The following is a 71,826-nucleotide window of genomic DNA, read 5'->3' as shown; positions in this document are numbered from 1 at the left end:
GACACTATGCTTAAATCATTTTTCCTCTCCCGCCCAGTCAGGGCAAGAGAAGATCAGAAAAGAATAGGTGCAGCTATTGTCACTTGCTTTTAATTTCATTTTGCTTGGTTTCAAAAGAACAGCAAGGAGCAGGGTTGTTAAAGCTAGTGTGTTTTGCAGAAAAAGGCCGATTCCAGCACGGAATATACCCAATTTGAGATTAGCAAGGATGTTAGATATAGAAACATTTTGCTGATAAAACAATCCCACCTCAGGGTGTCAGCGAGACAGTGTGAAAAGTAATACAATTTAAAACCCTGTAAAACAATCAGCCAGGTGGGTGAATCTACAAAGGTATTTAGGCACCTAATGGAATCAATAGAAACTACTGGGTGAATAGAACAGGAGTACTTGTGGCACCTTAGAGACTAACAAATTTATTAGAGCATAAGCTTTCGTGGGCTACAGCCCACTTCATCAGATGCATAGAATGGAACATATATTAAGAAGATATATATATATACATACAGAGAAGGTGGAAGTTGCCATACAAACTGTAGGAGGCTAATTAATTAAGATGAGCTATTATCAGCAGGAGAAAAAAACTTTTGTAGTGATAATCAAGATGGCCCATTTAGAATGTAACAGTGGCAGAATCAGGACCCATATGGGCAGAATATTTTAAAAAACTGAATGATGTGGAGTGGCCCAACAATTGCCCATCAAAACCCATGGAGAGATGGAGTGTCAGCATTGTTCCCTTTGTTCTTTTATTAATATGGTAGAACACATACCTCTGTGATTCAAAGCTACTGCATTTCCCTCCAGAGAACATCCTTTAAAGTTATGGGGAACACTATGTGTTTGTCTGTGTCATGGTTTTCATGAGAGAGACAAGATATGTGACATGATGGGGGGTTTTTTGGTGGTGGAAGGTACAAGCTTTCAAGCTTTACAGAGCTCTTCTTTTGGTCTGAGGAAGAGTGTCTAAATGCAGATTAGGACAGATTGGAGGAGACTACTTGAGATGTAATCCACAACTGAGGGTTAGGTTGTTAAGCATAACCATAATAATAACTTTCATGACATTAACAATACAGAAGCCACCCAACTTACCCAATCGTTCTGTTCTGGAAAGCCTTGCGTAACTTGAATTTTGTGTAAGTCGGAAACGTATAGCTGTACATTACGCAAAAATTTCCACAACTTGAAAATCCTATTTCTGGCTTATGGAACTTTTTCCGTAAGTGCAAATTTGTGTAAGTCGGGTCTTGCATAACCCAGGGAGTGTTTGTATAACTTGTCTTTCCCTTCCACACCCAACACTATAGAAGTCTTGGAGTGAAATCCTGGCCCCACTGAAATCAATGGAAATTTTGCCATTGACTCCAGTGGGGCCAGGATTTCACCCATTATCTTTAAGCTCATTAATAAGGAAGGTTTTGCCATGAATTAAAAAAGAATCCAAGAATGCCTGTATGTATGTCCAGTACAGTGCAATATGGGACAGTGACCTGGATATTTTGCTCTAAATACATTTACCCATGACTTTTGCATTTTTTCTATAAATTCATGACTCTTACTTCTTTATTTTATTTCCCATGACAGCCTGAGTTACTAAGGTTCCAAATTATTTACGATTAAGTTATTTTCTATGTTAAAAATTTCTATTTAAAACTAATATTTGGAATACATTAATTTTACATTACTTTATTTGCATACCTATTCTAAAATTTGCTTTTAATCAATCAGTTGCTAATGGTTAGCAAACATTTCCTCCTTTTTATATATCAACTTAAATCTTGATAAGTGTTTCTTTAGCCTTTGTTAATGTGTTAATTGTTTATTTTTATGTTGTTAATTGGCCATTGCTCTTTGTTTGCTAAATGCTTCATGAACTTTTTTCATCCTACAGGAGGGAACATAACTTGTCTCTAGCCTCTTTTGAATCTGGCCATTGTTGGTGCAAGAGACATCTCCTCTGGAGCTTATACCCCCTAAAATAGAATTCCTAATCACTTCATTGCCATTCTGTCTCATAACAATCTCAGCTAGAATACAAGATCTCTTATCTGTAAATTCCTCACACCCTAACTTCTGTAACAGGGATATTTTTAAGGACCTAAAGTCGGTGGGAGTTTTGCCCAAGTTAGAATTGCAGGATCAGGCCCTAAGACTGTAAAGCTTTTTGAAATTTGAGCACTTATCCTACAAACACTTACACTAGACAATACGGTAGCATAACTTCATTGTGTAGTATGTATATTTATTGTCTTGCCAACAAACTAAAGCACTAGTCCTGCAGACTCTTAAGCACAATTTTAAGTTTCAATGGGAATACTCCTGTGCTTAAAGTTAAGCATGTGTATAAACATTTTCAGGATCAGGGCTACAGTTTGTAGGTAAGACACTATACATAAAGTCTTCTGTCATATGGCTTCTGATGGTGCAAACAATTAAATATTGGGTAAGCAATGTCGCCAGTTTATCACGGTAGCATCATCTGGAGACATCAAGCACATCCATCCACCATCAAGATGATAAAGAGGAGGAGGGCAGTCCATAACCAGATGACACACTGTTTGTTCCTGAGCTCCACTGGGTCAAGGCAGGGAGCTCAAGAAGCCCTAGGGGTAAAGATGTAAATTGAGATGTTCGTGACCACAACCTATCCTGTTGTAACAAAGAAGGATCTTTTGGTTCAGATGGTTGTTCTGAGGGAAAGGGGCGGCAGGTTTGTATAATTTTTGGTGGTGCCCAGAACAGGTCCAAGTCTCCGCCCCCCCACCCCAACACACACACATCTGCTGGAAATGGCCCACCTTGATTATCATACACATTGTAAAGAGAGTGGTCACTTTGGATGGGCTATTACCAGCAGGAGAGTGAGTTTTGGGGGGAGGGGGGGGCGGAGGGTGAGAAAACCTGGATTTGTGCTGGAAATGGCCCAACTTGATTATCATACACATTGTAAGGAGAGTGATCACTTTAGATAAGCTATTACCAGCAGGAGAGTGGGGTGGGAGGAGGTATTGTTTCATGGTCTCTGTGTATATAATGTCTTCTGCAGTTTCCACGGTATGCATCTGATGAAGTGAGCTGTAGCTCACGAAAGCTCATGCTCAAATAAATTGGTTAGTCTCTAAGGTGCCACAAGTACTCCTTTTCTTTTTGCGAATACAGACTAACACGGCTGTTACTCTGAAACACATCTGCCTTGTAAGCCAAAATATATATGTAAAAATGTGAGGGCTCTGGGGTGGGGTTGGTGATGAGGGGTTGGGGGTGTGGGAGGGGCTCAGGCAGAGGGTTGGGGGGTGGGGTGAGGGCTGTGGTGTGGGCCAGGGATGAGGGGTTCACGATGCAGGAGAGGGCTCAGGGTTGGAGCAGAGGGTGAGGGGATGAGGGCTCTGGCTGGGGCTGGGGATGAGGGGTTTGGAGTGTGGGAGGGGCTCAGGGCTAGGGCAGAGGGTTGGGGTGAGAGGGGTGAGGTCTCTGGCTGTGGGTGTAGGCTCTGGGGTGGGGCTGGGCTGGGAATGAGGAGTTTGGAGTGCAGGCAGGCCAGAGAAGGACAAGCACTAGTAGTTGGGGGGCACTAGGAGCCTGCACCCTGCGGTGGCAGTTGATACCGGGAGCCAGCAGAGGGGAGGCAGCATATGGAGCTGCAGGGGAGAGGTAGAGATGCTCTGGGACCCCAGGAGAAGTGTGCAAGGGCAGCAAGCAGAGGCCGGGGGACACTTGGGGGAGGCGTGTGGGGGCAGCAGGGGGGCCAGGGGAGAGACCCGGCCCCAAACATTGGTGGAGCTGGGCCCCCAGGCCCTGAACATTGCTGGAGCCCAGGCACCACAGGCTCATATAACTCGCCTGCCCTGCTGAGGGGCATGCGACAGCTGATCCGGATAGACTAGGGAGTGCAGATCTGAATTGTATATCTGCCAAAAAATGCACCATCGATCCAAAATATAGTTGTCAAGGTTCCTTCCCCACTCTGAAGTCTAGGGTACAGATGTGGGGACCTGCATGAAAGACCCCCTAAGCTTATTCTTACCAGCTTAGGTTAAAAACTTCCTCAAGGTACAAACTTTGCCTTGTCCTTGAACCCTATGCTGCCACCACCAAGCGTGTTAAACAAAGAACAGGGAAAGAGCCCACTTGGAGACATCTTCCCCCCAAAACATCCCCCCAAGCCCTACACCCCCTTTCCTGGGGAAGGCTTGGTAAAAATCCTCACCAATTTGCATAGGTGAACACAGACCCAAACGCTTGGATCTTAAGAACAATGAAAAAGCAATCAGGATCTTAAAAGAAGAATTTTAATTAAAGAAAAAGTAAAAGAATCACCTCTGTAAAATCAGGATCGTAACTATCTTACAGGGTAATCAGAGTCAAAACATAGAAAATCCCTGTAGGCAAAACCTTAAGTTACAAAAAGACACAAAAACAGGAATATACATTCCATTCAGCACAGCTATTTTACCAGCCATTAAACAAAAGAAAAGCTAGATTGCTTACTAACTTTTTACAGGAGTTCTGAAGAGCATTCCTGATCTGTTCCCAGCAAAAGCATCACACAGACAGACAGACCTTTTGTTCCCACCCTCCAGCTTTGAAAGTAACTTGTCTCCTCATTGGTCATTTTGGTCAGGTGCCAGCGAGGTTATCCTAGCTTCTTAACCCTTTACAGGTGAAAGGGTTTTGCCTCTGGCCAGGAGGGATTTTATAGTTCTGTATACAGAAAGGTGGTTACCCTTCCCTTTATATTTATGACAATAGTCCTGTGCAACCTGTGGTGCTTTTCTTTAAAAAGGTCATGTCTGATTTACTAAGAGGCATGGCTATTTTAGAAACGAAAACTTTAACAGGCTTTTTTGATGTGGCTCTGAGATGAAATTGTGAAGTAGGCAGTCTTGATAGTTGGCTGCACACAGTAAGGTGGCCAGGGCCCTCCCTTCACACCTAATCATCGGGAGAACAATGCCAGCCAGGACCTGAAGGTTGGAAACTGAAGTTGTCCTGGTCACCTCGGTCATGATATGAAGGGCTCAGTTGATCATTGAATCCAGCTTGCCACAATGATTATTAGAGTCCCAAGCTGCTGCACAGTATTCAGTAGGTGCAATAATTAGGGCGTTGGTACATGTCCACAAGGTTGCTGTGCTAGCTCCCCATGAGTTGTTGACAAACTTGCAGAGGAGTATGACTCTTGACTGGATTTAGCCTGTCTTCTTGACGTGTTGTTGAAAGCACAGAGCGCATTCAAGCTTTATCCCCAAATAAGTAGGGTACAGTTGGCTGACGGTGCAGAAGGACCTGGAGCTGTCAATGAGCTCAACTCGATGATGAGTTGAAACAAGATGACGCTGTCTTCAGTGTGTTTTTTGAGTCTTCACTTCAAAAAATACTTGGCTGAAGTCTCGAGGTCAGATAACAGGCAGGACTCCAGCTCCTCAAAGCTCCTTCTGCCTATTGACAGGCAGATGTCATCAGTGTACATAAACTTTGTTGTTGAGGAGGGTGGCAGGTCAGCTGTGTCTATCTATCTATCTATAAAAGAGGTACTCCTGAGGGAATTCTGCACCAAAAAATTAAAAATTCTGAAAAATTCTGCATATTTTATTTGTCAAAGTAACACAAGATAATCACTCCAGTTCAATTATTTTGATAATTTATTTCAAAATACTTGTCAGCAAGTATGTCTGTAACAATACAGACAAAAAAAAAGATTTTTTTTAACAAATAGATTCCTTATTAGACATATTAATACAGAACTTTGAGTAATTCATTTAAACTACAACACAGAAACATATTTCCTGCACCTGTCAGAAGCAGTGCAAAGGTATGATGTTCCCCTCTGGTGTTGTCTAGACCAGTGGTCTGCTAGGCCACTCCAATCCTTGACTCTGGGAGCTCTGCTGTGAGAACCCCCACTCCTGGGCTGTTCACGCACAGCCTCTGGGTGTAAGTTGCTCCCAGCTACTTGCAAGCGAATGACACTACCCAATATCTCCAGTTCCAGACACAACCGTAGGAACTTCTGTCTTGCAGTGTCCAGTTATGCCCGCTGGACGCTGCAAGCTTATATAAGTTTGTCAATTTAACAAAGAAATTGATATGTACCAGGCTTGTTATCCCAAGGGGAGCCTCTGTCACACTGCAAACCAAACGCACTGCTTCAGGTAGAATAAACAAACAAATGTATTAACTATAAAGATAGATTTTGAGTAATTATAAGTCAAAGCATAACAAGTCAGATTTGGTCAAATGAAATAAAAGCAAAATGCATTCTAAGCTGATCTTAACACTTTCAATGTCCTTACAAACTTAGATGCTTCTCACCACAGGCTGGCTGGTTACTTTTCAGTCAGGTTCTCCCCTTTGATCAGCGCTTCAGTCGCTTGGTGTAGTGTCTGTAGATGTAGGTGGAAGAGAGAGAGCCAGCATGGCAACTGTCTCTCCCTTTTATCATGTCCTTTCTTCCCTCCTGGCTTTGCCCCCCACCTTCAGAGTCAGGTGAGCATTACTGAATCTCTCTAAGCAAGGTTGGGCAAATTCCCTGGTGTGGCCTCATACAGGTGAGTCATCGCATTGTAGCTCTCTTGCTGGACAATGGCTGTTGATGAGTTGATTGACACATCGCCTGGGTGTTGGATACTTTCCTTGCTATTGCCTCTGCGGAGCTAATATCTGGCTGATTCCCCCACCTTACAGCCTGTTTTAGTGACAACCATACCACACAATTCTTATAACTTCATATGCATTAATGATACACATATATGGATAGAGAAATGACTTTCAGCAGATCATAACCTTTCCCCGATACCTTACAAGGCATGCTTTATATGTAAGATCACGATTATATGAAAATGAGGAATATGGGGGTTACATTATGGTCCCCCAAGGTATACAATGTCACAAAAGGCTTGGGGGAATCAGGGGTAATGGAGCAGTTGAGGGAGAGGAAAGGAGCCTGGAATGAACCTGGTGGGTTGTTGGGTGTGGGTGGGAAAGGTATGGAACAGGAGTTTTTTGGGGGGACAGAGAAGGGGGAGAAGGGAGGCATTGTTAGGGAATTGGGGAGCCTCCCCCATGCAGACCCTGGCTGACCCCAAACCTCTCCTATGCAGTCAGGCACATCTGACCCTGTCCCCACACATCCCCCATCCCCATGTGGCCCTGCAGCCTTCTTCTCCCATCTCCCTGTGGCCCTGCACCCCCACTCCTATTTGGCCCCTGGCTCAATGCTGTCACCCCACTAGCTCCTGAGCCCGTGCTCCAGGGTATCGCACTCACAAGCCATTTTGAACCCTGGTTTGTGACCCTCCCTGCCCCCTCCCTCCAGCAGCCCTGTGTGCCCCACTCTGCCTGTGCTAACTTGGCTCCACAGACAGAGTGCTGTGATGAACTTCTACTTCTGGGGGAATTCTGCGCCACTGCACACAATTTTTTTTCCCTGCAGAAAATACATTCTGCCTGAGAAGTGCTGCAGTTCCGCCTTTCGCCCACCACAGGCGGCTGTGGCGCCAGAACAGCCAGCAGCTGGCTGCATTCTTGCTGCTGGCTGTTCTGGCACCACAGCCGCTTCCGGCAGGCAAAAAGCGGAACTGCAGCACTTCTCAGGCAGAATGTATTTTCTGCAGGGGAAAAAAATCTGTGGCAGGACATGAATTATGGGAGTGTGCAGTATTCCCCCAGGAGTAAAGAGTATTGGAGGGAGTACAGATCCTTACAGAAATCCATTGTTCATATGACACTGGGGACTTGAACCATCTCCACACTTGACAATCACTGTTCTGTTAGAAATCAATGTGATGCTGTATGATTGAATATGACCATTTATATTATTGTTGCTAGCACTGTTATACAATTGCAACAAATCTTATGCAAAGTATGGCATGTAAGGTATCAATGAAAAGTTGTAACCTGCTAAGTATGATAGTTCTGTTTATATCTTTATATCTGAAGTTATGAATATTGGCTATGTATCTGTATCTCAGAAATGTGTTGTATGCCTGGCTCACACCTTCTCTCCCCCCCACCAATAGATTTACATCAGGGCTAGACAGCTATGTTTTGATGGCCCATTAAGGACACTCAGCTCACAATGGGCCTGTGACTTTCCTCTCCAGCCTCTGATCACTCAATCACCAACATACAAAGTCACTCCCAGCTGGGTACATGAATGCTATGCCCAGCCAGCCATGAATATATACAGGGTGACACCAGCATATCTCTCAGTCCCACTCTTGCCCCCCAAAAATGTGCATCTTGTACCATTCAGTAGCCCACTGGAGCGTACAAGCTCATATATTACTCCATCATTCCAACAAAGGGTAATAAATATGCACCAGCTTTGTTGTCTCAAGTGGAGCCTTCCCAAACCCTTCAATTCAAATTCACTGTTTTAGATAAAACAGTAAAACAAGTTTATTAACTTGAAAAAGATATATATTTAAGTGATTTACAAGTGAAAAGGCATAAAAGTCAGAGTTGGTTACAAAAGAAATAAAAAGATAAATTTGCAAGCTAATTCCTAAACTTTACAAAGGCTAATAAATGTAAAAGCAAAAAGATTTCTCTCACCCAAAAGCTTTCAACAGTCTGTACTGGCTGGAAAAACCTCCAGAGGACCACTCCCTCTAGTTCAATGATGTCTTTCAAGGGATCTTACTGTCATCAGTAGGGATGGGGGAGGAGAGGTATCTAGAGCAAGGGTGGCCAACCTGAGAAGGAGCCAGAATTTACCAATGTACATTGCCAAAGAGTCACAGTAATACGTCAGCAGCCCCGCATCAGCTTCCCTCCCCACTCCCAGCGCCTCCCACCCACTGGCAGCCCCGCCAATCAGCACCCCCCCTCCCTCCCCGCACCTCCCGATCAGCTGTTTCATGGTGTGCAGGGGTGGGGGGGCGGGAAGGGGTGGATTGGGGGCAAAGCATGTGGCAGAGCCAGGGGTTGAGCAGTGAGCACCCCCTGGCACATTGGAAAGTTGGCGCCTGTAGCTCCAGCCCTGGAGTCGGTGTCTATACAAGGAGCCGCATGTTAACTTCTGAAGAGCCCCATGTGGCTCCAGAGCCACAGGCTGGCCACCCCTGGTCTAGAGGCACCTTTGCTGGATCATGGGGTCAGGCAGTTCTATGGCGTACATGAGCTGCCAACTGTCCTTCCGGTGTGAATTGTAAATTTCTTCTTTACAACTCCCCTGCTGGCAAATCCCCAGTTACGTATGTAATGGCTATTTAGCACTTTGCTGGCATGCCAGTGTGGCTTTGTCTCCGAGGAAATGGCTTAGGAGTGTTATCCAGAATTACAACATATTTCTGTAGCAATCTTACAGCAAAATCTCATAATTTCACATGCAGTGTTGTTACACACATTTCAACAGGATAATAATATTCATCAGATTATGAGTTTATAAATGAGTTTTTAAAGGTACACTTTGTACAAAATATATCATAACCATATAGAAGTGATGAACACGTAGTACAGTGTGTCACATGAATGCGTCAAATAAAAGCTGTCAGTCTAATCAGCTGATCCTCAGCATTATGGCCTGGTTGGAACCCTGCCTGATACTGAGGTAACTGTGGGGCAATTAAAGGCAATAGTCATTTAAGTACCAGTCTCTCAAACAGCTTAAAAGTTATGCTGATCAAAGTGATTGGATGATAGTCCTTTGAGTCATCTGCCTTCCTTCTAGGCTTGAGAAGTGCCAGTGCATGTTACCTTTGGAGCTGCACTGCATTCCAAACAAGTATTATAGAGTCTTACCGGAAAGTCACAACAAGATGAACTCCTCTGATGCAGGAATTCCCCCAAAAAGTTATGCTGCAGTGTATAGTCCATCTGATCAAGCGTAATAAGTACCACATAATTTGTTCATATGAATTCTTGTAATAACAGTCATTTTCCCAACAAAATACTCAATCAAAATACTTTATTTAGAAAGGCAAAACATTGAGAGAGGCAAAAGGTACAGTTCTTTAGTAAAAGACCATCAAATGCATGGAAGATAAAAAAATGACTTTTAAGAACTAGTTAAGGGAACTCAAAATTCTGTTGTGTTCTCCAGCACACAAAGAACAAGCCAGGTATTTTCAGTCCAGATTACTTATTTCAGATTAAGGAAATACAGAGTGAGAAAACATATAAAGTCTTCATGAGAGCACAAAAAATGACTTTCTCAGAAATATTTTGCATCAAAAATAAAACACACAATAGTAAGTGCCTCATAACCACAACTGCAGCAAGCAGAGACCTTTTATACATTTCAAGGTTCAGTATACAGCAAACAGAATGACAGCTTCTTTTTTCAGTTACATGACCATCCATACATAACTTTATATTGGATATAAATTCACTATCTCTGCTGCTAGTACATATGTACCAACCATAGAAATAAGGGCCTTGTTTTTCTTTGTGTTTGCTCTGAGTGTTGCTTTTAATGCTCTCACTGATGCATTTTCCTTCCTTCAGCATATGAGGTGTTGCCTTGAGTCTAGTGTTACATGGTGACCTCAGTGTCAATTATATTAAATTTTGGAATGAGACATTCTTCTGTGACCCTTAGCCATATTACTGTGATCTTCCATGTCTTGCAGCCCATTCACAGGCAATGACTACAAGCCCTATAAGACTCTCTGAAGTAAAGTATCTGATAATACTGCTGATTTGCTGTTTGCCTCAAAAGCTCATTTCAGTGTTTTAGCAGCTACCACTATTTAACTACTAATAGGTGAGACGTCTTCATTTTCTTTTCTTAATCTTTCAGTAATTATTGGGTCCCTGCCTGCAACCATCTGGACTTTGTGCAAGACAATTGCACAGTGGTTGCGCAGACTGACATCCTCCTTCCAAACACAAGGGCATGGGATGGAGCACTAGTATCCATTTCAAGCAATACTGCCTCTGTGTATCAGGTTAGGCCAGAAGAGTCACATAGTCACTGGGTCTCCTTGCAAGAGCTGTGTGAATAACTGATTGTTTTGGTTCACTGGCAATTCCAAACAGCTATCTGGGCTGAAGGCCTTTCTTGTGGGTGGCAGAATTGGGTGTGGGTGGGCTGGCAAGACCCCACTCACCCAAGGGCAGCAGGTCCCTAAGTGGCAGGTTAATGAAGGCCATCTTCCAAACAAACCCACTTGTTTAATGTCTCCTGGTCCTGTACATAGCAGGGTTTCTTCCTACAGACTAGTCTGGAGCATGGTTTAAGTAGTCACACACTACTCACATGTATAATTACATGCACATACTAACTTGTCCTTAGAGGATTGGTACTTTAAATGGTAGATAGACAAAGTATAGTGAAGTCAGTGGCTGTTCCAAGTCCCCCATCTCAAGACACATTCTTCATCAGAAGAGGAGTGTCTATTGATCTAAGATCCTTTAATTAGAAAAATGGAAACACATGAACTCCAAGAGTGATCAGGTTTTGAGTAGCACTTGTAAAGAGGCCAGCTTCACAAAATCTGGGATTTATCTGCAGATAAACCATCTGATGTTTAATTTTGATAAATTCAAGGTATAAGAAATAATATAATTTTTTAGGAGAAGGGTTTTCAGTATAAAATCTTGTCTTTAGAATTAAAATGTGTGTGTGGGCGGGTTAGGTTTAGGGTAAAAGTAGATTGGAGAAATTAACAGTTGCTGAATCAATGAGCTAAAATAATTAAAATTGACTTCTTAATCCAATTCTTAATGGAGTTAACATGCATCAAGAGCTGTAGGTTTAGTGAACATACAGGATGTTGCTTCTTATAGGGCTGACACTAATTTTTAAACAATATTTCCAGTCTGAGGAGAGCCTCTAGCAGCTGTAGGCACTTACGCAGCTACTCTGTTGTGTGTGTGTGTGTGTGTGTGTGCTGGGGGTGTGGATGTTCATTCACCACTTGGGCTATGTCTACGCTGCAGTTAGACACCTGCAGCTGGCCTCTTCCAGTTGACTTGGGGCTTGGGCTAAGGTGTTGTTTAATTGCAGTGTGGACATTCAGGATTGGGCTGATGCCTGGGTTCTAGGACCCTACAAGAGCCAAACATCTACACCGCAATTAAACAGTCTCTTAGCCTGAGCCCCGTAAGCCTGAGCCAGCTGGCAGACGTGAGAGATGGTAGACTTGGGATTTAGGCATCTGCTGCCCTTGGGTGAGGGTACACATAACGCTCAAAGGCTGGGTTACTTGAAGGATGGTTCACAAGCTGGCTGACTACATAAAAACTGCAGTATTGGCCTTCCGGTCTGTCAGTGGTGGGATGTCATTCAGGTAAGACTGACGTTGGCCATGGGGAAAATATTTAAAAATCAGGAGTTTAGCCCTAATGCTGAATCTTGGGTTTGAGGACTGAATTTGAGGGTGGGAGATATTATTTCGTTTATCCCTACAAAACAACAATCATAATTAGAGTACATGACATCTTTGACTGACAATATACTTATAGGATCTTCTGAGCCAGGAATAAATGTTTTGCTGGAATTTACCGTACAGAAATGACAAAACATAAATCCCTTTTAACATTCTATTGCTCTCAAAGGCAGCACCCTATTTGATGAGGTAGCAGCACAACAGCCTTTATTACTTTAAAACAGGGTTTTGCAAATTATTCATCCCACACACAGAGAACACACAGACATTATGGGTTATAATTATGCCACTCGTTCAGCCCCAGCTGGATTCTGGAGGCCTTTCTCCTTTTGGATTGTTGGGTATCATTTGCATTCAGATAGTCTGTCAGATAGTTTGTCTTCTGGTTTCTTTGAGGATGAAGTCCTTCTGAACTTCTCACTCTGGCTCCCACAAACTGTGTTAAGAAAGTGCTGAAGAATTGCTCTCTCTGTCAATACAATTAAAAAACAAAAGAGTTAATTTGAATCTCAAGCTGTCAACTGCAATAAATTCCAGGAAAGATGAACATTGGGATAGTCTATTTTATCTAAAGATTTCATTTACAAATTCTGAGTGAGGATACAACAACCATTGCACTTTTAATATACTGTTTTTATAGGAGCACAGACAATTCTCTCCTACATATTCGTGTGTAGGGGAGGAAAAATTCTCTGTTTCCTAGTAATTCCTCCAGGAGGGGCAAGGGGCTCAGGGTTCACCCCCCCTGCAGGACAGGGAGAGATGATTTTTTTTTACCTTTCCAACAAGTGTGAAGAGTGCAGTGTTCAGAAAGTTTCGCAGCTTGTGTTTCATCAGTGACTGCGTGCATGATAATTTACACAGGATGGATTAAATTGTTTCTTAGTATGGTACCCTACCTTGCTTTGGAGCTCTTTCAATGTACTTATTAACTTGTTCTGGATCCAGAGAATTTAAAATTGATAAGATATTGAAATATTCTTTCCCAAAATCTCTTTGGTATGTGGTCATCTGTTTAATGTTTTCTTGGTTCTGGATGTGAGAAAATGTCACGGTAGGAACTGTAAAGGTAAACCAGGTAGGAACATTTGAGTGAAACCAAGCATAACCCTATAATCCTCCCCTTCATCTTTCCCCTCTCCTTCCTTGTACTGTAGTCTCCTCTGTTCTTCTCATTTTAATTGAGGCCCTTTTCCTTCAATAGAATCAGTCTCTTCATATCTTAGTGCAGAATTAGCACCTTAAGAGTACATCTAAGTGCCTTAAGGAAAGGGAAGCCTTATCTGTATTGTAAAGCACCATTAATATCTGTGATACTATATAAATAATAATAATTAATAATCTCTGTGTAGTTAGCTTTGGATAGTGTTTGTTTGGAATCCAGTCTATACCCAGTTTTAGCTACCAGGTGTTAGGCCTGAGACCTGATCAACTCCCCTCCCCTCCCCCATATTGAACCAGCCTTGGGTGAAAGTCAGGGAGTTCACCACTAACATTGAAAAAAGGAATGTTCTGCGGCTGATAAAGCACCCCTACCTCAGGAATGTCCCTAACTAGAGCTAGAACCACCAAGGTTGTAAAGATGCTGGGAAGTTAGGGAGGATCCAGAAAGAGACTCAACAAATGGTAAAATAAGCTCTGACCAGCGTTTTATGCTGACCATCTGGACAACCAGAGAAGGTCACAACTAAGTTACAATTTGGGCATGAAAGATAAAATGTAAAAAACTTGGGCAGGAAGGAGGACACATAGGTGCTAGTGTGTAATTGGTTAAAAATTTTGTTATTTAGGAATGTGGGATAATGTGATAGGTTTAGTAAATTTGAAGGAGGTAGCTAGTTTTACCTATATAATGTAAATGAAAAATAATGCTCTTTAGGAAGCATTTCCGGATTGCAGTGCAACATCACGCTGCTAGAACTCTGACCCCTCTGCACGACCATGACGTGCAGAGGCATCACTGGGAACCCCCAGATGAATGAATCCTGACTGGCCATCGGGTGAAAATTGTCTGTATATTGGGAGTGGTGAGCATAAAAGATTTGCTTGGTATTCTCTGTGTGTTTAGAGCACAACTGTGTAAAGGCTCTTTCACTGGGAAAAGGTTCCGCAGACCCGTAGAGCCCCGAGGGAAAGGGCAGGTACTTAAATTGACCAGATTTCTTCCTGAGCCCTGTGGGTAAGGATAGGTGCCTTACACCCTGAGCCCTCGGAAGGGAAAGGGTGGGGGTGCCTAAATGGATTGGGTCATGCCTTGAGCCCTCGGAAGGATATAGACGGGGTGCCTTAAATTGAGCGGGTAACACAGTATTTTGAATTTTCTCTCAGTCAGGCTTCAGCTTGGCCATGGTACTGAGACATACACATCCTTCTGGACTTCTCTGCAGTATTTCATACCTCTGATTAACAAATATTCCTGTGCCACCTCCAGGAAGCTCCAAGAGGGATCTGAAATGCCTTAAACTGGCTCAGGTGCATATCTTTAGACCAACCCAACAGAGTCATTATGGGTAAGTATACCTCCCTCTCTAAATCCCTCAATCTGTGGGGTTCCCTTAGGATCAGTCTCTCCTCGTATTATTTCCGCACCAATAGGAAGCCAATGAGAGAGATGGTGAGACAACACAGGCTGAAATGCCAGCAGTACACAGATGGCACCTGTAGTAGGAAGGAGGACTAAGGCATGAACTGGTACTCAAGAGACCGAAGGTCAGTTCCTGGCTCAGTTACAGACTTCTTGTGTGACTTTGTTCAAATCACTTAATCTACCCTGTGCCTCCATTTCCCATCTGTAAAATGGGGGGAAATGCTTCCCTATTTAACAGGAGTGTTGTGAGGATAAAACCCATTAATGAGTGAAAGGTGCTTAGATACAATGATTAAGGTCATATAAGAACCTAGATAGACACCTAGCTCTATATCTTCTTTAAACAGCACCATCTTCCAGCTTTCTCAATGGCTTGTTGAAAAATCAGCACTTAGCTGAACAGCAGCTCCACAGGGTGGCAAAGGCTGCTTGGAAGATGCACGTAATCAAGTGTATTTCCCAATGGGCTGGCCCTGACCATTCCTGGGTTGGCTTTGACCAATTTGTATGTGGCACTGGCAAGCTCTGAACCTCTCCCCCAGTGGATGAGGAATTGCATCACTGTGCCCTCACTCCCAGCAGACTTTCCAATGCTAGGGGTCATTTTCCCAATCTGACATGTCTGTGCATGTCAAATATTGGTGAACAGAGTTCTTGTGGTGGGATTTACAAGAGCACTCAGCTCCCTTTGACTTCAATAGGAGCAGAGATAAGCAAATCAAAAGCACATTTGCACTTCTATGTGTAAAATTACTCCATGGTGCAAAGCCATGCTGGACTTTCATAAAGAAACAGGCTCATTTTCTCCTGTCACAGGAAAACTTCAGACATCACCAATCAGTTACGTAAGTAGAAGTGACCAGAGACTACCGAAGAACTAATTTAATAGTTGATAGGATTTCAAAAGAATCTGATTCCTCAGAGGAATACCATGTGAAGAGCTGAAGCCATGGTTTTCATCAGTTCACAATATTTTACTTATTTAAGGTTTTAAAAACAAATATATTCTTACCAACTCCTTTTGCTGGAATATGCCGGTTTGCATTACATCCATATTTCCAGGAAAAGTCCATGAAGTCATGGATGTGGGCTGGGGCCTGGTAATGATGCCTAAACTCAGTTGCTGGAGGATGTGGGATTCTTTTTTTCCAGTCACAAGGCACAGGAATAGTATCTTTAATTTGTAAACCTGGAGAAGTTAAAAAATAGTGTCAGTTTTATGGTCCAATAAAATATCTTCTTCTCAATGAAACAGGGATATGTGTGTGTGTGTGCGTGCGCGCGTCTCAGAAGTAAACAACAGGAAGCTAACCAGTAGGGCCAGTTAAAATTTTTCTGTCAAATCTTTTTCTTTTCTTTTTTTAAATAGAAAATTGGGCTTTCAACTAAATGAAAAGGATCTGCTTCCATGGAAAATTACAAGTTGTTATTGACAAACTGAATGCTCAAGAACTTAAAAAAAAATTTGGTTCCCGATCAAAAACCTGCATGTTTTGAGTCTAAAATGCCACCATAGTACCTCATGGGGTTGTGGTTTGCGTGCCACGTGCTCCCATTCTCCTCTTGGACCAGGCTACCCAGCAGGACCACATCTCCCATGATGCATGCCCTACCCTCAGCAAAAGGGGAGACCATGCTGCGTTATGAGAGTTGTAGTTCAATCAGGGAGCCTGGCTTATAGAGGAGAACAGGAGCATGAAGCACCAAAACTACAACTCCCAAGAGGCACCAAGGCAGCATTTCTTTTTGGTTGAAATTTTCTATATGAAAAAACCCCCTCATCTTCTGACCTGCTCTACTAATCAGTCATATTGGCACCTCACTACAGATGGAAAGAGTTGAAAGGCTGGATGTGTGGTGAGGGAGATAAGATTACAATAGACCGGCATTAAATTTCTGAGTCAACAGGTGCTTTACTTCCAAGATGTGTTAGGACCTTGCCCAAAGTCCATTCAGGTGAATGGAAGCCTTTCCATTTATTTCAGTGGGCACCACAGAAAGAGAGATTGTCAAGGGGACAATGAGGAAGCACTGAACAATGGAACCAGGGATGAAGCATGTGACTAGGTGAGGGAAAAGGGAGGAGATGGAAAGAAAGGGGTTAGTTGGGTTCCTGGTGGGGCCCTGACCCTACCATCCATCTGCCCCAGCTGCAATGGGGAGAACATACATGTTGCATGCACCCTGTGGCCCACACTTCCTTTATGCTCCCAGAGAAACAGTGTCTGCCTGAGACACAGTGCCTCCAAGACCCCTGCTGGGGCAATGTGCCTCTGCTCTGTCCTCGACATTACCACAGCACTGTGCCTCAGAGTGTCTTAATGGACCCTTAATGGACCATTTTAAAAGAAGAGAGAGAAATCATTGACCTTACCCTGTGGTAATCCTAAATAATCTCCATTATAGGTAGAGTTGAACTTTGCTCTGATTGCTTCCCTGACCTCTTGTTTAGAAATAGGCTGTGTCCAGGGTGAAAGGCTGTTGGAGGGCTGCGGTTTTTCTTCTCGAGGCATCTTCCAAATCATGAAACTCTAATAACACAAAGAGTGGGATTTTGTAGATCTGCAGGTCTACAATCAGAGCATCACATGTACAGTAAATTAGATTGTATTCAGCCAGCTCCCACAGAGTAAGATATAATTTGAAGTTCAGTAATAATAATGCCTGTTTCTTATATAGCACTTTTCATCAGTAGATCTTGAAATGCTTCATAATCTTTAATCTATTTCTCCTCCTTCAAATACCCCTATTAGGGGTTATTCCCATTCTACAGATGGGAAACTGAGGAACAGAAAGGCTAAGTGATTTGCCCAAGGTTACACAGGAAGTCCATGGCAGAGCAGGAAATTGAACCACATCCTAGGCCAATGCCATAGTCACTGGACCAGCCTTTCTCTTTTGTTGTATATTAACCACAATAATTCTACTATATGAGGAGTTTCAAGTAGTATTCATAGAAAGCACCAGTTATATGCTGCCAGTTTTGAAAAGGGACGTATCAACTTGAAAACTAGTCAGCCAATTACAAAATAAAAATGAATTTACAATCGTTTCAGGTACTTCTTCTTCTCCCAAGACCCCTAACCAATTTTTGTGGGCTTATAATCATATTTTCCTATTTTTAGAATGCTTCTCTCTCCCTAGTTGCTGTGTAAGAAAGACACACAAACAGCAGAGAAAACTAACAAAAAAGAGGAAACAGTGAAATTGACTATAAGCTAAGAGCCTGATCCAAAATGCTGTCAAATGTCCAAAGTAAACAAGCTGAAAATGGAGAAAAAGAGCCCCTGGCTCTTAACACAAAAGCAGGGATGTTAACCTCAGGCCAAATTCCAGTCTGGCTAATAATTACATTCTGCTCCTCAAATACTCAGCAGCTGAATACTTTGCCCCTTCCTGTCATAAACATTGGGTAATAGCACTGTGCACTGCTGTATATCACAGGTGGATGAAGTGATTAGTGTGGGTATGTGCTTATGGTCTGTAAAATGCTTTGGGATCCTTTGAGATGGGCAGTATTTAAATATGAGTCTTTATTTTTCTTTTCAGACCATTGTGGAGACCAAATGAAAAAGGATGGAAATGATGAAAAGATGTAAATGCTAAGGGCTGAATATTCTGGACATACATGAAGAAATGGAGACCATCTACAGAAGATGGTGATACACAGAAGAGTTTACTGAATGGAAGGAATACTATGGTTAGTCTGCTATGGAGTGGCTGCAGCCCAAAACGGAGCAGAGACTGCACATTTCAGAATGGGAATATTCGTGCATCACCACAGAAGAGCCACCAAACCTCCCAAATAATATCTGCCCAAGATAGTACTTAAAGAAGAGACCTGACATTGTTCTTTTACACTGTAAACATATTAGTGAATGATGTTGTTTTCTTCAACTACCAGATCCCAGAGTCAGAATAACACCCACCTCTTCAAAGTTTCTTGTTGCTAAGTGCTTCTACTGGCATCCCATATAGTGGTGTGCTCCAAAACTACAGCGCCATAAACTTTGTATCGGAAACAAAATAGTAAGCCCTACCACAGTACCTTTCCAGCAACCATAAATGAGGGAGAATGCTATAGCATTCCTTACTTGACTGGGATGAGGATTGTTTCTCCTTGTTCCTGATGATGAGCCAGTCATTATAGGTTCTGCCTTGGAATATGGTTTCCAACAGAACTCTTCTCTGTAAGTATTAAAGCCAATAGGATCACTAAGTTGGTATGGATTCACATGTCCTTTTGCTGTTCTGGGACTATAAGAAATACGTTAGAAATTACAGTTACAAATAGGGACACAAAGTATAAAAGCACATCTATCATTTACCACCTGTAATACTGCAAATATTGTGGTAAATGTCAGGTTTCAGAGTAGCAGCCGTGTTAGTCTGTATCCACAAAAAGAAAACAAGTACTTGTGGCACCTTAGAGACTAACAAATTTATTTGAGCATAAGCTTTCGTGAGCTACAGTTCACTTCATCGGATGCATGCAGTGGAAAATACAGTAGGGGGATTTTATATACACAGAGAACATGAAACAATGGGTGTTACCATACACACTGTAACGAGAGTGATCAGGTAAGGTGAGCTATTACCAGCAGGAGAGGAAAAAAAACCTTTTGTAATGATAATCAAGGTGGGCCATTTCCAGCAGTTAACAAGACCGTGTGACGAACAGTTGGGGGGGGGAGGAATAAACGTGGGGAAACAGTTTTACTTTGTGTAATGACACATCCACTCCCAGTCTTTATTCAAGCCTAAGTTAATGGTGTCCAGTTTGCAAATTAATTCCAATTCAGCAGTCTCTCATTGGAGTCTGTTTCTGAAGTTTTTTTGTTGTAATATTGCCACTTTTAGGTCTGTAGTCGAGTGACCAGAGAGATTGAAGTGTTCTCCAACTGGTTTTTGAATGTTATAATTCTTGACATCTGATTTGTGTCCATTTATTCTTTTACGTAGAGACTGTCCGGTTTGGCCAATGTACATGGCAGAGGGGCATTGCTGGCACATGATGGCATATATCACATTGGTAGATGTGCAGGTGAACGAGCCTCTGATAGTGTGGCTGATGTGATTAGGCCCTATGATGGTGTCCCCTGAATAGATATGTGGACGCAGTTGGCAATAGGCTTTGTTGCAAGGATAGGTTCCTGGATTAGTGTTTTTGTTGTGTGGTGTGTGGCTGTTAGTGAGTATTTGCTTCAGGTTGGTGGCTGTCTGTAAGCAAGGACCGGCCTGTCTCCCAAGATCTGTGAGAGTGATGGGTCATCCTTCAGGATAGGTTGTAGATCCTTGATGATGCGCTGGAGAGGTTTTAGTTGGGGGCTGAAGGTGACGGCTAGCTCTCGTCCCCTAATGCCCCTACTCTACTTGCACTACATTGATGACATCTTCATCATCCGCACCCATGGAAAAGAAGCTCTTGAGGAATTCCACCATGGTTTCAACAATTTCCATCCCACCATCAACCTCAGTCTGGACCAGTCCACACAAGATATCCACTTCCTGGACACTACAGTGCTAATAAGTGATGGTCACATAAACACTACCCTATACCAGAAACCTGCTGACTGCTATACTTACCTATATGCCTCCAACTTTCATCCAGACCACACCACACGATCCATTGTCTACAGCCAAGTTCTACGATACAACCGCATTTGCTCCAACCCCTCGGACAGAGACAAACACCTACAAGATCTCTATCAAGCATTCTGACAACTACAATACCCACCTGCTGAAGTGAAGAAACAGATTGACAGAGCCAGAAGAGTACCCAGAAGTTACTTACTACAGGACAGGCCCAACAAAGAAAATAACAGAACGCCACTAGCCATCACCTTCAGCCCCCAACTAAAACTTCTCCAGCGCATCATCAAGGATCTACAACCTATCCTGAAGGACGACCTATCACTCTCAAAGGTCTTGGGAGAAGGCCAATCCTTGCTTACAGACAGCCCCCAACCTGAAGCAAATACTCACCAGCAACCACACACCACACAACAAAAATACTAACCCAGGAACCTATCCTTGCAAGCCCATTGCCAACTGTGTCCACATATCTATTCGGGGACACCATCATAGGGCCTAATCACATCAGCCACACTATCAGAGGCTCGTTCACCTGCACATCTACCAATGTGATATATGCCATCATGTGCCAGCAATGCCCCTCTGCCATGTACATTGGCCAAACCGGACAGTCTCTACGTAAAAGAATAAATGGACACAAATCAGATGTCAAGAATTATAACATTCAAAAACCAGTTGGAGAACACTTCAATCTCTCTGGTCACTCGACTACAGACCTAAAAGTGGCAATATTACAACAAAAAAACTTCAGAAACAGACTCCAATGAGAGACTGCTGAATTGGAATTAATTTGCAAACTGGACACCATTAACTTAGGCTTGAATAAAGACTGGGAGTGGATGTGTCATTACACAAAGTAAAACTATTTCCCCATGTTTATTTCCCCCCCCTCCCCCCCCACTGTTCCTTACACATTCTTGTCAACTGCTGGAAATGGCCCACCTTGATTATCACTACAAAAGGTTTTTTTTCCTCTCCTGCTGGTAATAGCTCATCTTACCGGATCACTCTTGTTACAGTGTGTTTGGTAACAAGCACTGTTTCATTTCTCTGTGTATATAAAATCCCCCTACTGTATTTTCCACTGCATGCATCCGATGAAGTGAGCTGTAGCTCATGAAAGCTTATGCTCAAATAAATTTGTTCATCGCTAAGGTGCCACAAGTACTCCTTTTCTTTTTGTGGTAAATGTATTTCCTATTATAAGTATTGCAAACACTGGGGTAAAGTCACATACTATCATGCATTAAATCTGTTGGGTTTTGTTTTTGCCAAGTGCTACTGTAACTCAACAGTTACTCATCTGGAAATGAACACAGGTTTTCAATACATCACAAAAACAAAACTAACAGAAGTGTTAGCATTAATCTAACCAATATTGTCTTACCGTACTGCTTCAGTCTCTACTGGTGCTCTATATGGGTATTCATGTTTCATTGTAGTTTCATACGGATCCCACATTATTTTGTCTCCTAAAAACATATTGTACCAGTTATAAATGTGATAAATACACAATGCGGTCTATCCTATCTTTGTGACTATTCAAATAAATCATTCAGATGTAAGAAACTATGGATAAGCAATTTCATAAAGCTATACACACAAAATAACTCAGGACCATTTGTGGCCACAAAGAATTCCCTCTCAATTGAATCAGCTGGAGTCAACCGCAGCAACTGATGTGCTTTCTTTGCCTTGCCTTTGCATCTGTATGCTATTTCATCTGCCTTTGTAAGCATCATGTTAGTTGAGAGTAGTTAATCCAAACAGGGCTGAGTATATGTTGGCAGAAATAGGTAAATTCTTTACTTGGATTGAAATTCTTTAGAGCAGGAACCATCTTTTTACACATTTGTAAAATTTGTATTTGCACATCATCTAGCACAGGGGTCGGCAACCTTTCAGAAGTGGTGTGCCGAGTCTTCATTTATTCTCTCTAATTTAAGGTTTCGCGTGCCAGTAGTACATTTTAACGTTTTTAGAAGGTCTCTTTCTATAAGTCCATAATATATAACTAAACTATTGTTGTATGTAAAGTAAATAAGGTTTTTAAAATGTTTAAGAAACTTCATTTAAAATTCAATTAAAATGCAGAGCCCCCCGGACCGGTGAGCAGGACCCGGGCAGTGAGAGTGCCACTGAAAATCAGCTCGCGTGCCGCCTTCGGCACCCGTGCCATAGGTTGTCTCCCCCTGCTCTAGTATAATGGTGTTAGGGCCTCTAGCTGCTACCATAAGAAAACAGCATGCTTAAAGTAGGGTCTGGTGACACTGATGGTAAAAAAGCCTGAGCCCTAGCTACAGTACTGCTTCCACTGTTGCTACCATTGGACTGCGCCGGGGAGAATTACAGGCCCCATTTCTGGCATAGTATACATGGCCATGGGAAACAATCAGGAGAAAAGCAGAGGGGTTTGGAGAGGGAAGGCATAAAAATTGAGAACAGTATTAGGAAGAAGGGAGAGCAGAGATTTGAACTAGAGTGTGAATATACAGTGCTATGAGGGTAGTGATATTGACAACATTTTCAAAGAAGAGGGAGACAGATGAGAATGAGGGAAACCAAAAAAGGAGAAGTTGAACAGTTTGGAAATAATAAAATGTGAATGGATTAGAACTTTCAAGCAATGGTTCTCAAACAGGGGTTGGGACCCCAAAGTGGGTTGTAACCCCATTTTAATGGGGTTGCTAGGGCTGGCGTTAGACTTGCTGGGGCCTGGGGCCAAAGCCGGAGCCCTAATCCCCAGGGCCGAAGCTGAAGCCCAAGTCCCACTGCCTGGGGCCAAAGCTGAAGCCTGAGCCCCTCCGCCCAGGGCCAAAGCCCAAGGGCTTCAGCCCCTGGGTGGCAGGGCTCTGGCTTTGGCTCCCCTGCCTGGAGTAGTGGGGCTTAGGTTTTGGTCCCCGACCTGGGGTGGCAGGGCTCAGGCAGGCTCAGGCTTTGGTCCCCCGTCCAGAAGTTTTGTGGATCACAGTGGAACCTACAACTGGGGTTTAGGTGCCTAAGTACCATAGGTACCGAATTCCCTCTTTCCCATGGGCACTCAACCCCCCCTGCCCCTGGCCCCACCCCCACTCTTCCATGAACCCTGACCCCGCCCCGCCTCTTCCCACCCCTTCCCCAAATTCCCCACCCCAACTCCGTCCCCTCCCTGCCAATATTCCAACTCCTTTCCCAAATCCCTGCCCTGGCCCCGCCTCTTCCCCGCCTCCTCTCCTGAGTGTACGTTCCTGCTCTTCCTCCCCTTGGAGTGTGCTAACACTGCCAAACAGCTGTTTGGCAGCAGCCGGGCGGGAAACGCTGGGAGGTAGGAGGAGGAGCGGGGACGCAGCGTGCTTGGGGGGAGGTGGGGCGAGGGGGAGCGGGAGCTTGGGTGCCGGTGGGTGCAGGTGGGTGCAGAGCACCCACTAATTTTTCCCCATGGGTGCTTCAGCCCCGGAGCACCCACAGAGTCAGCGCCTATGCTAAGTACCATTGTGGATCTGGGTCTTAGATTACTCATAAACATAAAGTTAAGCATGTGTAAAGGTGTAAAGGTTTTTGTGGGATTTTGGGTAATCGTCACTTGCTATTTCTGTGCAGAAACCCTAACCAAACTCAGCACTCCATACCTCAAAGGAGTTAATTAAGACCACAGCACTGACAAAAAATAATTTAAACAAGTGAATATGTGGAAGTTCACTTCTATGGAAAGTAAGTTGTAAACACTAAACAAAACTAGTTCTAAAGTGACAGGGCCTTGCAGTGTTCGGTTTGAGTTACAAGATCACCCTATTTTGTATTTGCTCCTTTGATGACACTTGTAGAACTTGATGTGACAATAGAGAATTCTGAATTTGTGGTTAGGGACTGAATTTGCGGTTAGAGACTAAAAGGGGCAAGGCTATTCCTTTTGTAAATGCCAGACATTACAATACATTACATTTCCAAACCCAGACATTACATTATAGATAATTTAACACTCCCCCTACAAAAAATGCAGCCCGATGAAACTATTCTGTATAAGGGCTTATATCATGCTCATCATCATAGTATCTGAGCACTTTCCAGTAGTGCATTAAGTGATGTGACTAACATTTGCCATGGTTAGTGTAGTGTCTTTGTTTTAGTAGAGTTTTCTTTGTTATGGGAGGTTCTATGAATGTGTTGCTATGTGCTTATATTTGAGAAGACAGGTAGAAGGCATGTGCTTGGAAGGGAAGGTGATGAGATGCATGATGGACTTTGGTTCCTGGGGGACTTTGAGCTCTTCCAATTGAAGCAGCAGGAAAGTGCCAATCTGCCCTGTGCGGTGTTACTGTAACTATCTTGGTCCAAATATATGAGAAAGATAAGATGGGGGAGGTAACAGCTTTTATTGGACCAGCTTCTGGTGGCGCCAGGTTCAAGCTTTTGAGCCATACAGAACTCTTCCTTAGGTCAGCACAGGGAGGAATTGCGTGGAGGGGCCAGCTGCACCAACACAGATTGCTACCCACAGCCCAGCCCAACTAACCAGGGCGTATTTGCTGATGGCAGCATTTCCATGGGGCTGCCTCACATTCCTTCTGCCTGGCCCTCAGTTCCCCCACCCCACCACCATGCAACCTACGCTCCTCTAGTTGCCCCACTGCTAGGGTTGCCAACTTCCTATTTGCAGAAAACCGAACACCCTTGCCCTGCCCCCTGCCCTGCCCACACCATCCCCGCTCCCTCTGTCGCTCACTCTTCTCCACCCTTGCTCACTCACTCGTTTTCACTGTGCTGGGTCCGAGGAATTTGGAGTGTGGAAGGTGGCTCAGGGCAGGGGGTTGGGACGCAGGAGGGGGTGTGGGATGCAGGCTCCAGAGGGAGTTTGGGTGTGGGAGAGGGCTCAGGGCTGGGGCAGGATGTTGGGGTCCGGAGGGGGTTTGGGCTCTGGGAGGGAGTTTGGGTTTGGGAGGGGGCTCAGGGCTGGGGCACGGGAAGGAGTTTGGGGTGCGGGCTCCAGCCGGGTACCGCGTACCTCAGGCGGCTCCCGGAAGCAGCCAGCATATCTGGCTCCTAGGCAGCGGAGGTGCGGCCAGGCGGCTCTGCGTGCTCCCCCCGGCCACGGGCGCCTCCCGCACAGCTTCCATTGGCCACGCTCACAGCCAATGGGTGCTGTGGAGGAAGCGCTCGGGGCAGGGGCAGGGGCAGCACGTGGAGCCCCCTGGCCGGCCCTGTGCCTAGGGGCTGCAGGAACATGCCGGCCGCTTCGGGGCACCTGCCTACGCCGCAACCAAACTTTTAACGGCCCGGTCAGCAGTACTGATCAGAGCTGCCAGGGTCCCTTTTTGCCCAGGGCGTTCTGGCAACCCTACCCACGGCTCCCACCACAGTACCTTCGGCCCTCTCTGGCTGGCCACGCCCCCTGGCCAGCCACGCCCCTTCCCCGTCTCCCTGCTCCCAGCCCCTGCCGGGGACCCTGGCAACAGCCGAGGACATGGAGCCCACGCGTCTTTATTGCTAAGGCGCATGCGCACCTCACTCGCGCCTGGGCTCCGCTCCCAGCGCCCGCGGGGCGGGTCTCACCTGGCGGAGCGGGGGCCGGCGAGCCGGGGCGGGGTCTCCCGCGGGGGTCCTGGGCGGCCGTGGTCCCGTTGATGGGGGGAAGGGCGGGTCTCCGTCGCCCGCCCCGCGGCGCCGTGTGGGGTCGGCAAGAGGCGCTTCCCCCCGGCGGCTCCAGCCCGTGCGGCGGCGGGGGCCGAGGCCCAGAGTCAGCGGGGGCCAGGGGGCGCCGCTCCGTGCCGCGGGCAAGGGCTGGGCCTGCAGGGGGCCGGGCCGCTGGGAGCCGTTGGCGCGGGACGCCGCCCGGTTGCCCCGGCGCCCGTCTGGTGATTGTGACCGGGGGCGGGGCGGGGCGTCCTGTCCCCCTTGGCGGGCCCGGGTCTAGCCCACAGAGCCCGGCCTGGGGTGGCTACGGCGCGAGCCCCTCGGACATTTTCCGCTGCCCAGCTCGCGGGGCAGCCTGGCTTTCGCGGGAGGCGGGGAGCCGCGGCTCCCGCGCGGGCTGCTAGGGTAGGAAGGGGCGAGCGGGACCGCGGGAAATGTTCCCACCCACCCGACTCTGCCCCGCCCCTGCCTCGCGCCCCTCGGGTGCCTGGGCTTCCCTGGCGTGAGCCAAAGCTGGCACCGCAGCTGTAGCAGCCTTTCTGCCGTTCCCATTTTCACCCTGCCTTGACAGTAACGTCCCCATAGGTGCCGGCTCTGTGGGTGCTCCAGCAGTCGTGGTAAAAAAGTAGGGGGTGCTTAGCACCCACCGGCAGCCAGCTCTCCCCCCCCCCCTTCCCCCGTGTCTCCAGCCTGCCAAAATCAGCTGTTCAGCTGCCTGCAGGAGGCGCTGGGAGCGAGGAGCCAGGATGGGGCTGAACTGTGCAGGAAGAGGCAGGGCTGGGGGCGGGCCAGGGGTGTGAAGAGGTTTTTTTTGGAGGGGGGGCGGGTTGAGCACCCCCAGGGGCCCCGGGAAGACTGCACCTGTTAAGTCTACACTTAAGCGCTATAGCAACATTGCTGAAGTGTTTTAAGTGAAGACAGGCTTATGCCAATGGGAGGGTGTCTTCCATCCGCATAGTTAATCCAGCTCCCCAGAGCAATGCGGAAGCTCTCCCACTGACATAGCGCTGTCTCCACCAAGGCTTAGGTCGGTATAACTACATTGCTCAAGGGTGTGGATTTTTCGCACCCCTCAGCGATGTAGTTATACTGATATAAATCTAGTGTAGCCCTGGCCTGAATCCCTTACTTCACAGTGTTTCCTTATTGGTTCTGCTTTGTTAATGTCTGATTAAAGTGGCCTTTTCTGTAAATTCTGTAGGAGATCGGTGCCCTGAACTGTTGAGTTTTTCGTAGGATAGTTGTGGACTACAAGAAACACAGGAGAAATTGCAATAACATCTGCACTGAATGTGTATTACAGACAAATCTCTTTCAGTAGTTTGAACGTTAAAAGGTCAGCTTATGTGAAACTATTAACTGATATAGTCTAATGGCCTCCATTGTGGAGCAGACTTCAGTTGTTTTACTGCCCAATAAGCTTTACTTGTTACTGCCTGCAGTTGTATTACACAGCAAGTAGTTAAGGAAAATGAAATGGAAATAAAAGTTATATTTAAATATTTAAAAGGAAATGTGGAAAATGAATTGCTGAATAGCATGCTTATCTACTCGTTCTGATATTGTTCATTGCAGATTTGTTTCTCATTTGTTTAGGTTGACTTGACATATTTAAAAACAAATCAGCAAGATTTGGGGCTGGGGCCTTGGGATATTTGCTGGTGTTTCCCTGTGTATAGTTCATAAGTGGCTTGCAAAGTATTCATGCAGCTTAGCTGGGTGTGCCTCTGCATGGTGGTGGCTGAGTGACTGTAGCACTGAGACAGGTTTGCTGCTTGTCACTGGCAATACATTGAGACAGTGCAGGCTGGAGAGTTAAGGAGATACAGTGTTCTCACAGTTCCAGGTTGTACCCTAGGAACCCATCACAGAGTGATAATTTGCAATTGTTTAAGAACACTTTACTAGATGTCCAAAAAGTTGCAATCCTACAATCAAGGAAGGTCTGAGCTGATTTTAAAATAAACTGTTTTAGAGAGGAAGGGAACGCAGCTATTATATATAATAAAAATAAACAAATGGAAGAAGGGGGAAGTTGATAGTAAATAATATAAATCAGAAGCTAGGAATTGTAGAAAATTGATAAGGGAAGCAAGGAGATACCTATAACCAGCAGAGTTAAGGACAATAAGGAGTTTGTTCCTAATATGAAAAGGAGTACTTGTGGCACCTTAGAGACTAACCAATTTATCTGAGCATGAGCTTTCGTGAGCTACAGCTCACTTCATCGGATGCATACTGTGGAAACTGCAGAATACATTATATACACAGAGACCATGAAACAATACCTCCTCCCACCCCACTCTCCTGCTGGTAATAGCTTATCTAAAGTGATCATCAAGTTGGGCCATTTCCAGCACAAATCCAGGTTTTCTCACCCCCCCCCCCCCAACACACATACACAAACTCACTCTCCTGCTGGTAATAGCTTATCCAAAGTGACCACTCTCCCTACAATGTGCATGATAATCAAGGTGGGCCATTTCCAGCACAAATCCAGGTTCTCTCACCCCCTCCAAAAACCACACACACAAACTCACTCTCCTGCTGGTAATATCCTATCCAAAGTGACCACTCTCCTTACAACGTGCATGAAAATCAAGGTGGGCCATTTCCAGCACAAATACAGGTTTTCTCACCCCCCCCCCCCTTCCCAAAAAACACACATACACAAACTCACTCTCCTGCTGGTAATAGCTTATCCAAAGTGACCACTCTCCCTACAATGTGCATGACAATCAAGGTGGGCCATTTCCAGCATAAATCCAAGTTTAACCAGAACGTCTGGGGGGGGGGGGAGGTAGGAAAAAACAAGGGCAAATAGGCTACCTTGCATAATGACTTAGCCACTCCCAGTCTCTATTTAAGTCTAAATTAATAGTATCCAATTTGCAAATGAATTCCAATTCAGCAGTTTCTCGCTGGAGTCTGGATTTGAAGTTTTTTTGTTGTAAGATAGCGACCTTCATGTCTGTGATTGCGTGACCAGAGAGATTGAAGTGTTCTCCGACTGGTTTATGAATGTTATAATTCTTGACATCTGATTTGTGTCCATTTATTCTTTTACGTAGAGACTGTCCAGTTTGACCAATGTACATGGCAGAGGGGCATTGCTGGCACATGATGGCATATATCACATTGGTGGATGTGCAGGTGAACGAGCCTCTGATAGTGTGGCTGATGTTATTAGGCCCTGTGATGGTGTCCCCTGAATAGATATGTGGGCACAGTTGGCAACGGGCTTTGTTGCAAGGATAGGTTCCTGGGTTAGTGGTTCTGTTGTGTCAACTCACCAAATGTGGTTGTTGGTGAGTATGCGCTTCAGGTTGGGGGGCTGTCTGTAGGCAAGGACTGGCCTGTCTCCCAAGATTTGTGAGAGTGTTGGGTCATCCTTCAGGATAGGTTGTAGATCCTTAATGCGTTGGAGGGGTTTTAGTTGGGGGTTGAAGGTGACGGCTAGTGGCGTTCTGTTATTTTCTTTGTTAGGCCTGTCCTGTAGTACGTGACTTCTGGGAACTCTTCTGGCTCTATCAATCTGTTTCTTCACTTCCGCAGGTGGGTATTGTAGTTGTAAGAATGCTTGATAGAGATCTTGTAGGTGTTTGTCTCTGTCTGAGGGGTTGGAGCAAATGTGATTGTATCGCAGAGCTTGGCTGTAGACGATGGATCGTGTGGTGTGGTCAGGGTGAAAGCTGGAGGCATGTAGGTAGGAATAGCGGTCAGTAGGTTTCCGGTATAGGGTGGTGTTTATGTGACCATTGTTTATTAGCACTGTAGTGTCCAGGAAGTGGATCTCTTGTGTGGACTGGACCAGGCTGAGGTTGATGGTGGGATGGAAATTGTTGAAATCATGGTGGAATTCCTCAAGGGCTTCTTTTCCATGGGTCCAGATGATGAAGATGTCATCAATATAGCGCAAGTAGAGTAGGGGCGTTAGGGGATGAGAGCTGAGGAAGCGTTGTTCTAAATCAGCCATAAAAATGTTGGCATACTGTGGGGCCATGTGGGTACCCATAGCAGTGCCGCTGATCTGAAGGTATACATTGTCCCCAAATGTAAAATAGTTATGGGTAAGGACAAAGTCACAAAGTTCAGCCACCAGGTTAGCCGTGACATTATCGGGGATAGTGTTCTTGACGGCTTGTAGTCCATCTTTGTGTGGAATGTTGGTGTAGAGGGCTTCTACATCCATAGTGGCCAGGATGGTGTTATCAGGAAGATCACCGATGGATTGTAGTTTCCTCAGGAAGTCATTGGTGTCTCGAAGGTAGCTGGGAGTGCTGGTAGCGTAGGGCCTGAGGAGGGAGTCTACATAGCCAGACAATCCTGCTGAAACTGCTGAATTGGAATTCATTTGCAAATTGGATACTATTAATTTAGGCTTAAATAGAGACTGGGAGTGGCTAAGTCATTATGCAAGGTAGCCTATTTGCCCTTGTTTTTTCCTACCCCCCCCCGCAGACGTTCTGGTTAAACTTGGATTTATGCTGGAAATGGCCCACCTTGATTGTCATGCACATTGTGGGGAGAGTGGTCAGTTTGGATGAGCTATTGCCAGCAGGAGAGTGAGTTTGTGTGTGTGGGGGGGGGGCGGGGGGTGAGAAAACCTGGATTTGTGCTGGAAATGGCCCACCTTGATTATCATGCACATTGTAGGGAGAGTGGTCACTTTGGATGAGCTATTACCAGCAGGAGAGTGAGTTTGTGTGTGTGGGGGGGGGGGCGGGGGGTGACAAAACCTGGATTTGTGCTGGAAATGGCCCACCTTGATTATCATGCACATTGTAGGGAGAGTGGTCACTTTGGATAAGCTATTACCAGCAGGAGAGTGAGTTTGTGTATGTGTGTTTTTTGGGAAGGGGGGGGGGTGAGAAAACCTGTATTTGTGCTGGAAATGGCCCACCTTGATTTTCATGCACGTTGTAAGGAGAGTGGTCAGTTTGGATGGGCTATTACCAGCAGGAGAGTGAGTTTGTGTGGGGGGGGCGCGGAGGGTGAGAAAACCTGTATTTGTGCTGGAAATGGCCCACCTTGATTTTCATGCACGTTGTAAGGAGAGTGGTCAGTTTGGATGGGCTATTACCAGCAGGAGAGTGAGTTTGTGTGTGTGTGGGGGGGGGCGGAGGGTGAGAAAACCTGGATTTGTGCTGGAAATGGCCCAACTTGATGATCACTTTAGATAAGCTATTACCAGCAGGAGAGTGGGGTGGGAGGAGGTATTGTTTCATGGTCTCTGTGTATATAATGTCTTCTGCAGTTTCCACAATATGCATCCGATGAAGTGAGCTGTATCTCACGAAAGCTCATGCTCAAATAAATTGGTTAGTCTCTAAGGTGCCACAAGTACTCCTTTTCTTTTTGCGAATACAGACTAACACGGCTGTTACTCTGAAACCTGTTCCTAATATATTTTTTTAAAAAGAATAACAACAATAGTATTGGTCCATTACTAGATGGAAATGGTAGAATTATCAATAATCAGAGTTTAAATTCAGCCAGTGTTGTCCGGAGCAGAGCTCTGGTAAATATTTTCAACCCCCCTGGAGATTTTAATAACATGTTGAAGGATGTGGGGGGGAGGCCCCCCTCTGAGAAATAAAAAATTTAAGACCCGTCAATGATAATGCATAAAAGATGTGTTCAATAAATATTTCTGTTCTGTATTTGGGGGGAAACAAATGATGTCATATCATGTGATTAAGCTATTGGACACCAGAGGTTCTACCAAGTAAACGCCTCAAAAGTGGGTGTGCTTGTCCTTGCCTGTTGCTCCAGAACTCTGTAGTAAAAACATTTCACTAGGATAGTGTATGTGGGATGAATTGAATAATAAGACCAAAGTACTGTATAATGGACTATGTGTATGTGTTAATTCTTGGAAAGAAGTGTTTTGGGAGGATGAAAGTGTTAGCAACCCACCAGTAAACAAATGTAAATATAATGTAAGCACTGATTTAGCTGAGTTCTCTATCATTCTTGGCATTGAATGGCAGAAAGGTACCAATCAGCTGTTAAAAGGTAAAGTAGTAACACAGTTCCTAGAACAAACAAAAGGCAATGTGGGAAACTGAACCATTCATATTATACATGTAACGGGGACGTGATAAGAATTGCCACTGCAGAAGGACAAACAACAGCTTACCATTGGAATGACATGTTTTCTGGATGGTCTCCCACAACTACTGACATACTATCTGTAATGTTACACCCCCTAATTGTTTTGGTTTTAAATTGTATTTGTTTAATTGGGATGTTTGGAGTGTGCTGTAACGAATGTATGCAAAGCTAGAGCCACAGGCCTAAATCACCTCCCAGTATTTTTCTATTACATGGGCTAAATAAGAAGTGACACTGGCGATTAATAATCTTAGGGTCAAAAGGGGGATATGTAGGAGCAGGATTTTATATTTGTACTATAAGCATTAATGTATGTCTTGATTTCAGCCTGCTAGCCCTCCCCATATGAATAGCAGAAAGGAAGACTGAGATTCTATTTTTCCATATGCATTACAATTAGGACCTGTAATAAAGTTTAGTTAATAGACAGGATCTTGTATTATGTCTGTTAATTAGATTAAAGGAATGTTGAAGGCCTGAGCACAATGTAAACTGTTTTCGACCACAAGATTTAGTGAAGTTTAATTTCTGTCTTCTCTGTGAGAGACTGTGTGAATGAGGAATGCATGCATCAGGAAAAGATAAGGTGTGAAGGCCATTGTTATAGCCAGATGGTCAAGGAAGAAGGAGTGAAGAGACTTAAGGACACCAGAAAATCATCAATGCGCATCCATAACGAAGGAAGGGCAGATTGACGACCCTGAGGGGAAGGCCGGCACCCCTAAAGACAATTGATTAAATCGAAACCAGGACAGGATGACCCTCTCAAAGGTGTTTTGAAATGTTAACGCCAATCAAAGAATAACCAGTCAAAAACTGACACAGCAAAATCCATAGACTTCAACAGAGAAAAAAAGACCATAAGAACAGGGTGCTTGACCATGAGACTTTGGGTTTGTCTTGCCACACTCCAGGAGCATCGGATCATGACCAACAGAGCCCTGCTCCCATCTGCGACCAATCTGGCTGGCCACTAGATTGATCCAGACTCTGGACTGGTAACTATAAACATCAACTGGCAGGACTGTGTGCACGGTCTGTGTGTGTGAGATTGAAAAGCATATGCTAACTGTTGTATTTACAATAAATGTGGCATTTTGCCTTATCCCTCTTATAAGATCCTATTGGTATTATTTTATTAGTGTAACAATATCATGTGATAACACTCTTGGATAACTTGCATCCAAGAGTTTTAAAAGAGTGGATTGAAGAACTGACTGGACTATTAATGTTGATTTTCAATAAATCAATGGCAAATTTCTAGGTGACTGGCAGAAAACTAATATACCAATTTTTTAAAAAGGGTAAATGGGATTACCTGGGTAATTATAGATCGGTTAGTCTGACTTTGATTTTGGGAAAGGTAATGGAGTGGCTAATTTGGGACTTGATTAATAAAGAATTCAAGGAGGGTTACATAATTAATGCCAATTAACATGAGTTTATGGAAAATAGATCCTGTCAAACTAATTGGATTTTTTTTTTATATTACATGCTTGGTTTACAAAGGCAATAATGATGTAATAAACATTTGACTTGTTACTGCACAACATTTTGATTAAAACAATGTTATAAAATCAGCATGGCACAAATTAAATAGATTAAAAGATGGCTAACTGATAGGTCTCAATGTATTTGTAAACAGGTAATCATCATTGAGTGTACGTGTTTCTAGTGGGGTTCCACAGGGATCAGTTCTTGGCCCTATCCTATTTCATTATGTTATCAATGGACTGGAAGAAAATATAAAATCATCACTGATATTTGCAGATGAGACAAAAATTGGGGGGGCTATATAATGAAGAGGACAGGTCATTGATGCAGAGTGGTCTGGATTGCTTGGTAAGGTGGTCTTAAGTAAACAATATGAATTTTAGTATGGCTAAAACATCCAGAAACAGAGAAAATAGGCCAAACCTATAGGATGGGGAACTCTATCCTGGGAAGCAATGACTGAGAGAGATTTTGGGGATCATAGTGGAATATCAGCTGAACATAAGCTCCCAGTGCGGCTCAGTGGACAAACAGGCTGATGTGATTTTTGGATGTGTTAACATAGGAAACTCAAGTAGGAGCAGAGAGGTTATTTCACCTCTGTATTTGGCCCTTATGTAGCCATTGCTATAAAACAGTGACCAGATCTGGTGCCCACATTTCAAGAAGGATGTTGATAAATTGGAGAGGGTTTAGAGAAGAGCTGTATGAATAACTAAAAGATTAGAAAACCTACCTTAAAGTGATAAACAGACTCAAGGAGCTCAATCTTAGGGGTGAGTTGATTACAGTCTACAAGTACCTACATGGGGAACAACTATTGAGCTCTTTGGTCTAGCAGAGCCAGGTGTAACACGATCCAATGGCTAGAAGTTGAAGCTAGACAAATTCAGATTGGAAATAAGGTTTACATTTTTTAATAGTGAGGGTAAATAACCACTGGAACAATTGACCAAAGGTGTTGGTGGATTGTCTGTCACAAGCAATTTTTAAAGCAAGACTGGGTGTTTTTCTAAAAGAATGTGGTGGGAATTATTTTGGGAAAGTTGTGTGTGTTATACAGGTCAGACTAGAGGATAACACAGCGCTTCTGGCCTTGGAATCTATTAAAAGATCCTTTGCTCTTATTTTCTAGGCATTTGCATTCTCATGCCTATCATCCTGGCAATCTTTGCTACTCACATTCCTGCAGCTCAGTATGTGGGAACTAATGGTATTCTTTTTCAGGTTCTTATACTAGTTTCATCACCACCGTGTATGAAGGAGATACTATACAAGAAAAAAAAAGGCAGCTTCTGTTTAGTGTCTCTCTAGCAGTTACGGTTTCATAACCCCCTACTCTATGCAGTACAATTAAAAATAATATTCTTGCTAATTAGTCTTTCTTGAATAGAAAACACTTTTACACTGTCTACTTTTATGAAAGTGTATGAAATAAAAAATTCACATTAAAATAAAGTTTAAGCAAAGATGGCATTCACGGGGCTGCTGTTGGCAGCAACTTTTCTGATGTATAGTTAAATCTGTGATAAAAGTGGTATGGGAATCTGTCAGATTACAATAATTTCAATTCGGTAGCCGTGTTAGTCTGTATCAGCAAAAAGAATGAGGAGGACTTGTGGCACCTTAGAGACGAACAAATTTATTTGAGCATAAGGTTTCGTGGCTAAAACTACAAAAGTTTTTTTTTTCCTCCTGCTGATTTTAGCTCACCTTAACTGATTACTCTCGTTATCATTGGTATGGCAACACCCATTTTTTTATGTTCTCTGTGTGTGGGTATATATATATAACGTCCTACTGTATTTTCCACTGCATGCATCCAATAAAGTGGGTTTTAGCCCACAAAAGCTTATGCTCAAATAAATGTTAGTCTCTAAGGTGCCACAGGTACTCCTTGTTCTTTTTTTTAATAATTTCAATATTTAAGTAGCATATTTTTATAAACATTTTAATGATCTTTTAAGGTAAAGAGTAATACAGAACCAAGGAACCTACCTTATGATCTCTTACATTGGGCTCCAACAATGCCGATGTCACCAATATTACATGACCAAGGCAGTGGGATCAGAAATGCCATTTTTCAGAATACTGCCCAGAGCAATACAAGTGCAATTTAACACTTAATAATGTGGCTCTGTGAATATGAAGCAGAGGGCTTGTCCTTGGTTGTGTGCATTTTTTCTTAAGTACAGCTCCAGTAAACAATATAACATTTAATTTAGATCTGTTTTAGTGACAGACTAATTACATGTGACATCATTCCATCACAGGTTTCAGAGTAGCAGCCATGTTAGTCTGTATCCACAAAAAGAAAAGGAGTACTTGTGGCACCTTAGAGACTAACCAATTTATTTGAGCATAAGCTTTCGTGAGCTACAGCTCACTTCATCGGATGCATGCAGTGGAAAATACAGGAGGGAGATTTTATATACACAGAGAACATGAAACAATGGGTGTTACCAAACCCACTGTAACGAGAGTGATCAGGTAAGGTGAGCTATTACCAGTAGGAGAGGAAAAAAAAAAAAACAACCTTTTGTAGCGATAATCAAGCTGGGCCACTTCCAGCAGTTGACAAGAATGCGTGAGGAACACTGGGGGGGGGAAATAAACATGGGGAAATAGTTTTACTTTGTGTAATGACACATCCACTCCCAGTCTTTATTCAAGCCAAATTTAATGGCGTCCAGTTTGCAAATTAATTCCAATTCATCAGTCTCTCGCTGGAGTCTGTTTTTGAAGTTTTTTTGTTGTAATATTGAGACTTTTAGGTCTGTAATCGAGTGACCAGAGAGATTGAAGTGTTCTCTAACTGGTTTTTGAATGTTATAATTCTTGACATCTAATTTGTGTCCATTTATTCTTTTATGTAGAGACTGTCTGGTTTGGCCAATGTACATGGCAGAGGGGCATTGCTGGCACATGATGGCATATATCACATTGGTAGATGTGCAGGTGAACGAGCCTCTGATAGTGTGGCTGATGTGATTAGGCCCTATGATGGTGTCCCCTGAATAGATATGTGGACACAGTTGGCAACGGGCTTTGTTGCAAGGATAGGTTCCTGGATTAGTGTTTTTGTTGTGTGGTGTGTGGCTGTTGGTGAGTATTTGCTTCAGGTTGGTGGCTGTCTGTAAGCAAGGACCGGCCTGTCTCCCAAGATCTGTGAGAGTGATGGGTCATCCTTCAGGATAGGTTGTAGATCCTTGATGATGCGCTGGAGAGGTTTTAGTTGGGGGCTGAAGGTGATGGCTAGTGGAGTTCTGTTATTTTCTTTGTTGGGCCTGTCCTGTAGTAAGTGACTTCTGGGTACTCTTCTGGCTCTGTCAATCTGTTTCTTCACTTCAGCAGGTGGGTATTGTAGTTGTAAGAACGCTTAATAAAGATCTTGTAGGTGGTTGTCTCTGTCTGAGGGGTTGGAGCAAATGCGGTTGTATCGTAGAGCTTGGCTGTAGACAATGGATTGTGTGGTGTGGTCTGGATGAAAGCTGGAGTCATGTAGGTAGGAATGGCCGTCAGTAGGTTTCCGGTATAGGGTGGTGTTTATGTGACCATTGCTTATTAGCACTGTAGTGTCCAGGAAGTGGATCTCTTGTGTGGACTGATCCAGGCTGAGGTTGATGGTGGGATGGAAATTGTTGAAATCATGGTGGAATTCTTCAAGGGCTTCTTTTCCATGGGTGTGGATGATGAAGATGTCATCAATGTAGCGCAAGTAGAGTAGGGGCATTAGGGGACGAGAGCCGAGGAAGCGTTGTTCTAAGTCAGCCATAAAAATGTTGGCATACTGTGGGGCCATGCAGGTACCCATAGCAGTGCTGCTGATTTGAAGGTATACATTGTCCCCAAATGTGAAATAGTTATGGGTGAGGACAAAGTCAAAGTTCAGCCACCAGGTTTGCCGTGACATTATCGGGGATACTGTTCCTGACGGCTTGTAGTCCATCTTTGTGTGGAATGTTGGTGTAGAGGGCTTCTACATCCATAGTGGCTAGGATGGTGTTTTCAGGAAGATCACCAATGGATTGTAGTTTCCTCAAGAAGTCAGTGGTGTCTCGAAGATATCTGGGAGTGCTGGTAGCATAAGGCCTGAGGAGAGAGTCTACATAGCCAGACAATCCTGCTGTCCGGGTGCCAATGCCTGAGATGATGGGGTGTCCAGGATTTCCAGGTTTATGGATCTTGGGTAGCAGATAGAATACCCCTGGTCCGGGTTCTAGGGGTGTGTCTGTGTGGATTTGCTCTTGTGCTTTTTCAGGGAATTTCTTGAGCAGATGGTGTAGTTTCTTTTGGTAACCCTCAGTGGAATCACAGTGTCTTGCACTCTGGTTCTGCTCTCCGATTTGCATATTCCCAGAATTGTTTTTCAATAGCCATACAGTATCCAAATCTCAGTGCTCTGGCTAATGATGATTGTTATTCAGTGTGTGTGGTTTACATAATCACTGAGGGTTTGATTGTGATATTCTTACTCTTGAATACTTTATGCCACTAGTGTCCCAGTGCAATTATTGGAACTAGCCAAGCAGTAAGGTACTAAGCATTTTTATCTCCTGTAAATGTAAACAAACTTGTTTGTCTTAGCGATTGGCTGAACAAGTAGGACTGAGTGGACTTGCAGGCTCTAAAAAACTTTAGTTTTATTTTTGAATGCAGTTTTATTTGTACAGAATTCTACATTTGTAAGTTCAACTTTCAGGATAAAGAGATTGCACTGCAGTGCTTGTGTTAGGGGGCAAAGGCCTATACTTTAAGAATGTAGGTGTATTCTTACCACTTAGCTAGTTATAGAGGTATAAAAGAAAGAATTAGAATCACAATCTGCCTGTTTATAGGGCCTTTTCTTACTGTGATAGTCTGAGGCCCTGTTCTTAAGCTAAGGCCTTTGGCTAAGCAGTGAGAGCAGCCATAAGCTGAGAAGCGTACGGTCACATCCTCACATTCCAAACTAGTCATATTAATTTTACACAAGGTGTAGCTGCCTCCCCCATGCCCACAGAGTTTTCATGCACCCCCACCAAAGCAACAGTCCGATCCCCCAAAGGCACCCCAAGGCTCAGTGTTCCCCTCATTGCTCCCCTTTTCCTTTTCTTTTTCTAACATCTAACACAATTTTCTTTTGCCTAACATCCCTTGCACTGCGATTACTTTTACACACCTGTACCCCTATTACTCCCATCTCGTACAACCAGAGAGAGGCAGGGGCAGCCAAGTTAAGTTCCAATAGAAACCCCTTACATTCCTTTAGTGATTTTGATTACATTACCCAACAGTTAAATAATTTTGATCCGATTATTTCTCCGCCTGCTGCCAGCAGCAGTCCCTTATAGACCATGTCTGTGGGAAAAGGGCCCATTTTCCCTCAGAATAGCTTTAAAGGCTTCTGGGGAAAAAAACATAGTGGTGGTAGTAGCCACTCTACCTGACCCCCTTGCATAATTTAATCATCAAGTTTCAGAGTAACAGCCGTGTTAGTCTGTATTTGCAAAAAGAAAAGGAGGACTTGTGGCACCTTAGAGACTAACCAATTTATTTGAGCATGAGCTTTCATCGGCTTCCATCCAATGTGACTGCACAGAGTTGCACATACAGTTACATTTATATAACTGGGTTTTATTATTAAACCAAAAGCTTCCTTTTTGTAACACCACAACTGTTACCTTTTACCATTTCCGTAACTTCCAAATGTTTACTTTCCTCCAAACTCTGTATTATTAATTTCTGCAAAAGCTATTTGTAACTTTTCACTTACTTCTTTAAATCACTTACTCCTACATTTAGTTCTTTAAGGTAGTGCAGTTTGTCTGTAACAACTTAGCCACCAAGTACAATTATTGCCACACAGCTGTCTTAACCTGTGCTGTCTTTACCTTGAGACTCTTCAAAAAGACAGTAAAACATTTGTCTTCATGGTTGCCCATGGATCTTTTACTCCAAAAACTTCCAGTGGAATACGGAAGATCTCCATCATACTTTGTCCAAAATAACCATAACATTTCACATAAGTATCCAAAGTACCCTCCATTAAAACTTCAGAAAAACAAAAGTGTGGAAAGGCAGGGGGAGAGGAGGGGGAAGAGGTAGAAAGAAACCAATTAAGCCTGTTAGGTCAGTTTAACATACAGGCTACCTGCAGCAAATTAAGTAAACTGAGAAAAAGAAAAGAAGAAAAGGATATAGTTAGCTCTGAACCAAGAGTAGGCTCTCTGGGTTGAAACAGTTGGGAACCCTGACCCCCAGGCCCCAGATTTTCATCCTGGCTCTGAGAGAAGAATGCGGGTTGTTACCGGCTCCTGCAAACCCTGCCATTTTCACTTTGAAACCTTCCTCCCCGCCTCCCCTAGGACCAAGTCCCAGCTCCGGTCTCTAAAGGTAGTCTGTTAACTCTGCTTTTGACTCTAAATTCTGTTGTGCCAAATCCCCCTAACTAATTTACACTCCTTCAGCAGCCCTTGCTGAAGCAGCACCAAACTTGAAAGATTACTGGCAGTTTCCCCATAATACTGCCCATACTTCAAACCTCTCACAAGTGGACTGAAGTGCCTCCTTTCCCTGGAAGGCATTCAGTCCCAATGGGCAGGGACCTTCTTCCACTACCCATATACCAAAGGAGGGTGGGCTCCTCAGTCACCCCCCATCCCTCTGGGTCCCCTAACACTGCCTCCATTTCCTTTTTAATCTCATCCCAGGTTGACCCCTGCACCTGGTATGGGCCCTGGTTCTTCCTTATCCATTTATCCAAAAAATCCTTTACCCTGGCTTGCCAGAACCCGCAACTACCACCACGAGAGTTCGCTATACCCCCTCCAAGCAGCTGTGCGGACTGTTGGGGAGGGGGACTTAGAGGCTGCCACTCACCTATCCGATGGGATGCAGCCGAGTCATGGCACCAAGATGTTAGGGGGCTTATTTCTTCATCTGCTTACTTCCCTGGTCCTTCTCGCATGAACAGAAAGCAACAATACCCGAAGTCCAAAGGTGCAAACAATTCAATGTTTGGGGGGGTGAACTTCCAGCAAGCAATAATTTCAATTTTCTTTCTTAATGTCCCCCTTCCCAGCTGACACCACAGAGCCTTGCCTGTCCCTGTCCCTGTTCCCATTCCCCTCCCCTTAGCAAAACATGATTCCAATTTCCCCACCCCCATTACTTCCTGATTGACTGAAGACTATATAGTAAAACTTGAGTTCCGCTTAGCTATACATTAACCAATTATTTTACTGAAATTTAACTAACCAATCCAAACATATTGTAACATGATTATCTAACCAATTATATCCCACCACCTTAATTAGTTTGCACCCAGCAAAATTATTTATACAGCAAACAAAAACAATCACAAAACCAGACAGAAATTATGCAAATAAACAATAACAAAGTGGGAACTACAATGACAAAATACAGAAGTGAGAATTTTACAACTACAACTATAAAGACATATTTCAGGTTTCAGAGTAACAGCCGTGTTAGTCTGTATTTGCAAAAAGAAAAGGAGGACTTGTGGCACCTTAGAGACTAACCAATTTATTTGAGCATGAGCTTTCGTGAGCTACAGCTCACGCTCAAATAAATTGGTTAGTCTCTAAGGTGCCACAAGTACTCCTTTTCTTTTTATAAAGACATAAGGGTTTCCCAGCTGTGTCTATTAATAAGTGAGTTCTTATCAAACAGAAAACTATCAAACTAGATTTCCTTTTACATCTTCTAGGCCAGAGGTGGGCAAACTACAGCCCGCGGGCCACATCTGGCCCGTGGGACCGTCCTGCCCGGCCCCTGAGCTCCTGGTCCGGGGGGCTGTCTGTCCCCCCTCCCCTGGAGCCATGCCACTGCGTGGTGCAATGCTCTGCGTGGCGGGGCTGCACAGCCTGGCCTGACCCGGTGCTCCGTGGTGCGCAGTGTGGCTGCCTGTCCTGGTGCAGCCACGACGCCAGCCACTGGTGCTCCAGGCAGCGTGGTAAGGGGGCAGGGAGCAGGGTTGGATAGAGGGCAGGGGAGTTCGGGGGGTGGTCAGTGGCGTGGATAGGGGTCGGGGCGGTCAGAGGGCAGGGGTTGAATGGGGGCAGGGAGCCTGGGGGGGCAGTCAGGAAGGAGAGGAGGGGTTGAATGGGGTGGTGGGGGGCAGTTGGAGGCGAGGGGTCCAGGGTAGGTCAGGGAGAAGGGGTGGTTGGATGGGGCAGGGGTCCCAGGGGGCAGTCAGGGGGTCCGGGCATGGTCAGGGGACTGAGAGCGAGGGGGGGGGGTGCATGGGTCCCCAGGGGGCCATCAGGGAACAGGGGGGATTGGATGGGGCAGGAGTCGATAAGTTTATGGAGGAGATGGTATGATGGGATAACATCGTTTTGGTAATTAAATATTCATGGTTAATAGGTCCAATGGCCTGTGATGGGATATTAGATGGGGTGGGATCTGAGTTACCCAGGAAAGAATTTTCTGTAGTATCTGGCTGATGAATCTTGCCCATATGCTCAGGGTTTAGCTGATCGCCATATTTGGGGTCGGGAAGGAATTTTCCTCCAGGGCAGATTGGAAGAGGCCCTGGAGGTTTTTCGCCTTCCTCTGTAGCATGGGGCACGGGTCACTTGCTGGACGATTCTCTGCTCCTTGAAGTCTTTAAACCACGATTTGAGGACTTCAATAGCTCAGATATAGGTGTGAGGTTTTCTGTAGGAGTGGTGGGTGAAATTCTGTGGCCTGCATTGTGCAGGAGCTCAGACTAGATGATCATAATGGTCCCTTCTGACCTAAATATCTATGAGTCCCAGGGGGGCCATCAGGGGGTGAGAAGTGGGGGGTAGGATGGGGGTAGGGGCAGGGCCATGCCTGGCTGTTTGGGGAGACACAGCCTCCCCTAACCGACCCTCCATACAATTCAGAAACCCGATGCGGCCCTCAGGCCAAAAGGTTGCCCGCCCCTGTTCTAGGCTCTTCTCTTTTTCTGGAGGTGATAGATCGGATCACCTTCGTAACAGCCCTAGATTGCCTTATTTCAATATGACTAGTTTGGAATGTAAAGATGTGACCGTTCGCTTCCCAGCTTATGGCTGCTCCCACTGCTTAGCCAAAGGCCTTAGCTTAAGAACAGGGCCTCAGATGGTCACAGTGAGAAAAGGCCCTATAAACAGGCAAACTGTGATTCTTTCTTTCTTTCATAACTAGTTAAGTGATAAAAATACACCTAAATTCTTAAAGTATAGGCCTTTGCAAACAGACCTGAATATCTATATCCTAACAGCTTGTATTGGTTGAATTGAAAACTATTTTGGTTTTTTACAGTGCAAGTTATTGTAATCAAAAGCATAGAGTGAGCACTGTACGCTTGTGTTCTAATTCAAAATCTTTGAAAATGTAGAAAACATCAAAAGTATTAAACAATAGAATACCATTTATTTAAACAGTGTGATTAATTTTTTTAATCACTTGAAAGCCCTAATTTTGGCACATGCCTACACAGGTAGAATCATACATTAAAAACAAATCTTTAGAACTGGAAATAACATTTCAAACAGAAGTACAAAAAATGTACAAAATATTTGTGTCCTATATAATACAATAGTAGAAAATGTCTAAAATTAGTTTAAAAGATATTTAAAGTTTGTTGACTTGTCCCTTTATATGAGGAGTCCAGCAACATTTAATGCTGTATTCTAACAATGTGAGTATTATTCCACTTCACATAGAATATTTTTCTGAACAAGCAAAATGAAGGTATTTGAGCAAGTATATACAGTACTAGACAGCTTCAAACAGAGTAAAAAGACTACTGTACAGTATGCATGAGCTTAATAAAATTACATGAAGGCCAGCAGTAAAATACAGAACTTCATGACAATGTTGATTATAAAGGATATGGTATATTAGGTTTATTACTGAAGTCAGTTTTACTCAGACACCATACATACAGAAAAAAATTAGTCACCAGGGCCAGCTGTCACCATGTCAAATTGCATAATTGAAAACACTTATTAAAATTCAGAATCCCATTTTTCATATTGTTATTCAGTCTAAACTTTGCAAGATGTAAGATAGTTATTAATACAGTTTCCACGGCCTGCTTTACAGGTATCCTGGAAAGAAAGAATTTTGTGGCAGAGAGACAAGTTCTCAGCTATCATAAGTCTTTCTTTGATTCATAACGTAATTACCAGGGTGCTCCCAGTGTCTATGGCAATGTGGAAGTGTCTAGAAAATACTCTGAAATTTAGTCTTCCACCAAGTCATCAAGAATGTCAGTCATTTTAACCTCAGAGATTTATTACTACTGATGGGTTTTATACTGAAATTTTTTTACCTGTAAAAGAACGGCAATAAGTGGAAAACATTTTAAGTAACAAAACACACTGTGATTTAAGTAACAATATTCAAGTTTAGGATTTTTACTAACTTGTTTACTGTACCAGAAGATAGTGTACTTGCTTCAAGGCATAACTTGTAGTGTCAGATTTCAGTCATCTCCAAGTGAGATAGCAGCATACCCAGACCACTTTAAAAAAAGTACAAGTATAGCAACATTGGACTCATTTAGCACTTCCCACAGGAGGCTCTGAAAGGGCTTTACAAACATCAATGAAGCTTCAACACTCCTGAGAGAGAGATTAAATGTTATTCCCATTTTACATATTTTTGGAAATAGAAGCACAGAGAGCTTAAGCAGCATGTGGCTGAGGTGGGAACAGAACTTTGATCTTCTGATTCCCTGTCCTCTGCCTTAACCACAAGATTCTATTCCCCGCCCCCCCTCAAATTTCTAGATCAACAGTTGGACCTCAGGTTCCCAGGACTGGGAAAACAATCTTTGATACTATACCCAGCTTCTAGATTCACAACAGCCTTGTCAGTCCTCAAGTCTTCACCAGCCTCAAAACATGTTTAAAAATACATTTAAACATAGATCAAAACAGATTGCAGCAAAACTAGTTTATAACTCTGCTAGGCTTACTTGTGTGGACAGGGATCAAAGAACAGTTTTAAACATTTTTTAATGAAGATTGTTTGGCTTAACATAGTTTGGCCAGCATTGTAAGAAAGTTCAGAAGTTGCAGCAAAAAGGTGTTTAAACATGATTCCACAGCCAGCGATAACAGGGCCGAACTTGGATCTTTATTGGAACACTGTGATAAGTTTCCTAACCAACAATTTGAGACCTATTCTCACATTGCCAAGTCTTCAGGAGAACCATGCTAATCACCTCGTCATCCGGGTTTAGGCAAAGCAAGCGAAGTAGCAATCACAAAAGAGTTCTGTACTCAGTGTGTGTTGCAGTAGTAACCAAACAGACTTGGTGTTATGGAAAGAGGAAAGGAGGAGCCACACAATACCCACTGACAACTCTGCTTCCCATGGAGATGCCCTTTTCAAAAGAAAGAGGATCATGCTGGGGGATGGAAGAGTAAAGAATAGAGCAGAATCCCCTCCTGGTATCCTAGAAGACACAAACAACGAAGAGTTCCCTCACTCCTCCCTTCTCAAACTTCTCGCTCCTGCAATGTATTGGTGTGCATTTGTATTCTCAGTTGAAAGTCTTATGATTTTTATACCAATTTCATAAATAGTTTTGGTCTTCCTTCTGATTCTTGAACTCGTGGGGTTCAACATTCTCAGAGGAGGATTTGTTAAAGATGGTTGTGGTGTCAGACTGCAGTTAAAAGCATCTACCGAATCTGAAAAATAGTAAGAAGAGCATGGTTTACAACAAGCCTACTAAGAAATAAACAAACCAGTAATGCTCACCACCAAAGCATGAGCAAGAAGTGGTTTAGTTACAAGTTTGAAGAGTAAAGAAGCTGAGTGCTCTAGAGCACCAAAAAGGAGATTAAGGGAGATTTGCAGAAGCACACAGGGCAGCTAGACACCCAACTCCCACTGAAAGTTAAGAGGAGGGGAAAAATTTTCCCTTCTTGGGATAAAAAGCCTTTGCTGGACAATTAGTAGTATTTCACATATTTAAAGCCTCATCTCCTCTATAAAGAAATGTTGCTTACCAGTAATTGTTCTTCAAGAGTAGCCTCTGGTATTCACAGCTTGTGGGATCTGGCACCACTGAATTGCTGAGCTGCAGAACTGCCTTGAAAAGCCATGTCTGTTGGGGATTCCACAAGTGTTCCTGTGAGATGGTGACGCCGTCACCCTACTCTATATACAAGAGCGTGCAGCTTTTCAAGGTAGTTCAGTGCCAGAGGTGCCAGATCCCACAAGTGGGAATATCCAGAGGTCCTCAAAAAAAAAAAAAAACAAAAAAAACCACACAAGTTTGACAATGGTTGTTAAGCTCTGTTGCATCTCAGCCCACATTCTAATAGATCAGGCTGAACTGCGTGGCTATATCTGGGCCATGTTCTAGCCAGATTCAAACATTGTGGAGGGAATTAGGCTAAATTCTCTAGATAGAATAATTTTAGCCTGATTAGAACATAGTTCAGCACAATATTCACAGGCCAAGCTCCAAAATATATTAGAAAAGACAAGTCAATAGGCTAATGAATTTAATTACAACTGTTAAAACTGTTTCTCTGTCATAGATGGGGCCTTTGACTTAGTACAGTTTAGGGGTATGGTTAAGTTCCCGTGTATGCACAAAATGGAATATGTTTTAACTGTGTTGTGGGGATAATGCAGAGGAGACTTTAGGCCCTGTTCACTTTTCAGCTGTAACCAAGCTCAGGACACATTTACAACAAGGTTAGAAGGTTTAGCATAGTTGGGATGTAGCCAAGGCTAAAGCATTGGACAATCCAGAAAGATGGGGGCTTAGTTTTATTTGTGCATTATGAGCAGGAGCATTAGTTTGTCACTGTGTTAGTTACAAATTGGCAAAAAAGTAGAGCTGTTTCTTGCTTCTCTCCCATCTCCTTTTCCTTATCCTCCTGTTGGTTTTTGATACAATGGTTATAGTTCTAATGTGTCAAGAGTTAAAGAGCTTCTTTTTAAAGAAAAGTGGGGGAGGCTGAGAAGAGTATGAAGAAAGGGAAGAGAAGAGGAGGGAAAGATGGAATTGGGAAAAGTAGTACGGAACAGATGAGAGGAAAGGGAGGTACAAGACAAAAAAGAAAAGAAAAGGTGGAGGAGATAAAGGAAGCAAGAGGAGAGGAGATGGGGACAGCCAGGCCCTCAAAATAACCTAAGGCAGAAACTCCCATCCATTTCTATTTTACTTTTAAAAAACCACAAGGTATTCTTAAATATCATGTTTTAAAAATCTTAGTCATAATAAACCTACAAAAAACACAGGAAAGCACTATTAAAGCTCATAGACAGCTCCAGTTTCTGTAATTAACCAAAACAAAGTTTTATTTCAGCTGTCTACAGCTGACATTGTGGGTTGCAGGTATGTGTGCACAAGTCATGCTATCCTGTAAAAAAGCAGGACATTTTGAAAAGATTGCAGAGGAGACACAAAGAACCTGCCAATAGCATGGACAATTACCTACTGTATGCACTCAACTTGGGTGAACATTTTTACAAATTTAGTCTTATAACAATGAAATATTTTTTACAAACTAGTTGACAATTGGTTATGGGGCATTTGGTTATTGGATTTAGAGAATTATTTATGCAACACCAAAAAATGTGCAAATTCCTTTGCAGCCCAAATAAATCATGCCATGATTTCCCCCCTCTCTGCCAAAGAACTTGCACTCTAATTATGGCTGTGATACAAGTGATTTTAATGATATGTGCATGGGTTAGAGCAGGAAAAGTGTTAAGAGTAAATATTATCTGAGCTTGGTTTTTCAAAGCCCTGTGTTGTATATAACAAAATCATTCTCTATGTCACAAAGATATGCTAAATGATGTTGGTTTTACATTGCTCACTGCACAGCTTCACCTTTAACTGAAGGTACACACTAATTATTGAAATGATGTAGGAGACATTTGAAATTGCTGGTTTAAAAAATGGAATTGCAGACATCCAGAATTTGTTTCAGGGGACATTTCTGAATTTTGTATAATCCTGATTTTAGATAATCAGAGTTCAAATAATTGGGGTTGAGTTACAGTATATTAAAAAGCAGTAACAGTAGGATTTTGTCTTGTATGATATCAACCTACCTCGAGGGAACACTGAATTTTCTGTCTGAAAAACTGTTCAAATGGACATAAGGTTCACTCATTTTTTCTAGAAACATAGTGATTATTTCCTTCTTTTCCGGACTGGTATTGGACAAATTCAAAACTTTCCCAGTCACTGCAACTGTGTTTTTGCTGATCCCAAACCAATAGAAGAAATCAAACAGGGCATCAGATTTGAACTCATAGGAAAAGCTCAAGTCTTCTCCGGTAACTAAATGGCTTCCTGGAGGGAAAAAACTCTTGACAACTTCTTGGAAATCAAACTGGAGGGAAAAAAAAAATTAAATGTTTAAAACCACGTAAAGCATGATCTCTGCCTTAAAGAGCTTACAACTTATACTTTAGATGTGACATCCTATTTAAAAAAACCCAAAACTTACCCATAGAATTTGAATCTGCAGTTGCAGATATGGAGACCCTGCAGCATTCTAATCCCCTATACCACACAGCTGTCTATCACTAGCGTCACTGCTTTGACATTTGACTCACTTTCCCCTTGCTTTCCTTGTGATTGGGGCGGGAGGGGGACACAGCAACGGTGCAGAAAGAGTGTTAAAGCAGTGACCCTAGCGATACTAGCAGGTGCAGTGATGCTTTCAAATAAACTTAATATAATGGGCAAGGGAGTTGCACGAAGAGATATTTGAATACTGAACTCCTATGATTATAGTTCCTTTTTGCCCCTAGAGATGGCCTATATCTGTATTGTCAGAATTTCCTCATCCTTAAAACGTTAACCTGACAAACTTCACTTGTCCTAGATTTTTTGCGCCATGAAGACAAGACTGAAGGGTGAAAACTACATTAGCCTGACAAGGGTCTAATCTTACAGCAGCAAAAAAATTCAAGTTAAAGCTCAAATTCCATGCTCATGACTATACCATGGTCTTCTCAGTAAAAAATGTGCTGAAACCACACATTTCAGCAGACTTCTGTAGAACACGAAGACTGCCTACTACCAACCAGATCTTACCCGTTTATAAATATGTACTTTACGGTGCAGATGGCCATGGGAGAGATTTTCAGATCTGCACTTCAGAAACACATGATCAACTAGCTAATTGCTAATAAAATAGCTAATCCTATTTTGGGGGATAGATTATTTCCTAGTGCCTCATTCTGGCTTCACAGCACAATATATACTTCTTAGAAGTTCTCTTGCCTGAAAGGATATTAATTGTCTTCCTACCAAGGGACAGCATTATCAAAAGTATATTTGAGTGCAAACCTAATTATCAGAGCCTACATTTTCTGAATTGCATATACAGATGTGTGCATGAAAAACGTGCACATGCAATTACAGTGATTGTACAGGCAACTGCAAAAATGACATGCACAAATGGCTATTAGACATCTAAATAGTCATTTGTACACATAATTTATTCATGCACGCAGAGCACATATTTCTGAAATTCTAGGAATAATGTCTAAGGCCAGGTCTACATTAGAAACTTTTACCAGTATAGCAACGCTGGTTGGGTATGGGATTTTTTTGTGACATTTCTATACTGGCAAAAGCCCTAGTGTAGATACAATTATACCAGCACAAAAGTGTTTTGCCAGTATAGGTTATTTAGTTTGCCAAGCCAGTCTAAGTTGCACTGGCAAAAGCATTTTTTTGCCAGTATAAACTGCATCTTTCATAGAGGAGTTTGCCATTGTAACTATAGCAACAAATCTTTTTTTAATGTAAACCTAGCCTAAATATCAGATATGCATGACCTAGCATCACACATTTTGCATACACAATTTGCTTTGTGAAGTGCTGCTCACACATGATGGTATAAAACACTTAGTTGAACACTATGCCAATGTTTTCATCCCAGAGGAAATTTTAAAAAGATATATACTTTTCAGTTCATTCATCATTAGATATGCTTTTTTCCTTTTGAAATTTCAGAATGTTGGTCTGAACAAAATGAGTACTGATTTCCTTTACAGAACGTTAAGCAATACTGGAGTAACATTCAACAAGTCTCAGATGAAAATGCTACAGTCAGGTTTCAATGTAATTCATTTATTGCTTTATGACCTCTAAGTCCTCTTGAGACTGTTGCAATCCACATAACACCCCCTATAATAATTTTGCATCTCTGATTTTTCTTACAGATATGAAGAAACATGTAACCTGATATATAGTTAGCTAGTCCCAGATCCTCAAAAGAATTTAGGCACTTAACTCCCTTTATTAGCAATTAGCTAATTGATCATGTGTTTCTGAAGTGCAGATCTGAAAATCTCTCCCAGGGCCATCTGCAAAGTGAAGTACATTTAAATAAAAGCCATTAGGCACGTACATACCTTAGGATCTGGGCTTTAGTGACTACACATCTGGAGGTGAAAGACATAAATGATTCCAACTAAGTTGAATTCCAAAGTTGACATGTAATTTACACAAATTGTATTCCTTTGAGTCATCTTTTTCTGTTACACTGTAATGGACTAGTGCTACTTTTATGTTTCCACCCACTTTTAGTCAGACCGTATTCCTTTTTTGGGATGGAGGGGGCCTGGTGGGGATGGAAATGCCTAACACAACCAGCTTCATCTGCAGATCTGGTAATCCACGCTTTGCAGAAGATCATGATGTAGCTGAAATTTAGTACTAAACAGAGTAGGCTACCTAAATGCTCACATATTGTTTGCAGTGTTGTTGTAGCCATGTTGGTCCCAGGATATCAGAGAGGCAAGATGGGTGAGGTAATATCTTTTATTGGACCACTTTCTGTTGATGAAAGAGGCAAGCTTCTGAGCTACACAGAGCAGTTCCTCTGTGTTTGGGAAAGGTATTCAAGAGAGTTACAGCTAAATACAAGGTGGAACAGATTGTTTAGCATAATTCATTAACACAAGTTATAAGAGCCCATTCAAGGTAAATGGCCAGTTAGCATCTCTGCAGTCATAGCACAAAAAAGGGGAGGTTAGTGGATTACAGACTATCACAATCAGTGGTAATAAGATACTGGATTTGTGGTTTATTACAACAAGCTGTAACCCACTAACCACCCCTTTCTTGTTCTATGACTGCAGAGGTGATAACTGGCCATATTATCTTGAATGGTCTCTTACAATGCACATTATGTACAACATTAAAATAGACTGGTATAATGTTGTTATGGTTCACAGTATTTTATAGATTAGCTTCATTTGCAGGAATGAATTTGGTTACCCTTTTGGGTACTCTCACAAGAACAACAATATTTTATGTCCTCTGCTCAATAGGATGCATTGAATGCTTTTAACTTCATCAGATTAAAATTAAATGAGGGCAAAATTTGACACTTACTTGCTAGGAATGTAAAACAAAACAAAAAAAACCACTCCAAAACACAGAACTTTGAGTTTGGCAACTAAAGAACATCTGTTTATTTGCAAGTTTCCTCCAGAAACCATTTTGGTTTGTGCCTCACACAAGCCAAAAGGAAAGTTAATGTTCAGCACAAACAGCTTTGAGTATCTTATTAACAGCACATATCCAGGACTCACCCGCAGTTTGTAACTTTCTCCGAACACTGAGGATATTATTGTGTTCATTCCATGCTCTATCTGTCTTCTTATCTTAGGATGTCGTGTGTTCACGATAAATGCGTATGTTTTTTCTGAAACTGATATAGTTAAAATGTTACTAATTCCTACATCTGACATCAGCAATATTCATTAACATGCACTGAAGTCTTTAGACCAGTGGCTCTCAACCTTTCCAAACTATTGTGCCCCTTTCAAGAGTCCGATTTGTCTGCATACCCCAAGTTTCACCTCACTTAAAAGCTACTGGCTTACAAAAATCAGACATAAAATACTGAAGTGCCACAGCCACACTATTACTGAAAAAATGCTTACTTTCTAATCTTTACCATATAATTATAAATTAGAATATAAATATGGTACTTACATTTCAGTGTATAGTATATAGAGCAGTATAAACAAGTCATTGTATGAAATTTTAGTTTGTACTGACTTCGCTAGTACTTATTATGTAGCCTGTTGTAAAACTAGGCAAATATTTAAATGAGTTGATGTACCCCCTGGAAGACCTCTACATACCCCCAGGAGTATCCCTGGTTGAGAACCACTGATTTAGACCATTCTCTACCCATATCCCAAATATTACTGGCTGAATTTTCTTCTAATAAAGTTCAGGCAGGCCTTGTGCAAGAATCCCCACATAGGTCTGTTAATGCACATAAAACAACTGGATAAATGGTGTGATCACATCTCCCTGTAGTAGCAAGCCCCAGCAACTGGTAAAGCCTGAACAGCTATTTGGAGCAGATACTGGAGAACTCCTTTAGCTCCATGTTAGAAGCCTGTGGTTTTGGTGTCAAAGGTAACAGATTTGATCCTCTCCGATGACCCTGATATATGTATGTCTGCACTGCTCTTTAGGGAGCCATGCTGCCATTGGATCCACACCTATATAATAACTACTCCTGAGGGAATTCCATGCCAAAAAATTAAAAATTCTGAAAATTTTATTGGTCAGTAAATAAAAGTGAAGGCCCCAACATGGCAGTGGGGAGCACAGGTCACTGGCTGCACAGAGGTGGGAAATCACCCTGCCTCCACCCCACACACAGACTAGGAGGTGAGGTTGTACCCAACCCTGCCCCAGAAGCACCCCAGGGCCCTGCCCCTCTATGCCAAGTGCACCAGGTGTGGGCAGGCAGGGTCAGCCCAGCAGGATCCAAGTGTGCTGGGGATCCAGGTGTGGTGTGAGAGGCAATCTGTGTGTGGGCAGCTCAGCGGGGGAGTCCAGCTTCGACAGGGTGGTGGGGGGCAGATCTGAACGCACAGGGGCTCATTGGGAGCTTCTGGGTGCAGGAGGTGAGGCTTCTTGGGGCGCGCGGGGGAGGGGGGTGTCTGGATGTATGGGGGAGCAGCTCCCCATACAGTGACCCCTACCCCTACAGCTGAAGATTGAAGGTGCAGGAAACGGTGGGGAGAGGGATGAGGAGCTTCCTGCAGATGGGAGGAGATTTCTGGGGGTGGGTCTGACCCAGCCCCAACTGCTCTGTGCAGAGAAAGAGGAAGACCCCCTTCCGCCGCCTCCAACCCAGCCAGGACTAGCAGTTGAGCCCAGCGCTGATAGGAGCCACCAGCTGGGGCATCCCCATAGGCATAGTTTGATGGCTATCTTGGGGGGTGGGGGTGACGCAAGATCCTTTGACTCACTGGCTCCCTTCCCCCTACCTCGAGTGGTACCTAGGCTGCCAGTGCAGGGGATGGACCTGCTTAACAGGGGAGCCCCAGCTGCTGCCACCGAGGGGATGCCACATGCCAGGCTCCGGCTTCCCCTGCGCCCCCCCCCATTCCTCTATCCACTTCTCTTCCCCATCCCATGCCCCTTCCTCCCCCACTTCCCTCTATCCGTATGCACAACGTGCCCCACCGTCGAAGTCAGTCAGTGGGCACCCATCAAGGGTATGTGACAGTCTGAAGTTGACCGCAGCTACATTGTAGGTCATTAGAAAAGTCCCTTTTAAAGAGGTTGGCCACACAGTTGCCCTGTCCTGTTCGAAACCGGTTCAGAGATGACCACAGGTGCCTTGGCTGATCAAAACCTGGTGGACAAGTGGTTGGGTCAGTGACGAGAGAGTGATTAATGACTGCTGTCACCGACCACACGTTGTGCCAAGCAGATTCCACGGTCTTGTCCTGCGGTGGCATAAATCACCATAAAGGACATCTAGAAGACAGGCCAGGAGGCGGGTGGTTGAAGAAGTCAGATTACAAAGGCAGGTTGCTATTCTCACAGATCTTGGCCAGCAGCATGACAGAGACCTTCTCGCAGCGAATACGGGGCGGTGCTAAATTACCAAGTATTGGTAGCTGTGGCAATGGATTAGCCCATAAAGTCCTGGCAACAATATGCTTTGTTAAGCTCTAGGTTGATCAGCCTCATGTGAGACGAGTGATACCAGACAGGAGCACAGTACTCTGCTGTTGAATAGCAGAGGGCAAGGGCTGATGTTTTAAGCATCTAGGCGCTCACACCCCAGGTTGAGCTAGCCAATTTTCAGAACAACCTGCTCAGAGCACAGACTTTGGCTGCCATCTTCCTCAAATGGTTGCGGTATGTTAGTGACCCATCCAATGTCACACAAAGGTAAACCGGGTTTGGCTCCTGCTGAAGGTGTTGGCCACTGAGGAACACATTTAACTCGTGGCTCGTGCTTGCATTGTGCAGATGAAATACACTAGAAATGGTCTTGGAAAAGCTCGGCTGCAGGTACCGTCGACTACAATAGTCTGGCATGAGCTTCATATCATCATTCAAAGCCGTGTCAATTCCTGAGCTTGGTAGCGGCCGCAGATGTCATTGGCAGAGATAAACTTGCACGAGAGTGTAGCTGGCAGGTTGTTGATGTACACATTGAACAGCATCGGTGAAAGAACTGAGCCTTGAGGAAGGCTGTTGATCTGACACTTCCAAGAAGTACAGCAGTTGCCCTCTACCTCATCCCCTCCCCCTTCCTCTCCCCATTGTCCCCTGCCCATCCCCCATCCCTTCTCTTCACCCGGCCCTCTCCCACCCCCTTGCCCCTTTTCCCCCACCAGAGGCACTCACCCTTGTACATAAAACAGGACGATGGTCACACAGGGCACATACGTAGGAGGGGAAAATGACTGGCACTAGGACCCAGGGGTTGTATCCAGCTGCAATCAGCGAGCCAGAATGCCCACCCTCCCTTACCAGGGAGGAGAGAAACTGCCTTGTCCCATGTCCTCCGCTTCCTGCCCGGGCCCAGATTGTGGGGAGAGGGGCTGAATGAGCTGGAAGTGTGCCAGGGGATATGGGGGGGGAGAGAAGAGGCGCAGCATGGGAATGATGGAGCCCCCGACACCCGCTCCCCGCAGGCTGAGCAGAGCAAGCCCTGGGCAGTTCGGCACTCTCAGAATTTGGGTGGGGGACAGTGGCATGTGACCCCCCCCCCCGCAAGTCCTGCCTCTGTCTGGGGGGCAATGCCCCCTCTGCCTTCCAAACTACGCCCATGGATGTCCCCAAATCCTCCCCCAACACGGTGATTTACCTCTCCACTAGCTACTGTGGGAGCCTGAAACAATGCACACAGGCTTCTGGGAAAGGTGCATGACCACTCTTGCAGCTTCCCTTTACTTCCCTGTTGAAAAGTAATTTTTGTTGTGGGGAAGCAAAGAAATCTGTGGGGTGGCATGAATTCTGTGCACGCATAGTGGCGCACAATTCTAACCCACTACTATAGGGGGTAAAAGTATTAAAACCCAAACTGTCAAAATTAAATACTGCTGCATATTTTGTGGATTTTCTGGGAAACAATGCCTTGTAAGAAGGGTGTAAAACATTTTAGCCCAACTGAAAATTATAAGCAATTTAAAATGGTATTAGAATGGAAGCTGTCACTGTATCCCAAAAGAACACCACAGTGGGCCTGATCCTATGCCAATCTACACCAACTGGAGGATCTGTCTCACCCTTTATTTTTAATCAAGCGAGTCTAAACACGAATAATGAAAAGGAACTATATAACATACATACCTTTTGAGGAATAATAATCGTTTGTTCTGACATTTGTGAAGAATACTAGTGGTCTGCTTAGTATAGTTTCTCGGAAGTCTTTATAATCATGATGGCTGGTGAGTTCTACATCCCTGTTAAAAATCAATAACAATATTAGCAGCTACTCTCTTTGTAGAGTACATTCTTATTAAGCATAATTTTATTTTAAAAAAATCTAATTTGATTTCTACTATTCAAGTTTCCTTTCACATAAAACCATGGAGAAATGCAGGGGCTTGAACAAGATTCAGTTAGTTCATTGAGGATGTAGACCAACATTTTCAAACTCTAGTGGCTAAAGCTAGGCATCTAAGGGTATGTCTACACTACAAAATTAGGTCGAATTTATAGAAGTCAATTTTTTAGAAAGCAATTTTATACAGCCGATTGTGTGTGTCCCCACACTAATGCACTAAGTGCATTAAGTCGGCGGAATGCGTCCACAATACCGAGGCTAGCATCGACTTTTGGAGCGTTGCACTGTGGGTAGCTATCCCACAGTTCCCACAGTCTCCACCGCCCATTGGAATTCTGGGTTAAGCTCCCAATGCCTGATGGGGCAAAAACATTGTCACCGGTGGTTTTGGGTACATGTTGTCAGTCGCCCCTCCCTCTGTGAAAGCAATGGCAGACAATTGTTTCACGCCTTTTTTCCGTGTGGGCGCCATACTGCTTTCAGCAGACGGTACAGTGGGACTGCTAACCATCATTGTCATCCACTGCTTCCGCTGCCACTCTGCTCTCCTGATGCTATGAATCCACCTCGCAGGTCCTCTATATGACTGTCATCATCCACCACTTCCGTTGGCACTCTGCTCTCCTAGTGGTCTTGCAGGGCCGCTTCTACTGCAACTCTGCTTGGCTGCTCTTGTCTCGCCATCCCACAGCAAGTGTGCAGCCCGCTCAGCTGTTGTGTCCTGGCAGCAGACAGTGCAGTAGGACTGCAAAACTGGTCATCCAACCACTGCTTTCCCTGCAACTCTGCTCTCCTGCAGACGCCATACCATGGCAAGCATGGAGCCCGCTCAGATCACCGCGGAAGTTATGAGCATTGTAAACACCTCGCGCGTTATCCTGCAGTATGTGCAGAACCAGAACCTGCAAAAGCAGGCAAGGAGGCAACGGCAGCACGGTGATGAGAGCGATGAGGACATAGACACAGACTTCTCTCAAAGCACGGGCCCCGGCAATTTGGCCTTCCTGGAACCCAGGAAACAAGCACAGACTGGTGGAAGCGCACAGTGTTGCGGGTCTGGGATGATTCCCAATGGCTGTGAAACTTTAGCATGCGTAAGGGCACTTTCATGAAACTTTGTGACTTGCTTTCCCCTGTCCTGAAGCGCAAGAATACCAAGATGAGAGCAGCCCTCACAGTTCACAAGTGAGTGGCAATAGCCCTCTGGAAGCTTGCAACGCCAGACAGCTACCAGTCAGTCGGGAATCAATTTGGAGTGGGCAAATCTACTGTGGGGGCTGCTGTGATGCAAGTAGCCAACGCAATCAAAGATCTGCTGATATCAAGGGTAGTGACCCTGGGAAATGTGCAGGTCATAGTGGATAGCTTTGCTGCAATGGGATTCCCTAACTGTGGTGGGGCCATAGACGGAACCCATATCCATATCTTAGGACCGGGTCACCAAGGCAGTCAGTACATAAACTGAAAGGGGTAGTTTGCAATGGTGTTGAAAGCACTGGTGGATCACAAGGGACGTTTCACCAACATCAATGTGGGATGGCCAGGAAAGGTACATGACACTCACATTTTCAGGAACTCTGGTCTGTACAAACAGCTGCAGCAAGAGACTTACTTTCCAGACCAGAAAATAACCGTTGGGGATGTTGAAATGCCTATAGTTATCCTTGGGGACCCAGCCTACCCCTTAATGCCATGGCTCATGAAGCCATACACAGGCACCCTGGACAGTCGTCAGGAGCTGTTCAACTACAGGCTGAGCAAGTGCAGAATGGTGGCAGAATGTGCATTTAGAGTTTAAAAGCGCGCTGGCGCAGTTTACTGACTTGGTTAGACCTCAGTGAAACCAATATTCCCATTGTTATTACTGCTTGCTGTGTGCCTCAATATCTGAGAGAGTAAGGGGGAGACGTTTATGGCGGGGTGGGAAGTTGAGGCAAATCTCCTGGCCACTGATTACGCGCAGCCAGACACCAGGGGTTGTTTGAAGAGCACAGCAGGGCGCGCTGCGCATCAGAGAAGCTTTAAAAACCAGTTTCATGGCTGACCAGCCTACGGTGTGAAAGTTCTGTTTGTTTCTCCTCGATGAAAACCCGCCCCCTTGGTTCACTCTACTTCCCTGTAAGCCAACCGTCCTCCTCTCCCCCCTTCGATCATCGCTTGCAGAGGCAATAAAGTCATTGTTGTTTCAAATTCATGCATTCTTTATTAATTCATCACACAAATAGGGGGATAACTGCCAAGGTAGCCCGGGAGGGGTGGGGGAGGAGTGAAGCACAGGGTGGGGTGGTGGATGAGGGGAGGAGGGAAGGACAAGGCCACACTGCACTTCAAAACTTATTGAATGCCAGCCTTCTGTTGCTTGGGCAGTCCTCTGGGGTGGAGTGGTTGGGTGCCCGGAGGGCCCCCCCCGCGTTCTTGGGCATCTAGGTGAGGATGCTATGGAACTTGGGGAGGAGGGTGGTTGGTTACACAGGGGCAGCAGTGGTGGTCTGTGCCTTTCCTGCACCTCAACCATACACTGGAGAGTATCAGTTTGATCCTCCAGTAGCCTCAGCATTGCATCCTGCCTCCTTTCATCATGCTGCTGCCACCTTTCCTCTTGATCCCGCCACCTCTCCTGTTGCTCCAGCCATCTATCCTCTTGCGCGTCCCTCCTGTCCTCGCATTCATTTTGTGCTTTCCTGGACTCTGCCATTGTCTGCCTCCACGCATTCTGCTGGGCTCTTTCAGTTTGGGTGGACTGCATGAGCTCAGAGAACATTTCATCGCTAGTGCGTTTTTTTCACCTTCTTATCTCGCTAGCCTCTGGGACGGAGATGCTAGTCACCGCATTGAAACATTTGCAGATGCAGGAGGAAAAAAGGGAGATTAAAATTGAAAAAAGACACATTGGCCATTTAAAAGGAGGGGCTGATGTTTTTGAGTTAACGTGCAGCACAAACCCAACTAAACCCCTCCCACACCCAATTCTCTGGGATGATTGCTTCACTCCTCCCCCCCACCACGTGGCTAACAGCAGGGATGATTTCTTTTCAGCCACAGGCAAATAGCCCAGCAGGAACGGCCACCTCTGATGTCCCCTTAATAAAATTCCCCTAGTTCAACCAGGTAACCATGAATGATATCACTCTCCTGACAATAACACAGAGAGATAAAGAACGGATGTTGCTGAATGCCAGCAAACACCGGGACCACACGCTGCCATGCTTTCTTATGCAATGATTCCAGACTACGTGCAACTGGCCTACCGTGGTAAAGTGTCCTACCATGGAGGATGCAATAAGGCTGCCCTTCCCAGAATCCTTTTGCAAAGGCTTTGGGAGTACCTCCAGGACAGCTTCATTGAGATGTCCCTGGAGGATTTCCGCCCCATCCCCAGACACGTTAACAGACTTTTCCAGTAGCTGTACTGGCCATGAATGCATCCAAAGTCTTCAGGGCAAATCAATCATTAAACACGCTTGCTTTTAAACTATGTATTATATTTACAAAGGTACACTCACCAGAGGTACCTTCTCTGCCTTCAAGATCCAGGAGCCTGGGTTGGAAGGTTGGAAGGGTATTGGCTCTGGGGTGATAAACAGTTCCTGGCTGTTGGAGAGAATGGTTTCTCCGCTTGCCTGGTGTGAGCTATCTTCCTCGTTCCCAAAATCCTCATTCCTGTTGCATGAGACTCCCTTGCAGGAGTCTACATACAGGTGTGGGGTAGTTGTAGGGGCACCCCCTGGAATCGCATGCAGCTCATCATAAAAGCGACATGTCTGGGGCTCTGACTCCAAGCGAGCGTTTCCCTCTTGGATTTTTTGGTAGGCTTGCCTGAGCTCCTTAAGTTCCACGTGGCACTGCTGCGGGTCCCTGTGATAGCCTCTGTCCTTCATGCCCTTGGAGATTTTTTCAAATATTTTGGCATTTCATCTTTTGCAATGGAGTTTTCTGGTAGCACGGATTCGTCTCCCCATACAGCGATCAGATCCAGTACTTCCCGTTCGGTCCATCATGGAGCTCTTTTGCGATTCTGGGACTCCATGATTATCTCTGCTGATGAGCTCTGCGTGGTCATGCCACGGTGGCCAAACAGGAAATGAAACTCAAAAGTTTGCGGGGCTCTTCCTGTGTACCTGGCCAGTGCATCCGAGTTGAGTGTGCTGTCCAGAGCGGTCACAATGGAGCACTGTGGGATTGCTCCCGGAGGCTAATACCGTTGAATTGCGTCCACACTAACCCAAATTCGACCCGGCAATGTCGATTTCAGCGCTAATCCCCTAGTCAGGGAGGAGTACAGAAATCGATTTTAAGAGCCCATTAAGTCGACAAAAATGGCTTTGTTGTGTGGACGGGTGCAGGGTTAAATCAATCTAAAGCTGCTAAATTTGACCTAAACTCATAGTGTGGACCAGGGCTAAGTAAAACATCTGCTGAGAACTGCTGCTATTTCAATTTAGATGCACACCTATAGGCATCACTGTTTGAAAATGTTGCCAATACTGTAGATTTACTTGAAAAACTCATGGTATTAGCTGTTTTCCTTAATGTCTCTGCTTCTGGAATTATGAGATTATGAATGATTCTCAACTTTCATTAAAATAAGTAAGTTTCTAGCCTTCATAGTTAGAGAAAGATTGGAAAACAACCCCAAAGACTCAATAACCAGAGGGTAAATAATAAAACCCCTCACATTTGGCTTTAAAATCATGTGATTAAAAAAAAAAAAAACCCAAAAAACAAAAAAAACCCAAACAACTAATCTCATGCTTTTGGGGAGACTGACTCATGGGTTGTCTTTTTTGTTTTTCAAATAATTAAGTTGGGCCTTATCAAAGGCGCTGGAACGAAGGGCGCTGCTGCATCCCCTGGCTTGAAGTGGTTTCCATCATATACAGGGCTCAGTTTGGTTCAATGGGTCTCAGTACCCCCACTATACAAACTGTTCCAGCATCTATGGGTTTTATCTATACTTAGCCACACTGGGACAGCAAAAGTACCTTTTTTTATAGGTGGTATAAGATTATTCCTGTTCAGTGAACAAAAATCTGTAACAGCAAAAGTACTCTTTGACCAGTGTAACTGCATCTACACTAGGATTTTTGCCAGCATAGCTATGTCATACAATAAGTTACCCCTCCCAACCAAAATAATTATGCCAGCAAAACTTTGAAGTGTAAACCTGGTCTTGCTAGTTTTAGGAGATGGTAGTTTTCTTCCCCCGCCCTTTCTTTTTCCTACCAGAACTAAATAAGTCACTTTTTGGAACATGCAGGGATACACTGCAGGATGCGGGCAGACACAGGAAAGCTGGGCTGGGAGGCAACAGAACAGGCTGCACACTCACATGAGTCACAGTTCTGGCTTAGATCCCTCTTGTGGAGAGTTGGGTATTACAGTGGAGTTGGGATAGTTATTTTTCTCTTATGAGTTTGTAATCTATTACCAGTTACGTGCTAGCATGCTCAGCACCGTACAAGATACAAATAAAGAGCCTCTACTAGACATTTATACCATTGTGAGTACATACAAAAGCATCAACTCCAAATCAAAACTACAAACAGTTGAGGTAACTCACAACACATTAAGGTAAGAAATTTGGGTGCCAAAATTTGGGATCCTAAGTCCAAGTTTAGACAGTGGCCGGATTTTCCACGGGTACTGAGCACTGACAAATCCCACTGAAGTTAGAACACAAGGTGCTCAACACCTTTGAAAATTAAGTCATTAGTACTTAAGTGCCAGAATATGGATTTGAGACTAACTTTAGGCACTCAGCTTTCCCAATTTTGGCCCCAGTTCATTTCCAAAGGCAAGTGCAACCTAAATTTTGAGAAGAGACAAACCAATTTAACAAATCACTGAGCAGGTGCTTCTCCTTCTGTACTTGAAAGAATCATCTAATTTTTGCACTAATTTTTTTAACTAATTTTGGGTTAGTTTCCTCCCCCAGAAGAAGGATCATAGAGGCACCTACATGCAAGGTGCAGAAAATCTGGGAGCAGATTCAAATTGGGAGGCCACCGGGACATAGGAAGGGAGGGAGAAGTATTAGACTCTAGGAATGAGGAACTCAAAGTACCATTCAAAGTCTGCTGCAATCCATAACTGCCCTGCTTATCTTTGTATGCAGTGTTAGACACTAACATTCATGGACTGATCAGAGACACTGGATTTATTGTTTATTACAACAATCTGTAACCCACTAATCCCTTATTCTTTGTTCTATGACTGCAGATATGTTAACGGACCCCTCCACCTTGAATGGCCCTTTTAGAATATGAGCTAACTACCTATGCTAAACAATTTGTTCCACCTTGTATTTAGCTGTGACCCTCCGAGTACCTTTCCCAGACCCAAAGAGCTCTGTGTGGCTCAAAAGCCTCTCTCTCTAACCAACAGAAGTTGGTCCAATAAGAGATATTAGCTCCCCCACCTTGTCCATCTGTATCTTTGAACACTCAAGAACAGGGGTTGCTTGTTTTGGTTTCTACTTTGTAGACCTTTATTTTTTTTCACCTTTATGATAAGAGTTTGCTTTGGACTTGACATACCTAACTGCAATTTTTCTGTTTCTAAACTTTCCAAGTCCTGCTCATTTAGAGGTCCCTCATTTCAGCCTCATTGTAAAGGCAGTTTTGTTTTGTTTAAGTATCATGTTCTTTTGGTGAAAAAAGTTTGTTTTGTTTCAATGGGCCTGTAGTGAGGCAGGGTGGCTCCCCTCTGTCCCGGAGAGGGACGAGTCCTTCCGGGTATCAGAGTGGGCGGAGCTAGGGAGCTCTGAGCCCGCCCCTCAGAGGGTCAGGCGGCGCCCCAGAAGTATAAAGGCTCGACCTCAGAACTCACTGGGAAGACAGCTGCTGGGGAGTCTAGATGCCTCCAACCTGCCCCACACCTGCTACCTGGAGGACCCCATGGTGCTGGACCCCCCAGAGGACACCACCGTGACCCAGGTAACACCTGAGCGGGAGTTTGGAAGTAGCCCAGGGGCAGATGACCCTGGTCTGGCTGCAGCACTGCCAGAGTCTATATCAGTGTGTTGCAGCCAGGATCCCCACTGACATAGCAGCAGGTCTTCTGCCACTGCTAGGGTCCCATGCTGGGACGCAGTGGAGTGGGAGGGCCTGCGTCCTTCTGCCACGCAACTTGTGGGTGGCAGTCTCCCCCTCTCTCAGGTCCTTTGGGGGCCTGGGCTTATTGCTACTCGTGCACTGCTACTGCCCAGCCCCTGCCTGAGGGCCTGATCACCTGACTCACTGTTGCCCCGCCCTGACCTAGGGCCCGGGTTTACAGTGCTTATTTCCCTCGGCAGCCCTTGCGGCAACTGAGACGCCCGTGGCCGGATAAAGTCCCCTTAGACATCACCAGTGTGTAGTGAGGTGTTGTGGCTCCCTGCCGCCCTGGAGAGGGACAAGCCCTGGCTAACCTCTTTACAGGTCCATTTGACAGATCTGCTGGCCCCATCCAAAACCACTGCTCTTATTTGTACACTCAAACCCCAATGACTTTCTATTACCATTTTACAGAGATTTCCATAAAACTACATGGCTACCTTCTTCCACTCCTCCCAGTGCCAGAGATCATGGTGCTCACATTTGGTTTCATTGTGCCCTTTACCCAGGGTTTAGAGGTAGGACCACCTTTCCCCCCTGGGCTGCAGCTCTTTGAATTTTACTCCAGAGGGAATTCTGCATCAAAATATTAAAAATTCTGTGCCAAAAATAATAAAAATTCTGCACCTAGTATTTTAAAATTCTGCAAAATGCTGCATATTTTATTCATCAATAAATAAATGTGAAGGTTCCAGCCAGGGCCGGATTATGACATTGTGAGGCCCTAGGATAGGTCAAGTGTAAAGAGGCCCCATACCATAAAAAAAAAATCGTCATCATAGAAAGGACATTGAATATATAAAGATGAAAGCTTTATATCTGCATACATACAAAGGTAAAGTTGTAAAAATAGAATAATCTATCTAAAACAAATGTCTTGCAATATGCCCGTTTGCATTATAAAATAGTTTCAAATTAACATTTTCATCTGATTTCTTAATGAATAGATATGAAAACTTTATACCTATAGCAACACAAAAGCAGTTAAAGTTACACAGACCAGCTTACTTAATGGAAGCCATACAACCTGCAGTATGTCTGTTTGCACATAACAAAAGAATGTTTTAAATTTCAGTGTTAAAATGAATGTGATTTTTTTGGAGAGCAAAACCATTGATTATGTCCTCAAATGATAAGCTACGGAGTTTGTCACTTTCAATGAACAGAATGCTTAGGGCAGATTGCCTAGAAAATGCTACAAGAAAAGCGGACCTCTCTCTTCACGTTTGCTTCTCTTATCCTCAGTCTCCCTCAAGATGACTAATTAATCTCAAGTAAACACCTTGGGCACACAGAGTGACAACAAGCTATATGCACAAAAGAGATGGAAAAAATTAACCAGAAAAAAAAAGACTGGTAATCTCTACACAGGCAGTGAGAAAACCTAGCCTATATTTAAGCAAATATAATATTATAGGCTTTAATAGCCTATAAATCAGGGGTTCTCAAACTGGGGGGGTCAGGACCCCTCAGGGGGTCGCAAGGTTCTTGCATGGGGAGTTGCGAGCTGTCAGCCTCTGTCCCAAACCCGCTTTGCTTCCAGCATTTATAATGGCGTTAAATATATTAAAAAGTGTTTTTAATTTATGGCCGGGGGGAGAGGAGTCACACTCAGGCTTGCTATGTGAAAGGGGTCACCAGTACAAAAGTTTGAGAACCACCACTATAAATCATACAGCAACTCCTCACTTAACATCCTCCTGGTTAATGTTGTTTCACTATTAGGTCGTGGACCTGTTAGAGAACATACTCCTTTAAAAGTTCTGCAGTGTTCCCTTATAACGTTGTTTGGCTCTGCCCACCTGGTGCTCCTGCCGGGGACCAGGTCAGGGCACACCCCTACACCCCTACCCCAATCCCCAGCAGGAGCCCTGGGCAGGCAGAAAGGGGCAAGCCCCTGTGCCCCAACACCGATCCCTGTCTGGAATGTTCAGCAGGCAGAGCAGGGCAAGCCCCCACATCCTGACCCCGTTACACGCCTGCTTCAACCAAGCTTCACAATCTTCATTGGTGAGTACAGTATTGTTTGTTTGCTGTATATGTATAGAATGTCTTTTGTCTGGCAAAAAAATTTTTCCCTGGAACCTAACCCCCCATTTACATTCATTCTTATGGGGAAATTGGATTTGCTTCACATTGTTTTGCTTAAAGTTGCATTTTTCAAGATAAGTAGGATGTTAAGTGAGGAGTTACTGTATATGTACATAGTTTGAAATAACTTGCTCACCAAGTACACATATATATCAAAATATTCTGAGTATCTTCCTTCACTTCACTTCTCTCAAAACCCTCTATCTATCCTTTCGTTAGCACTCTCTGGTATTTATTGTGAAGGTTCCGAAAACGGAAGAAGGGAAGCCAACACAAATGTATCCTCCTCAAGATCCACTTGACCCAAGTCCATAAAACGATCACCTGCAGACTCAATCACGTGAAACATGGATAGCGCATGAAGCAGAAAATGGCATGCGCACTAAAATACACAATTGTACATATGTACAGATCGAAAGAAGAAAAACACCTAAGAAAACGAAGGAAAACAGGAGCGAAGGCACTATATGACTGTGCATGCTGGACTGTAAACAAAAGATGGGGGGCCTTCCGGCTATTACTAGCCAAGGGGGACGCTAAACATGACAACACTCCTAGGACAAATCCAATACGAGTATGAGCTTGGCAGGACTGCTTCACGACACTGCCATCTCTGGCCTCATATTTTCCCCGATTTTATCAGCAGTGAGATTATTTACCTAAATAAGTTATGAAGGCACGGTCAGAATTTTACCTGCAGCACCTGGCCAACAAAACGCTGCCCTAGAAGGATGATAGCAGACTTACACCTAGAAATACTAATTTTACAAGTGCAATTAGCGGGGGCGTTTTTCAGCCCTGGCTGCCCGTCTATCAATAACGAACAATTAGTGAAGGGTAAGGGTATGTGTGTAGCCAGATGTGTATATTTGTCATATTTGAACAAGTGTGTCTATATTTAAAGAGAATCTTTTCCCCATATCGCCTTTATTTAGCCTTTATTTTTGATAAGTTTTTTTCTTTCTTAGAGCCCCCTCATATTGTGAGGCCCTGAGCTGTAACTTAGTTTATGCCTTAAACAGGCCCTGGCTCCAGCATGGCAGCAGGGAGCAAAAGCCACTGGCTGTACAGAGGTGGGAGATCACCCTGCAGCACCCCTGGGACACAGACTCGGAGATGAGGCTACACCTGACCCTGACACAGCACAAGGGTTGGGACTGCCCCAGAAACACCCTGGGGCCCTACCTCTCTATGCCAGGTGCACCAAAATAGTGAGCGAGAGGGACAGTCTTGCACGCTCAGCCCTGGTCCCTGATCCATGTGCGGAACAAGCAGGCTCAGTCTGGCAGGATCAGAGTGTGGAGGGGCTTAACGTGGGGGGATCCAGGTGTGGGGTGAGAGGGTTCTGTGAGGGAAGATCTGGATGCAGACAGCTTGGTGAGGGGCCCAGGTGTATGAGAGATTGGGACGCAGATGGGCTCATTGAGGGGTTCCATATGCAGGGGAATGGAATTCTGCAGGGGGGTCCAGGTGAAGTTGGTTGGGTCTCAGTGTGGGAGGGGGGGTCTGGATGTGGGGGATGAGGCTTGGTGGGGAGTTTGAGCGCTGGCAGAGTGGGACTTGGTGGGGTGGGGGTCTGCGTGCAGCTGGTTGGGGCTCAGTGGGGGTCAGGGTGTTCCAGGTGAAGGGCTCGTTGGGACACAAGTGCTGGAACTAGGGATGCTGCCACAGCCCCTGGCTTGAAGGGGTTTCCATTATATACAGGGTTTACAGTTTGGTTCAATGGCTCTCAGCACCCCCACTATATAAACTATTCCAGCACCCCTGCATTTGAGTGGGGGGTTGAGTGTGGGGGGACTCAGTGGGGGATGGTCTGGGTGCAGGGGGCTCTGGATGTGGGGGGGGGCGCTCTGCAGGATGGCAGCTTGGGTGCAGTGGGGGGGTTCAGCATGCACTGGGGTTGGACAGATGGGTGAGCAACTCCCCATACAGTGATCACTTCTCCATGGGGGCAGGAGGAGATGCAGAGCTTCCTGTAGCTGGGTGAGGTTTCGGGGGGGTCTAACCCAGCTACTCCTTGCAAGAGAAGAGGAAGTCCCATTCTTCCCCCACTTCCCCAGGACTAGCAGCTGAGCCCAGCAGATGGTAGGTGCTAGTGGCTGGGACGTCCCTAGCCCCATGCTCATTTACCTCTCTGCCGGCCAGGCCCCGAAGCTATGCACCTGTGCTGCTGGGGAGAGGCATGACTGTTCTTGTAGCTTCCCTTTGCTTCCCCGTCATTTGTCTGCAAGGGACATGAATTCTGCATGTATGCAGTGGGGCAGAATTCCCACAAGAGCATAACTTACACTCGCCTTAGGCCCTTTGTCCCCTGTCCTCCCTGCACCGTGAAGCTGCAGTGCTGGACATGTGCTACATGCCCAGACAGTATGAAGAGAGATTAAAAAGGCTGTGACTGTTTAACTTGGAATAGAGACAAAATGATAGAGGTCTATAAAATCTACACTGGTGTGGCCAAGGTAAATAAGGAAATGCTATTTACTCCCTCACATAACACAAGAACCCGAGGTCACCTGATGAAATTAATAGGCATCAGCTTTAAAAACAAACAAAGGAAAGGCAGTATTTCTGACCACAGTCAACCTGTGGAACTCGTTCCCAGGGGATGTTGTGAAGGTCAAAATTATAACTGGATTCACAAAAGAATTAGATAAGATCAGGGAAGTAGATCCATCAATGGTTATTAGCCAAGATAGTCAGGCATGCAACCCCATGCTCGGGATAGCCCCTAGCCTTGCCTGCCAGAGCCTCGGACTAGAGACAGGGGAGGGATCACTGGCTGGTGTCCTGCTCGGTTCATTCCCTTTGAAGCACCTGACACTGGCGGCTGTCAGAAGACAGGATACCGGGCTACATGGACCATTGGTTTGCCCCGGTGTGGCCGTTCTTGGAGTCCAGACAGCACCCACGTCGGTCCCCTAATGTCCCACCATTGCACAGGGCAGGGGAAGGGCCCCAGGGAGGTGAAGTCTGGGGCAGGGAGCCTCCCTGGTAGGGTCCCCAGCCCGGGGAAGGAAGGTGGGCGGGGCCCCACCAGGCGATGTCGGGGCGCTGCAGAGGGAGGATCCGGGCTCCCAGGGGAGAGGCTCCCGGAGCGGGCGGGGCTCGGTACCTCTTGAAGTGGCCGGTGAGGCGGCAGCGGCGCTGCCCGTCGTGGTGCAGGGCGCCGTCGCTGAGCACGGTGAAGCCGCCGGCGGGCCCGTGGCGCGGCGGGCGGAGCACGGCCAGCTGGTCCCCGCGCAGCTGGAAGCAGTCGGGCTGCAGCAGCAGCAGCTGGCTCAGCGGCAGCAGGGCCAGCTCGCAGTCGCAGGTCCGCGGGCCGCGCAGCTCCCCCGAGGCGATGGGGCTTGGGCTGGGCTTGGCCATGGAGAGGACGCGGCAGCACCCGGGGCGGGAAATGGGCCAGGGCTCGATGCGGACGGCGGGGTTGGGGGGCCGGGCTGAGGCTGCGGCTCGCGCGGGCGAACCTAGGGCCCAGGGTGCTGCCGCCCCGCGCTGCTCCCGTTGTATATATCCCCCAGCAGGCTCCGCCTCCGGCCGGGACAAGAGCCAGCAACCTGGCGCAAGCCGCCGCCGGCAAGTGCCGCTCTCCCCTGCAGCGCCCCGCCTGGCTCCACAGTCTGCCCTGGCTGCGCCAGCGTGACCGACAGGCCCGCGGGCTGCCTCGGCCCGGCTCGCCCAATGCACGTCCCCATCGCCCCCAACACTGTCCATTGCCCTCTGCTGTGCCCTGCTCCCCACACTCTCCTCAGCAGCTGGGCTCGTCCCCTCACAGGCTCGCCAGCGGGGCATAGCCAGGCCCAGAGGGCCCTGGTGCAGGAATAGGTTCGCCCCTCGCCCATGAGTCTGAAATCTACCATTTTGCTTCCCTTTCCCATCGTGGAAAATCAGAACATATACCCCTGTTATCTGAACAAGACGTAGCTCATCTACACACAAGCACGTTCTGTTTACACATTTATACAGAATGCTCACTGGCAGTGATGTAGTGCTAAATTTTACAGTGCAGGAGCCTTGCAGAAGTTACCTCAAATTGGTAATTCTGTCCCAAGTGAGATAATCTTCGGAATTTTGTCTGTGATATCATAAGGTAAAGCTCCCATATTGAAAACCTAACAGTTTTCCAGCAAAATTTTATCTGATTGAAAGTGTGCACAAGAGCAATTATGAGACTTCACACATTACTAATAAATACATATATTGTATCAACATAAAACATCTGTAAGTCAGCTTTTGGATGCCAAACTTTAAGTAGCAGGGCACATCAAAAGGTTTTCAGTCACCAGTGTATGGTTCTAGTTTCAAGTTGGTACAACACTACTGGAACTAAATTAATGGAGTTACATAACTACAAAAGGGGAATGATTCAATGGGGTTCAAGAACCCACAATTTTGCCCGTGAAAAAACTTGCAATCTGAGCACAAAGAGCATTTGCTTTGCATTCACCAATCATGTGGCCAGGCACCAAATGCAAACAAGTGTCACAAACATTCAGACCACTTTTGAAAATGTGGTCTCTGTGTCACAGAAACCAAACAAAGGATCCATACTGCCATGCAATTAAAAACAAAGTACATCCTCAGTGCTTTTTGGAGATCATGATAACTAGTCCATTTTGCGTTACTAAGACAGGACCTTATGATATGTCTGCTTCCATAGCATAGAAATTTTACTTGATCTAGATAAAAAGCCAACCCTGAGGATTGTGGGGGGCCAGACAGGAGTGCGGTTGGGGGTGTGGAGTGCGGGAAGGTTTCACAGAGGGTGCACAGGTCCCATTATGGTTCAGATAAGCCATTCCAGAGGAAGGGTTGCAGGAGGCAGGGGTGCCCAGCCCCAAGGCGGGAGGGAGAGTTGCCAGGAGCAGATGGGAAGCAGCCCCGATGAGGTGCTGGGCTCAGGGTACTATTTTTGTTGTTAGCGACAAAAGGAAAATAGAGTGTTTGAAGTAAAATGTTTCAGGTATTCCATATGTGGATTAACTTTTCACTAACCTCCTAGAATGTTCTGGACCTTTGTAAAATCTTGTGGAACCTTCTAGACTTTCTGAGAACTATATTTTCCTCAAACCTCGTATAATAAAGGAGCATTTAAGGATGATAAGGCTATCGCAGAGAAACTTAATGAATTCTTTGCATCAGTCTTCACGGCTGAGGACGTGAGGGAGATTCCCAAACCTGAGCCATTCTTTTTAGGTGACAAATCTGAGGAACTGTCCCAGATTGAAGTGTCAGTAGAGGAGATTTGGGAACAAATTGATAAACTAAACAGTAATAAGTCACCAGGACCAGATGGTATTCACCCAAGAGTTCTGAAGGAACTCAATTGTGAAATTGCAGAACTACTAACTGTAGTCTGTAACCTATCATTTAAATCAGCTTCTGTACCAAATGACTGGAGGATAGCTAATGTGACACCAATTTTTAAAAAGGGCTCCAGAGGTGATCCTGGCAATTACAGGCCGTTAAGCTTGACTTCAATACTGGACAAACTGATTGAAATTATAGTAAAGAACAAAATTTTCAGACACATAGATGAACATAATTAGTTGGGGAAGAGTCAACATGGTTTTTGTAAAGGGAAATCATGCCTCACCCAGCTACTAGAATTATTTGAGGGGGTCAACAAGCATGTGGACAAGGGTGATCCAGTGGATATAGTGTACTTTGATTTTCAGAAAGCCTTTGACAAGGTCCCTCACCAAAGGCTCTTAAGCAAAGTAAGCTGTCATAGGATAAGAGGGAAGGTCCTGTAATGGATCAGTAACTAGTTAAAAGATAGGAAACAAAGAGTAGGAATAAATGGTCACTTTTCAGAATGGAGAGGTAAATAGTGGTGTCCCCCAGGGGTCTGTACTGGGACCAGTCCTATTCAACATATTTATCAGTGATCTGGAAAAAGGGGTAAACAGTGAGGTGGCAAAATTTGACTGCCGCTACACATTGAATGGATGTTTTTAGAGAACTATTTACAATGACTCCAAGATCTCTTTCTTGAGTGGTAACAGCTAATTTAGATCCCATAATTTTATATGTATAGTTAGGATTATGTTTTCCAATATGCCTTACTTTGCATTTATCAACATTGAATTTCATCTGCCATTTTGTTGCCCAGTCACCCAGTTTTGTGAGATTCTTTTGTAACTCTTCACAGTCTGCCTGTCAGCAAGGGATCATTCTTCCAGTTTAGGCCAGTCTTAATTCACACACACATTCAGCACAGCACAGCAGAGATTCTGGTTTCAGAGAAAACAAAGTATTGTGTTTAACACAATGTGCAGTATTGCACATTTTGTTAAAAAAACAAAATGCATAGTCATTTGTTTGAACATACAGTGTACAGTAATATTGAAAACAAATGTATTGTGAACCCTGCTCACATCTTCCTTGTTTTTCCATATTCACACATCTACTCAATCACTTTTGTTTGGCTCTAGGCCAGTCTTCTTTCATATAGTCACCCTGTTGTAATGCTATTGATTTAGAGAAATTACACCAAGAGTATTTTGGATTATTAAAATAAATGTTTTGGTCAGTTGTGTGTTCCTAAAGAAGCTTTACTTGTAACTTCTCCTCATGAAAGCAATGCTACATCATTTCTAGGTAATCTAATTCCTTTTTAAGGCCTTGCTGGTTTTGTTCAGTTCAGGAACCAACAAAGGCTTTCTGTTGGGGAGGCGAGAGAAGAAGCTTTTATGTAGTAGCAACCTATTGTAATTGTTTACATTGTAACTAAGGGCTTGTCTACACTACCCCGCGGGGTCGATCTAAGATATGCAACTTCAGCTATGTGAAAAGCGTTGCTGAAGTCAACGTATTTAGATCTACTTACTGCGGTGTCTTCACTGTGGTAAGTCAACAGCTGACACTCTCCTGTCGACTCCTCTTGCGCTTCTCGTTCTGGTGGAGTACAGGAGTCGACGGAAGAGCGCTCAGTGGTCGATTTATCGCATCTTAAATTGACTCCCACTGGTTCGATAGCTGCCCGCCAATCTGGTGGGTAGTGTAGACAAACCGTAAGTGTATAATCTCATGTACAGTAGAACCTCAGAGTTATGAACACTAGAGTTACAAAATGACCAGTCAACCACACACCT

The 71,826-nt window shown here is 44.6% G+C and overlaps 2 protein-coding genes across 2 annotated transcripts; both read right to left on the bottom strand.

Moving 5' to 3' along the window:
* Positions 1-9,990: 9,990 nt before the first annotated feature.
* Positions 9,991-26,148, bottom strand: TEX26 (testis expressed 26). The gene is made up of 7 exons (XM_074959222.1): positions 26,050-26,148; positions 21,908-21,992; positions 19,020-19,182; positions 17,300-17,456; positions 15,938-16,114; positions 13,238-13,399; positions 9,991-12,807 (listed from the first exon to the last, which is right to left on the bottom strand). Exons 2-7 carry the CDS (start codon positions 21,979-21,981, stop codon positions 12,683-12,685), a joined length of 858 nt encoding a protein of 285 aa, XP_074815323.1. The 5' UTR covers positions 21,982-21,992; positions 26,050-26,148; the 3' UTR covers positions 9,991-12,682.
* A 17,023-nt stretch (positions 26,149-43,171) lies between these two features.
* Positions 43,172-68,443, bottom strand: MEDAG (mesenteric estrogen dependent adipogenesis). The gene is made up of 5 exons (XM_074952448.1): positions 67,842-68,443; positions 55,328-55,440; positions 51,298-51,416; positions 47,791-48,074; positions 43,172-45,401 (listed from the first exon to the last, which is right to left on the bottom strand). Exons 1-5 carry the CDS (start codon positions 68,441-68,443, stop codon positions 45,383-45,385), a joined length of 1,137 nt encoding a protein of 378 aa, XP_074808549.1. The 3' UTR covers positions 43,172-45,382.
* Between the last annotated feature and the right edge of the window lie 3,383 nt (positions 68,444-71,826).

Source organism: Natator depressus, chromosome 1 (genome assembly GCF_965152275.1).
Source record: "Natator depressus isolate rNatDep1 chromosome 1, rNatDep2.hap1, whole genome shotgun sequence".
Lineage (NCBI taxonomy): Eukaryota > Metazoa > Chordata > Testudines > Cheloniidae > Natator > Natator depressus.
Note: the sequence above shows the minus strand (reverse complement) of the source record. Positions and strands in the feature narration are given on the sequence as shown.

Bases quoted from the DNA above. Each gene is read 5' to 3' on its own strand.
- TEX26 (XM_074959222.1), bottom strand. From the start codon at position 21,981: ATGTGGGATCCGTATGAAACTACAATGAAACATGAATACCCATATAGA. The intron at 19,183-21,907 runs GTAAGACAATAT...TATTTCTTATAG, and splicing joins GTAGAGACTGAAGCAGTACG to TCCCAGAACAGCAAAAGGAC. The intron at 17,457-19,019 runs GTAAGGAATGCT...TTGTGTTATTAG, and splicing joins ACAATCCTCATCCCAGTCAA to AGTTTCATGATTTGGAAGAT.
- MEDAG (XM_074952448.1), bottom strand. From the start codon at position 68,443: ATGGACAGTGTTGGGGGCGATGGGGACGTGCATTGGGCGAGCCGGGCC. The intron at 51,417-55,327 runs GTATGTATGTTA...TAACTATATCAG, and splicing joins CGATTATTATTCCTCAAAAG to TTTCAGAAAAAACATACGCA. The intron at 48,075-51,297 runs GTGAGTCCTGGA...TTTTCCCTCCAG, and splicing joins GAGAAAGTTACAAACTGCGG to TTTGATTTCCAAGAAGTTGT.